General features: G+C 40.9%; 7 protein-coding genes across 8 annotated transcripts in view; 1 reads left to right on the plus strand and 6 right to left on the minus strand.

Annotated features, from left to right (window-relative positions):
* The window catches only part of cdk13 (cyclin dependent kinase 13), an 8,592-nt gene extending 6,326 nt beyond the window's left edge, over positions 1–2,266 (minus strand). Inside the window, exons 1-2 of the mRNA XM_080515106.1 lie at positions 362–2,266; positions 1–44 (exon numbers count right to left, since the gene is read on the minus strand). The exon at positions 1–44 is cut by the window's left edge and continues 523 nt beyond it. Of these exons, the coding sequence (XP_080371232.1) occupies positions 1–44; positions 362–1,482 (1,165 nt within the window). The 5' untranslated portion in view covers positions 1,483–2,266. The remainder of the gene's footprint in view (positions 45–361) is intronic.
* A 1,041-nt stretch (positions 2,267–3,307) lies between these two features.
* On the minus strand, positions 3,308–8,788 carry ralaa (v-ral simian leukemia viral oncogene homolog Aa (ras related)). The gene is made up of 5 exons (XM_080514636.1): positions 8,589–8,788; positions 6,682–6,910; positions 6,391–6,599; positions 6,083–6,257; positions 3,308–6,002 (listed from the first exon to the last, which is right to left on the minus strand). The coding sequence occupies exons 2-5, from the start codon at positions 6,793–6,795 to the stop codon at positions 5,880–5,882; spliced, it is 621 nt and encodes a 206-aa protein (XP_080370762.1). The 5' UTR covers positions 6,796–6,910; positions 8,589–8,788; the 3' UTR covers positions 3,308–5,879.
* A 7,873-nt stretch (positions 8,789–16,661) lies between these two features.
* Positions 16,662–43,403, plus strand: LOC308143843 (F-box/LRR-repeat protein 7-like). 2 transcript variants are annotated; one of them, XM_080514769.1, is made up of 4 exons: positions 16,662–17,034; positions 22,772–22,861; positions 39,714–40,334; positions 41,986–43,403. In XM_080514769.1, the coding sequence occupies exons 1-4, from the start codon at positions 16,998–17,000 to the stop codon at positions 42,720–42,722; spliced, it is 1,485 nt and encodes a 494-aa protein (XP_080370895.1). In that variant the 5' UTR covers positions 16,662–16,997; the 3' UTR covers positions 42,723–43,403. The 2 variants fall into 2 exon arrangements, with proteins under 2 accessions (XP_080370895.1, XP_080370896.1); XM_080514770.1 differs by lacking the exon at positions 16,662–17,034 and adding an exon at positions 19,135–19,216.
* A 1,491-nt stretch (positions 43,404–44,894) lies between these two features.
* On the minus strand, positions 44,895–49,549 carry LOC308143892 (uncharacterized protein; the record flags this gene model as incomplete). Its single annotated transcript, XM_080514834.1, has 10 exons — positions 44,895–45,652; positions 45,749–45,874; positions 46,454–46,531; positions 46,653–46,775; positions 46,875–46,994; positions 47,324–47,389; positions 47,473–47,547; positions 47,773–47,848; positions 48,179–48,291; positions 49,544–49,549. The coding sequence occupies 10 exons, from the start codon at positions 49,547–49,549 to the stop codon at positions 45,512–45,514; spliced, it is 924 nt and encodes a 307-aa protein (XP_080370960.1). The 3' UTR covers positions 44,895–45,511.
* A 4,281-nt stretch (positions 49,550–53,830) lies between these two features.
* Positions 53,831–59,627, minus strand: LOC308144255 (ADP-ribosyl cyclase/cyclic ADP-ribose hydrolase 1-like). Its single transcript, XM_080515320.1, has 8 exons — positions 59,389–59,627; positions 58,378–58,504; positions 58,152–58,287; positions 56,395–56,477; positions 55,097–55,170; positions 54,375–54,461; positions 54,163–54,246; positions 53,831–54,076 (listed from the first exon to the last, which is right to left on the minus strand). Exons 1-8 carry the CDS (start codon positions 59,571–59,573, stop codon positions 54,019–54,021), a joined length of 834 nt encoding a protein of 277 aa, XP_080371446.1. The 5' UTR covers positions 59,574–59,627; the 3' UTR covers positions 53,831–54,018.
* Positions 59,628–61,485: 1,858 nt separating this feature from the next.
* Positions 61,486–65,164, minus strand: LOC308143893 (ADP-ribosyl cyclase/cyclic ADP-ribose hydrolase 1-like; the record flags this gene model as incomplete). The annotated part of the gene is made up of 9 exons (XM_080514835.1): positions 61,486–61,567; positions 61,898–61,984; positions 62,684–62,776; positions 62,886–62,959; positions 63,086–63,168; positions 63,675–63,819; positions 63,918–64,044; positions 64,808–64,931; positions 65,056–65,164. The coding sequence occupies 9 exons, from the start codon at positions 65,162–65,164 to the stop codon at positions 61,486–61,488; spliced, it is 924 nt and encodes a 307-aa protein (XP_080370961.1).
* A 4,594-nt stretch (positions 65,165–69,758) lies between these two features.
* Positions 69,759–70,545, minus strand: part of LOC308143894 (ADP-ribosyl cyclase/cyclic ADP-ribose hydrolase 1-like) — a gene marked incomplete at its 5' end in the record, with an annotated part of 4,769 nt that continues 3,982 nt past the window's right edge. Inside the window, 3 exons of the mRNA XM_080514836.1 lie at positions 69,759–69,988; positions 70,080–70,163; positions 70,269–70,355. Of these exons, the coding sequence (XP_080370962.1) occupies positions 69,931–69,988; positions 70,080–70,163; positions 70,269–70,355 (229 nt within the window). The 3' untranslated portion in view covers positions 69,759–69,930. The remainder of the gene's footprint in view (positions 69,989–70,079; positions 70,164–70,268; positions 70,356–70,545) is intronic.

A 70,545-nucleotide genomic window follows, 5' to 3' on the forward strand; every position in this document is an offset into this window, starting at 1 on the left:
TTGTGGAGGAATACGGACTTCTGCTACGAGACCTGGCAGATCGCCTGCAACACAAATTTAAACCAACAGCCTGTTAAGATTTTACGGAACATAGAAAACAAAGTCAAGTGAGAGCAGAGTCACATGCAGGGAGATTTGGCAGTCTGGTAGTGGCTGGATACAAACATGCCAGCGACATCTGTGTGATTTTGAGGGCTTCTTTCTTTTTTAACTTTTTAAAGTGTTTGACAAAAGCAAATAAAATTAGCCTAAGCTGAGAGTTCATTAACTCCGCTGCAGCACTAAATTATAACAACATGTCAAACTATAACCCAAACAGTTGAGTGTACAGGGTGCTCTGATGTGCAAGGTGACGACTCACCTGACATCTGGACTTGGGCTCAGTGACTTCCTGTACGGACTTCGTGATCTTCTGCGGTTTCGGTACGGACTGGAGTCGAACTCTCCTTGCTCATATGGACTGTGCCGGCCGTAACTCGGTGACCTGCGCCAGTTCACCGGGCTCACGGGCGAGCGCTTCCTCTTGTTGCTGGAATATGAGCTTGGCGACTTCGGGGCGCTGTACGTCCCATATGAGTCTACATCCCGACTATAATATGCAGAACTGGGAGAAAGTCTTTTGCTCCCGTAAGTTGGACTTCGTCTGGATATGAGCTGGTTGAAACCACCAGGAGACTGGTAGTTGTATGGAAATGATGTCCCATAGGGACTTTCTGCTTTCAAACCAGGACTTCTCCTGTATGCCCTGAGATCGTCTCGGTCGTCTCTGTAAGACTGTGGAGTGTCTCTGTACGCGGATGGAGGCTCTTTGTCTGATCTTGTTTTGCTCTTGTGCCTTTTCGAATCCTTTTTCTCTGAAGACTGGGAGGACTGGGACGTTGACGTCCTTTTGCCATTTCTGTCACTGCTCCTTGTAGCATCCCTGTGATTTTTAGAGCCACTCAGGCTACCTCCACTCCGAACTTTTGAGTCTCTCTCTCGACTTGGACGCTCCTTTTTCCTCCCCGGCTCCTTCTCCTGCCTGCTCCTCTCCGAGGCTCCTCTTGCCTGGGAGTCCTTGTTGAGGCACACTGCCTCCCGGTCTCTGGTGTGATGCCTGTCTGGGGATGCTGGTCCGTTATATTCGCCGAGTCGGTCCCCTAACAGGCTGTCACCTTGGGGGTCAAGTTTAGGAGAAGGGCTCCCAGAAAACCGCTCCGACTGGGAGCTCACGTCATCGTACTCGACTAATGTCCGAAGTTCAACCTCTTTACCAAATTTTCGATTGTTGCCGGGATCCTCTGTCGTACCGGTGTGCCACAGGTCTCTCCCCTTCGGCTGCCTGCGTTTCTTTCTCCTCGCCGAGGATCGCCCCTTCTCACGGTGCCTCTCGCGCTGAGCGGCACCGCTCCCAGGCTTACTGCGCCTCTCCTGTCTGTTAGCATTCCTCTGTGCGGAGGGGCTCCGTCCCCGACCCTCACGAAGCACCTCCGAATTAGGCATCTATCCGCCAAGTACACGTTACAGCCGAGAATAGGATTATAATCAAACCGAGCTACGTCTGCTGCTCTATTGACGAACAAAACATTGGGCTAGCTGAGTAACAGGCTAGTCGGCTAACGCCACGGCAAACTCACAATTAAACGCAGCCAGCCAGCTCGCTCACGAGCTTATCGTTAGCATTAGAACGCGGGTTACTCCACACGGTAATTCGTGACATTAGTGCGCTCTGTCATGCCGAATTCACAAAATGCTGCTCGAGTTATAAAGTCAGTCGGTACTCAACCATTGTATCCCAGGACGGACATCTCCCAAGATCTGCTCGTCTGTTTAGCCAGCTAGCCCCCAGCAGCTACCTGTGTCCAGCTACACAGCCGCATTCCATTTCATGGTCAAAAGCACAGGCCCGAAGCCGCTCCGGATTTTAAATCCACTTCTTCGAAGCTGTTGCCGTCCGTGCAAAGAGGTGAACTCCGTCACCGGGTAGTGTTAAAGTGGGGGGTGAAGAAAACTCACAAACTTCTTGTCGCCTTCCATCACACTCCAACAAGGAAGTGGATGGATAGCACGCGAGTCGGCTAGTAGCCGCTAGCAGCTTTAGCCAGCTAGCTTTCTTTTCTCCTTGCGTGGAGTTCAGTCAGTTTGCAGGAAAACAAAGCCATTCAGAGCTGCATCCCGCCGCGCCGCGGATCCCTCCGATGACGGAGTATCCCCAAAAGCGAGCGATCGCCTCTTTGTCCAAAATGTCTCATAAGAGTCATGGAATTTATTTGGAGATACTGTAACTTTGTTCGTGGCTAACGGCACTGCTCGCCAGGGCCCAGACAGCTTTCAAACTACAGGCCGCGTGCGTCGCTGCGGACCAATGATACGCGTCTGCGTCATCATCCCACATGGTGACGTCCCCGTGAAGGGACTGCCCCCTTCTCACACACTCACACACACACACACACACACACACACACACACACACACACACACACACACACACACACACACACACACACACACACACACACACACACACACACACACACACACACACACACACACACACACACACACACACACACACCTTTACATGTTTATACTGTGGCACATGCTCAGTTTTTATTCAATCTATTGATCTGTTATATTTTCTTCTTGAAATATTTATAATGTGGCACCTGCACAAGCTGCACTTACAATTTTATATTTCACAACAAAGATTAGTAATGAGTATCATTCTGAGTCTAAGAAACTATTTTGGAAAAATTACCTTATACAAGACCTACAAAGTGTTATAAAACTTAGTTTATACACATACATAGTTCAAATCTAAAATGCTGTGGTGAAGCATGTTTGGCCATTATTTATCATAATTCAAAGTAAAATGCTTTGATTGGGTAATCTCTTTGGACAAGAGGAGCAAAGTCACAAACTGTGTATGTAAAGGTTCATTTTTCAACTTAGCTTTTGACTACAAATATTTGTACTTCATAAAACTGGTTCCTCACTTGTTTTCACATGGAGTACATGGAAGTACATGGAGATCTGTAACCTGTAAACACACGTGGCCCCTTAAGCCCCTCCGGCAGCTCTCAGTAAACTATGAACAAACATTCTTATCGTGTGTTTTAATTGTATTTGCATGCCAGATGATCATTCAAAAAGATGGCTCATGTCGACAAATGTGATATATTTAAGTAAGTAATGATAGTTTAATAAATCAACTATAAATGTATAATTAAAGAAACTGATCATTTTATTCAACTTGGATTTACAGGTTTTACAGCTGTGGAGAGAAACAACCAAAATGTTTTCTTCAAAGCTTTGAAGCAGCTGAAATCATGAACCCGCTGGAGAAAAGACAAAACTAATCAAATAATTACAAATGCTAAAAACTGAATCAGTCGTGTCCCAAACATTGTACAAGCACACAGGCAGAGTGTTATTAGTAATATTCACTTTATTTGCCATTTCCAAGTATCTCACACACAAAAAAACCCAAAACAACAAAAAAAAAGAAAAGAATTTAAATGTCAGCGTCACCTCCTGCATTCACAAGCAGATTACAAGCTACATCAGTGGTTATGTTCAAAAGTAAACAAACATGGAGGAAACATCGGACTGATGATGGCATACATACATACATACATACAACCATCCAATCAAACACATAAATCTCTCTCTCTTTTTTTTTTTTAAAGTGTTATTTCAAGAGCGTTTATAGAAAAGGCAAAACAACTTATTTGAATACCCAGAAGCTCCGAGCTTTCACACAGACAAACATCGGCTTTTAGTGTCTCGCTGAACATGTTCGGACCACTCAGTTCTTTAAAGTATCATTGAAAACAAAAGGAGGGAGAGAGAGACCATCTCGGTTTTCCTCTTGCGATACCAACTCCTAGAATGAGGCTGGGCTATGCGAGAACTGCGGTGGTGCAATCCTCACACAGCAGGTATCGTAAGCTAAAAATTACACTCAAAGGTTGTTTGTTTTTTTTAATCTTTTTTGCCCATCAGAAAGGTTAAGTACTGGAGGTTAGCCCTTAAAACATTTGAGACCAACCTGCGTCCCAACTTTTCTGATTCCACCGGCTCTCGGCTGTGTGCTTTTCTCTAAGCCTTCCTTCACATTAAAAAGCTGTACACCATGAACAAAATGCAGGGAATCACTTTCAGTGGTAGTTTTCCCTCTCGTCTTCCACGTGGGGATTTTAAAAGCAGCTTGTCGACGACTGAACTGATCCCAGCTGTCACATTTCCTCAGTTTGCATAGACTCCAGTGTTTTGTATCTTATCTAGGATCTATCGGGGAGAATCTTTTAGGGGCGATTTAAACTATAAATTTTGTCCCCCAAAAAATTACCAAAATAAACAATCTTAAATAAGATTAAAATGTAGTGATCAAAAATGAACAGAAATGGCTCATTTGTAAACGAAAAGCAAAGGAGGGCCGGCTTCACAGTGCGTTTTGGTTCATGCAATTGTATATTGCAACCCCGATTTGCCAAATTGTTTTGCAACCTCGACTCGCCTGTGAGCTGAACAAATGGGTGCGTGATGAGGGAAACGTTGCACAAGTAAACAAAGCATCACGTCAGTGAAGCTGAACCGAGATCAGGAGTATGTTGGGGGATTATTCACATTCACGATGCACAGAGAGGCAACAGTGACGTGCTGCACCAGAGAAACTGACGCCTCTGTGACTTTGCGCTTCAATCTCTGCCGGTTCACTATGAAGTCCATAGTCGTGCTTTTGATGCCGTCTTTCACTTCGATTGGCGAGTGGGCACTTGTTTTTATGAGCGAGCGTATTTTCTTTGGTGACAGGGATTTTGACTCCTTCCAGCCTCTTTTAACTTATTAACATTAAAAAAAAGAATAAAACACAAGGTCGGTGGTTAAAAGCCTGAGCCAGGTAAATATTTAAATTGGCAAAGTACATTTTTACACGTGTGGAAGCGGATTGTTTAAAACAGCATGTAAAGAACGTAGTGTTGAGGAATCGCCTTATTTTTTTCTTTTTTTTGAGAGCACCAGGGATCCCGACATTGCAGACAAAGAGGCAATGAAGTCGCTAGCCGAGTGAGGTAAAACTTCTGAAATGTTCAATTTGAAAAGAAAAAAGTTCAAGTTTTGTAAAATACCTCACGGATTGAAGCTTAATGTAGATGTTTGTGCATTAGACTGGACAGAGGAGACATCAGTGCGCTTATCTTACACAGGTTCGTGTGACAGATGAGAGGAAAAAGAAGGGGGAAGTGGGAGTCCACACAGCGTTTAGAACTCTACTAGAAGTATAACAACAACTGGGAATGGCATTAAACATCTGTCTTACAAAATCAATCTGTTAAAATGCTCTGTAGGTTTCCGTTGTGGCACTTGATGAACTGCGTTGACACTAAACTGTCACTCTATGTTCAACTTTCCTACCACAGACGGCGGATTTCCAGTATTCAGCTCCAGTTACATCCTCCTCCTATAGACCTCGCTTCTGGCGCCTTCTCGTCCTCCTTCCTTTCTCAAACAGGTACGGCACAGTTTGTCTGAATATATTATCACACATCTAACTTTACAATGAAAGGTTTCAGGGCTTAGCCTCGTGTCGCGCTCAGGCCTAAATTAAAACACCATCCATTTATTACACTCTGCAGTCGCGGTCAGAGTAAGACAGAAAGAGAGAGACAGCGAGAGAGAGAAAGAGAGAGAGAGTACAGAAATTATTTGGAGTGTCAGCACATAAAAAGTTAGAGCTATAAATGGTGTATGGAGTGCCACCTTACTACTTCCTGACACAAGGTCAGATGTCCTGTTAGCCAGGAACAGAAAGTCATGGTCAGGTACGGGCACAAAAGAAATGCAAAAGTCTGAGAAATGTATATATACACAAGCAGCGGGTCTGCTCTCTTTAGCAACTATAAAATACAGCATCTCTCTCGAATTCTCTTGGCCAAACTTTTACTTTTCTTCTTCCCGTTCTTCTCTTTGCTGTCCTCCATTTTCCTCGCCCGGATCTCTCGCATCAGGTCAAAGAACACCTGAGGACACGAAGGAGAAGAAAAACGTTGGCTCCGTATCGACAGCGTCCGCCCGTTGGGCCGCTCTGATGTTTACAAACCTTGTCCACGTTGGCGCGGGTTTTCGCGGAAGTCTCCACATAGCAGACGCCCCACTGCTCGGCGCGCGCTTTCGCCTCGTCTGCGCTGACCTGCCGCCGGTCGTCCAAGTCCGACTTGTTCCCCACCAGGAGAAAGGGCACGTTCTCATCCTCCTTCACTCGCAGGATCTGCTCTCTGCAAAGCAGGAAATGTCACTCAGGCAACAATTAACAATAAACTGACTCTCCCCCCCCCCCCCCCAAAGTTGACTTGAATCCATGAAATAAGCCAGACTGATATGAAAGTAAAAAATTCCATCAGAGTGCACCTGAAATCTACTGTGGCTGCAAACGACTCCAGCTCTGTGATGGAAAAGACGCAGAGGAAACCTTCGCCACTACGGAAGTAGTTATCCCGGATGGCTGCGTAGTCTTCTTGTCCAGCCGTGTCCAGGATGTCGATCTGCACCTCCTCTCCGTCAAGCACCACTTTCTTCCTGTAGCTGTCTGCTTTAGTGGGCTCGTAGTCTTCGACGAACTGGGGCAGAAAGAGAAGGGAGAGAAGGCTCGCACGCCGGACGCTTTTTTCCCCCCGACCGCTGTGGTTTTTACTCACTCACCTCGTCGTACATGAACTGCAGAGTGAGGGCCGATTTCCCCACTCCTCCGCTTCCCACCATGATCACTTTGTGGAGGGCGAGAGAGTTCTGCCCTTTTGGCTTCGCAGCTGCCATGGCTCTGTGCGCCGGGAGGTGACAGTGTGAGAGGAGACGGAGATTCAAGGCGGTGGGAACCACTGTGGAACGAAGGCCGTGAAAAACAGTCCAACGTAAAGGAAGAAACTAACTTCTGTGGATAAGAAAGAACAGAAAAATACCCTCAGACATTGCCTTATAATTTACTCATCGACTCTAAACACAACTTAGGTTTGCGTTTCCTGACGAAAATGCAAAGCAGATCAGAGATCAGCGTCTGTTGCCATGGAGACTTTGATGCCATCAGCATTCATACAATAAAAGTTTTAACCAGGTGAAACTACCACTATTTCACAAATGTAGCAGAGGGAACTGTTCCTCGTTGAGGCAGCAGCAAATATGTTGTCATGTCCTGGGATTAAAGCAAATCTTTATTCCTTTTCAAGTCACTCCTCTCTGTAGCTACGTGCCTATACAGAAAATATACATCCCTGAAAGTGGATTCTTTTTCTCTTGGGGACTACTACAAACTATAGGAATTAATTTCATAGTGGTAACATAAAGGGGAGGGGGGGGGGGGCTTTTGAGCTTTATTTCTCTCAGATATATCAACATAAATGTGCATTCAAGGTCAGTTTATTGATCGGTGGTGATCACTATGCAAACACACCATTACTGGCAGCTCGGCTTTATGTGCTGGACATCACTTCACCAGAAAAACATTTGCAAACTGGATAAATCTCTGCTTGTCCACAACATACCGCTGCAATAACCAAAACTAATAGTTTGTACATCTTGTTAAACAGCAGGCAAATTCCCCTGACCCAGGAGACGCATGCAAAACCCATTTAGCAAGGTTCTGGCTGTATTTTCTGATTTTGGACAGGAGTAGATAAAAGCTGACACATGCTTAAACCATTTCCCACACACATCTGTCCAAGAGGACTATGGGAATAGCATCATGTCGAAAAATGTCTACTGAGGTTCAGTCCCATCACATACTCTGGGGATCAGGGAAAAACACGGGAAAGCTGCCAACACGTCATTATACAAATGAACAAAAGAGGTCTCTGCACTCTAAGTCAATACTGCGATTTGTTAATTGAAAGTAGAATCTTTTGGCTTCAGCCATTAAAACCTGATAATAACTCAACTATTAGCTCAAGCTAAAAGTGAAAATCGCCTAATATTGGACTGGGAACCTGTAAATAGTAACTATTTCCACATGAAGTGACTGTGTTTGTCTTTAGATAACAGCTACTTAAATGATAATTACACTGAGGGTCAACATGAAAACAAACATATGAGCCAGGTTGAGAAGTTAGCCTGTCATTATGAGCAGTCACCTAATAGCACAATTCTAACCGAGTCAGCCACCATCTTCCTAACAAGGACAAACAGCCGATATCACGAATCAGAATCCCGCAATATTATAATCTGAATAATGAAGGAGGATTATAAACACCGGTGACATTTTACCTGCGAGTCGAGCTTAGCAGGTTGTGGCTAACGAGCTAACTCACCCACATATCAGGTGCACGCCACCTGACCTTAATTTAACAAACCTGACCAGTCACGAAACACATCAGATTAAATCTTTGTCATTTCTTTTTCTACCAGCAACAGCTGTCCGATCGATGATTTGAGACTCAGCAACCTCCCGGCTAGCAGGCTGGCGAAAAGGCTAGCGACGATAACGAGCAGCTAATCACAAAATAAATGATAATGATGCGACGTGACGTTGATCCCCCCCCCCAAAAAAAAATAAAAACCCTAAACAAAACCGTTAAAACACATCGCGACAATAGATGAGTATGGAGAATACCACGTACCGGTGAATTAGGCTATGTCCAGCTTGGGGAGGAGGTCTGATGGAAGCTGAGTTGTGGAGGCAGTGCGAGAGATTTCTCAGCTAGCTGCTGGTTAGCTCATGGCTAGCTCCGAGGCTAACTCCTGTGACGGGGCTGGTCGCTGGTGGCGGCGGGATGAGTGGGTGCTCGTCCTGCGGGCTCGGCTTGGCTCGGCTCCGCTCCGCTCCCTACCTTCCTGTCTGCTTGGCTCGGCCTGGCTCCGTCCGTCCTCTGTAGGCTGGGCTCGGCTCCGGCTGACAACGCCCTCCCACAACAGTCACTTTGTTTTCAGTTTGTGGGTAAAACGCAGCTTCCCCCTCTGAGAAAAAAACACGAAAGATTAATGCAAATCTGGCTTGAGGCTGTTTGCATCCTGCTATTGGACAGGTTAGGAGCAGTGGCTGATGATTGATTAATTGGCTTGTCTGTATAAATGATGGCACGTTTGTCCTCAAAGACAAACATGGAATAGACGTCGAGACGCTTAGCGATAGTGGTTACAAACATTCCAGTTAAACCCGTTATCAACTAAAATGACTTCACTTTTTCCTTGTTACTTTCATGCATAAAGTTTGTGTAATGATGGAAAATTCAGTGATCGCTGACCTGCACACCAAGTTTGAGGACAGGACTTGGAATGAGACTTTCAAGCTTGTCCAAAGATGCATGGTGAGACAAATCCCAGCAATCGGCCTCCTATCATCTGAACTAATCGTTATTTATTCATGCAAGGGTTGGAAATCAACTGCAAATTTCTACTGGTTATGAAAGTGTCCAAGGAAAGTCTGATTGCATGCATAACAGCAGTCGGCCTGTGACATCTCGAATATGAAGTTGTGCTGTGAATCAGGATCTGGTGTGTTGATGCTCTCAGAATGAGATCATTCATCCTGGAACACACACGTCTTTGTTAGATCAGCACTTTGTGCATCTGCAATTATCATATGCAAGATCAAGAGGCCTAAACATCCAGTGATTCACACATAAACAGCAAAAGAAAAGCTGCAAAGTGTTTTTTTCATTAGTATTTTCTGCGTTGAGGCTGGGTGTTGTAGCTCTTTGCAGAGAGGGTGGACCCGCTTCCTTTGGATTCGTCATGGGTGGAGCAGCAGAGTAGATAATACTTTTGGATTAATACAAAGTGGAGCTTGGCAGTGGTCACTTTCTGGAATCTGTTGGAGAAATTTGATTACTTGGTGGTCTGAACTGACGTGTGGTCCAAAGGGATAACGCAGCTGAGGCGAGTTCTAGGAGTCTCTGCCAAGAGTGAATTGTAAAGACAGCTATCTTAGAGCTGGGATCCTCACAGAGGGAATGTACGTTCACACCGGAGGCTCGTATCACACATGCCCATCCCGACGTGCAAACCATCCAAATGTCAACATCTCCTTTGTTGTTCCACTCACTGCAGGGCGGGATGGATAAACACTGTTGATCCAACACTCACACGGTCACACAACTGCTCCATTGTTGTTCTTTCTCTCTTTTGCACCATAATAGGAGAAATCCAGAGATGTGTCCAAACCCTGTGAGCCACTGGTCCGAGCCCTGAGAAGACTTCAGGAAGTGCTCAATAGTAAACAAACACTTTATCAGTGATCTGCGGTTATTTTAGAGCGTGTGTCTATTTTTTAACTGTGCAATGGGTAACTGAATGTTTACATATTTCAGCGTCCCTGAACTCCATGATGTCCCGCTTGGAGATGATTGCCAGACAACTCGGGTAATGTGCTGATTTAATAGAGATTACCACTGTGAAGACCTCATCATCTTCTCATTTGCCTGTTTGACAGCCACTTTTCTCTTATCATTTCTTTAAATCAGTGGCTCTCAAAGTGTTGGACGGGCCTCTACTGAGGCAGATCTGGGGTTAGGGGGGGAGCCTTATTCAAGTATTTTTTCTCAATAGGGAAAACTTATAAAAACAAAATGTTGCCACCCAAAATATGTATTAAGTGCTGAAAGCAAGTTTTTATCAGAGGATGTGTTGAAAGAGAAATGGAGACATTACAATGATTCAATAAGGTTTAGTGTCAAGTCGCAACTATATGACAGTAAAAACAATAAACCAGATAATAAAATTAAGCCTATCTGATCAGCACAAAATAAGATTTATTCCCTTTCTTTTTTCTTTTTTTTTTTACCCAATGGTTCTCAACAACCTTGAAAGTGTCTTCCGTCCATCTTCTCTATCACTTTAACCCTGGGTTGTGGTTGCTGGAACTGGTCCTAGTGAAGGCAGATAACACTGTGACAGTTTGCTTGTCTATCATTACACAAATACGAACATGCACGCTCTACACTGAAGGGCTCCAAAGACCAAACCGGGGACATTCCAGAAGGTCCTGTCCAGCCTGAAGGATGATGTTGAGAAAATATTAGAAGAAATTAACTGGAACTTTTCTAAATTATTTCCAAGAGGTTGCAGTGTAAATACAACTTGGGCCAATAGATCAGATACAGAGTAAAAGTTAAATTCATTGACATCAAAGCCAAATGCTGAAAATGGAGCGCGTGTCAATGTGCTTCGCATTTGGTGGCGTCTGCATATAGCGTCATGTTGGAAATGTATCTATTGTGCTTTAAAATGTAATTTTTATAGGTTCGTAAAGCAGTATTTCATTAAATGATAATCGTTCAGTGATAATTTCATAACAAAAATAATGGAAACTAATATGAGTTGTCCAAAAATTTAGATTTAAAGGTCCAACCTTGTGCACTCAAGGTATAGTCGGGCTGTATGTGGCACCAGGACTAAAATGAGTTTGAGACCATCACGACTCAAATAATGTTTAATAGAAAAACATTTGAAATGGTGACTCTCTCTCAAAAAAAAAAAGTATGATGCACGTGCAGCATTAGATTTTGATGGTTGCAATGTGGTTTGGGCTCTGGGGGACTTCTCGAACACTATAATACTGTAATATAATAAGTGACACCATCTTTTATTTTCTCCCAAGGGTGGGCTTTCACAGAACCGAGGCTACATGCTACCTGACAGCTGACCTACTTTATGTGGAAGTGCTGTTCCTGTCATGTGGGAAAGTGAAGGAGGTGAACGTGGCCCGACATGGAAAGTCTCCCACTGTAAGTGGACTCTGCTCTACGACCCCCTGCACTGCTTTTTACTCTCCATGCTAATCAAGTGATATTGTGTTGCAGGTCAGTCAGTCTCTCCTTCACCTGCTGAGGTAAGAAGTGATGTCACATTTGAATAGCTTTTCTCTTGCAGTGAGTGAGTTTTTAAACTTCTGCAGTCCCAAAGATAATTAATGACCATTTAAATGAATACCTCAAAGAAATAGTTGAGGCTGCTCATGCTGATTGTGCTGCTTTTCATGAACAGGTCGGAACATTTTTCAGATTTCTCAGTTCATTTGGCAGCTCTCTTCGCACAACACAACATCCCTGGAAACAAGTACAAACTCTTGCAATATTCCCGAAGTTCACATTTTTGTGGATCTCTTGCTCCAATAAAATATTTTCATATTTTTTCTAGTGAAACCAAATTGAAATTGTTAGCTTCTTTACAATACCTTGGGAAAGACTTGGATCAAATGTCACATCTGCCCTGGTGAGCATGAATACTGTTATTTTATTTTATTTTATTTTATTTCAACTAAATAACTGATAAGCATTTGAATCTGTGTAAATTGTTTGCTCTTAGGGTGTCTGAATGCCCTAACTTTCAGATGGATCTGATCAATGGTGGGATGCTTGGTATTGTAATTGCAGAAAAAGATGGTAAACAAACACCCATCATGTATGCCAATTATATTTTGATATAAAACTAATGCAATGCTATTATTCTAGATTGTCCTTTGACTATCAAGTTTTTTGTGCCCTCATCTAATGGACTGAAGACCTCAGAGTCATGTAAGATATTTCTATTCTTGCGGGCTAAATGCACAATTCTTCCAGGTTTTTTTTCTGCTTGTAGATTCTACTTAAAGCATCATCTTGCAGGTTTGGAGGCATTGGTACACACAGCCCAGGTTACAGTAGGTGCCAGCGACATGAGTCACAACCTTCAGATGGCCTCACTCCTCCTGCAGCCTCCACAACTGGATCTGCTGGGGTAGCCCGTTACACTTTTAATCTCCCACTCAGCAGGACACTTTTCATTTTTCCCCCTGCGGTGAGACGGAATGTCGACGCTGTGAGTGTTGATCGAGTGCCGCTGTGTCCTCCGCAGCCACCCTGTGTTCCTGTCGATAGACGAAGTGCCACACGAGATGTTTCCTGCCCGTTTCCTGCTCAGACTGCAGCCATCATTACCAATGACGCCGTACTTTGTGGAGAAGCTCGGGAAGATTACAGGTTAAATTTCATTGTAATTACTGTAGAAAATGTGAAATTTTCATAATGCAAAATGCAATGATGGGAAAACACTCATTTGCATTTCCCCCCCCCCAATCCTCTGATTCCATTCTAGGTGTCGCTATACCAGAGAGTGACCTGCAGTGGGCACCCTTACCCAAGATTCTGGTGAGAGCACAGTCAGTTCAGGGAGCCATTGGGAGCCATTAGATTCACAGGAGGCTATTTTTGCAATGGCAAGGTCCATTTGCTTTAATAGACTCAGTAAGCCTAAATCATTATTTGAACCACAGATGTAATTGTATAACGATAAGATATGTCTAACTCAAATGGTCACTGTTTGTGCATCCAGCCTCTCTCTGGTGGTGCGATGCACAGCTGTATTCTCTCTGAAGCTGCATGGGATGTGCCTGCTCACAGAGGGACCATGGTGGACTGTGTTCCCTTCACCAGCCCTGCACATGTCGCAGCTCTGCTGGAGGTGCTTCGTCACCAGTGTGTCATCAACACCCTGCTGCGGAGCTGCTTCACCGGGCAGGCCTCCCGAGAAGGTGGGATGAGTTTTACAGGAGAGAAATCGGCATGTTTGGAAATGATCGCGGTGAGACGCATCCATTCCTCTTTTTGTTGTGGCCGGTTATGTTATCAGGTTCGGTGTGTGACCTGCCATTTGAAGTCCTTCCAGAGTCCCATGTCAGCTTCTCCTCGACCTTCCAGCTGCCCAACGTGGATTCGCTTGCTGTTTGTGAGAACTTGCAAATGCAATATCATCACTATTCCACATATAGAAATACCTTCTGGACAAGTGGGGAAAATGAAAGTAGAATAGTGCTTTTCATACAACACTGAACAACTAAATGCCACTCAAGAAAACTAAGTTATTCCAACACCAACATGCGCATGTAAACTAAAACCATTGCACCACAACTGTTTGAAAATGCTAAATATAAGAATCACAAATGTTTTATGAGCCTCAAACTCTACAAATGTCAACTAGGGCAATAGTTATAGCTTCAGAAAGTAAAATCCTGAAGACTTCATGTTTTCCATGTTTGGTATTCATATCTTTTATTCAATCAAACACAGTCATCTATTTTGGATTTTCACTGTTCTGACATTCTGTAAGCAATCAAATATTTAGTCAAGTTATCAGTTATTGCAGAGTTAAGATCAAAATAAGTCAACGTCCCCTTTTCCCCCCCTTGAAGTCCCCTTCAGACTGCAGAGAAAACCTGGCCTTAATAGGCATTATTTTTCTTGATTACGAGAGGATTTTGCTTTCAGGAATACGGTGCAAATATCTTTTTTTTGTGTTTGTGTCCACAGTACTGGTGAACGTGCGTAATCCTTATCAGATTACCGGCCGCCTGTATGGAACAGGTGCCTCTGACTCTTCCATTAATGAATACATCTCCACTGTTATAAAAAGGTATGTTTTGAAGAAAAAGCATTTCTCCAGTTTTAAGATTGTACATATAAATGATGGTCTTGGGGGGGAATATGTTGTTTCTGGATCACTATTTCAAATGTTGGTTTTTATTATGAGTTCCTTCCAGCATCTGATTAATTTATTTGGTTTGTGTTCTTTTCTTAGCTGTATGTCCATCCCTGGCGCCATGGGGATATTATACAGCGCGCTTCGGGACATCACCTCTGCCCCACTTTCTCCCAGCCGCCCGGTCGCCACACAAGCTGAAACTGACCGCGCAGCTCCCTCGAGTGCAGCCGTGACCGACACCAGCAGAGGCCCAGCCACGTTCCCCCGAGGTGCAGCTGTGCCAACAGACCACTTCACTGTTCCTGGTTCAGGCTTTACCATGCCTGCAGCTAGATTGGAAAGTTTTCCTGAAATATACAAAGCCCTCCTCTCTAAACCCTCACGCCGCTGTGGGCTGGCTCCCCAAGATGATGGGCAGTGATTGTCAGCAGTGAGCTGATCTCAGCCTACATGTTTGGATAATAGAGGAAATTGATTGCTATCATTTAGAGATGCCGACGTAGATGTGCAGAAGATTGCATTTTGTGTGATCCCATGCGCGTGTGATCACGGCCATCTCCTGCTAAAAGGCTGCAGTGTTTCCTTCTATGCATTCCTGTGTGGCAGAGATTGCTGGCTGTAAAGGTCTGAGGTTTGGCATTTGACCTCAGACAACCAAGGGCACGGTTGATTGGTACCATGTGAGCCAATCAAACATTGTTAAAGACCAAAATGTACTCTCGCTGGCAAGAATAAACTCCAGATCCACACGTTAAAATAAGAAATGGTTCTTGTTGGATGATTCAGTCACTAAGTAAAAATATCTCTCGGGTTTGTTTATCGGCTACACTTCTGAAATGTATCTCAACACTTTGCACTCATTGTTTTTTCTTTTGACAAAATAAAGACATTTTCACTCAAGATGTGACTCTTGAAGCTGAATAGCCCAAAAAGGAAACTTTAAGAAATATCTTCACTAGTGCTGAGCAATAAAAACCAGGACCTCTACTACACTATGAATGTCACTCATTTATCAGACATCCTAATTGTTTTAGAAGAAATTGTTTGCATACCAAACTTTCAAGTTAACTCCGGTTTTGTGAAGAAAACATTTCAAAAACAATCTGTCTCATTTGCTGACATCCTAAATGTTTTATACACTTCTGTCAGCTGCGTGCATCCAGAAAGGAATTAATCATGTCTTTAGACCATTAAGTCAACTGTCAGCAGCGAACAACTGGCTTTGTCCAGCGTCTTTACGTCTGGATATCCAATGACCTGTATGACTGCTATTCATAGAAACGTTCCAACAAGTGTGGTTAAATCGCTCTCTTCTGTCAGTGGGTCCATATACTAAAATTATATTACAGATTAACTGTGTGGCCTTAGTCCTTATTGTGAGAGAGTAAATCTGTGTGGTAACAATGAACTCGCATATTGATGACATGAGTAATGGAGGTGGGAAAAGTCGTGAAAATGTGGCTACAAGTACATGTGCCAATGTGTAATGCATTGGAAAGGAAAGTGTGTCAAAAAGTGTGTTTAGAAACAACACTCAAATGTTTTTGTTTTGGATCCCGAGAAAGAAAGGTAGTTTACTAAATTACCTTTCTTTCACGGGATCTAAAATTCACAAAAAAAGTCTGAATTTAAAAAAAGTCTCAATTAGAATTTTCTTAAGAGAAAAGTGGGGAAAAAAAAAAAAAAGCATTTTCACAACATTCTGAGAAAAACACCTAAGTGTGAGGAAAAAAAGTCAGAATTATGACTTTAATCTCGAATTCATGAGAAAATGTCAACATTTCGACTTAAATCTGACAATTTCGAGGAAACGGTCTGACTTATGAGTAAAAATAAGAAGTACAAAAAAAAATAGGATTGTGGCTTTAATTTCAAAACTGTAGGCAAAAAGTCTGAATCGTGACTTTTTTTTCTGTCGGGAGAAATAAAGTTGTAATAGTTGACCTCTAAATAGATATGCATCATAAAAGCTATTTCGGGCTCATCCTTCCTTTCTGGAGGAGGCGCGCTCCTGCGCGGCGCGGCGCGGCACTGCGCGTCACTCCTGCGCGGTGGCGCGGCAGAGCTGGGCGGCGCAGCGCAGCGCGGCGCAGCGCAGCGCGGCGCGGCTGGTCTGGTCTGCGGTCTCTTTAAATCTCGCTCCAGGTCCAGCGGAGCGGATGAGAGCTGCGCGTCTCCACTAAAAAACTTCTCTGGCCGCTGTGATTGCTCACACTCAGCCTGATAAAACAGCTGCTTACCATTTAGGGGCACTTCACAAAGTTTTTGTTGTTTTTGTTGTTTTTTTTCCCCTCCACGCTTTTTTTTTTGTCTTGATATATGAGCGAGTGTGTGTTTGTGGATGTTGAGATGTAGAAAGTGTGCGCCGCTGGAAGCACGAGTCTGGACTCCGGCTTTGCGTAATGCTCAGGCTTCAATCCTCTGTTCAACATCTGGATTAACTATTTGGAGTCAGAGCTAACGGCCCTGCACAAACCTCCTGCCTGCGCTCCCTCTCTCTTTCTCTATGGACAGACTGCGGATTTTAACCCGATAACCCGAAGTTTTTGCGCCTAGATTATGTATTCTTTAAAATGGGTGCGAACAATGGAAAACAGTATGGAAGCGAGGGTAAGTGCCGCAATAATAACCATAAAACATTTTTTTTATGAGAGTTCCACACTGAAAGAAGTCTTTATGTCCAACGTCACTGTTTAACTCGTCAAAAATAGGCTATTATGTTTCTCTTATCCATGGATTTCACTCGTATTGTCCAACTAAACTAAGAAAAGTGGAGTTTACTGTGTCTGGAGCTTGTTAAAGTGTGTCTCTGTACAGTTAGCGTCAGACTAGCTCCTTTCCCTCTTTAAATTTAAGAATCCACATACTTTTTTCAATTGTTGTGTTGCGTTCAACTTATTGCACACGCTTTTCAACAATGTTCAAGTTGTTTACAACACGTCCCGTTGAAGATAAGAAAACGTTTACCTCGTAACTGTGACTGTCCATTTATTTCGATGCCTTCTGAGATGAGTAAAATCAATATTCTGCATGAAAGACACAGAGTGACATCTGCTGGTCACATTCAAACACTTTATTCATTGAGAATTTAACAAAGGCTTTAATAAATGCATGCATCAAGAGTTTTCCACCCTCCAATTGTCAAGGAAATTAACTCATCCAGACCTTCTTGTTATTTGGCTTTGCTTAAAAGCTGTTTATATGGTTTATAATAAAACTGCAGGGGGGAAACATGCCAAGTGAATTAGATAGGTATGCACGTTTTCTTCTTGGGTTTAATTTAGTTGCAGTCAAAGTCATACTCCACAGTCAGTTCCAGTAAAGTATCAGCTCACATGATCCATGCTGTGTCCAACTTGACTGGGCTGTTAGTTGCTCAGGCAGTGCTCTGATTTATAGCTGTCTTCAGTGAAAAAGTGTGTCATCCAGGTTTTGTAGAGTTAAATCCCGAGATTGATTGTGTTATGAAGACCATCAGTCATTCTTATTTCGAGATGATCTAATTCTACAGATTTTTGGTGCGTAAACTTTGTAATTAAGTTGCTTGAAAAGAGGTACCTATCCAACAGCCATGCTATCAAAGTGCTGCGTGTCCTGTGGAATAACAAATCCTCTTTAAATGCGTCCCTCTGGCAAATACACCTAGAGGTAATAACTTCCCCATGACATTAAGAGTCATCATTAAGTTGAGTGTTTGTGCCCTCCTGTAGCTGATTATTTATGCTCTTTATGGGTGGAGCCTTAAAAAAAACAGGCTGTTGCAGGAGAACCAAACAAACAGGCAATTTCTTCCTGCACGGCATGGACTTTTCAGATGATCAGAGTGGACTATTACTCAGTACCTAACTATCAATAGTTGACCACAGTGTTGCATAGATGAGAAGCTTTTACAGTCTTTTCCAAATAGATTTGTACAGCTGTTTCCCCGAACTGGAATGCAGCCGAAACCCACTGAAAGACAACATAAAGCCTTTTTTTTTTTTTTTTTTACGATGTTACAGGAACTGGAGTTGGAATCTGTTGACATTCATTCCATAATGCCGATAAAATCACCAACATGTGGGATTAATGATCCTCGAATATCATCCCAGCAGATCAGTCAGACTTCACTTCCATTGCTGTAAGGAGTGGTCGGACTGCAAATATTAGCCTTCTCATTACAAGCGATCTCATCGTTGTCATGTATTTTTCATCTGAGGTCCAATCCTCTGCATTACTCATTCAGGAAGAACCGCAGTCCGGCTCTAACAAACACATTATTTCGGCCTCCGGAGCAGAAATGTTTGTATAAATAACATTCCAATGAGCTCTCTTCCTAAGTCAATATCGGCAGGGGAAAAAAAAGTTTGAAACCCATGATGTTAAAAATAACATTTGGACTTGCTCCACCCAGGAATTCAGCCTGTTAAGGTACATGAACGGCGTCTATTCCGACCCTGAGCTGCAACACTGACACTGTCACTGAATAAAGACGTTTTGATAAACACATGTTTTCTTGATGGCGTCTTTCATCGCCCTCTGGATGACTCACTTACAGTCACTGAAGCTCTCCAGATGTTTCGTAGAAACTTCACAAGTGAATTGAGGTGTTTTTTTCAGAATGGATCGTTGCAACCTCTTTGACCTTTGACATTTAAAATCCAATTTACTAGCCACATGGATTGTTTGATGGATAAATTCACTCATCACTCACAATGACACCTTTATCTGAGGTTTTTCGGTGTGATATGCAAAAGATGAACCTTGAACTTGGAGCCTCGGGCAGAGATGAGGAGCAGAATTCAGAGGTCTGGTAAGCTCTCTGTTTTTCTATCACAGGCTCCAATAATTCCCCCCCCCCCATTTTCTGACCAATTGTAGCTCAAGGACATCGCTTAAGGCAATTTATCAGACTTCACAGAGACTTCTCTGGAGCCATGACAGGCAGTGGACAGCTTTTTAATACAAAGATGCAGCAGTAGTAAGGACTTTGACTTGGTCAGCACGGTTACTTTAGGTCAGTTTCTCAGAAATGCACCAGAGTAACTTCTGTATCTTAACCACAGTGCAGTCAAACAGATTCATTTCAACACGAGGTCAGTGGGTAACTGGTTGTTTTTACTGGCCGGGAACAACCACAATCAGAACACAGAGTGTGTAGTTTCATGAGAATCCCTCCAGCTGAGTGGCGTAATTACATCAGTCCAAGGTTGCAATCAGCTGATATCAACATTTTCTCAATCTGGGACTTAACAGTGATGCTTGGACAAGTTTAGAACTGTGACTAATGTCAAAGACTAAAGAGTTGTGGAGGGTGAGTCCCCCTCCCTGTTAGTATATGGAACACAATACTGTCCACATCCACGCAAACAATATTGCTCCTAAATGAAATCATTCAAATGCTTTTAAAGTTTTATTTTCTTCCTCACAAATGCTACACAGATGTCTGAGATATTAAATAGGATAAATAGAGCCAATAATATACATTTTTCTGACAGCAGGAAAAAGAAAAATCTCATACATAAGGCCAGACGATAACAGGTTTTGCTATTCACTTGAAATTTTAGTGCTGATATTCAATTTTCCCTTTTAATTTTGCTTTCATTTAACTTCTCCACCCCAAAATTGATATAATAGAAGAGAATACAAATCTTTTTAAAAGTAAGTAAAGCAATAAGGGCATTATTTTACACGAATTGTATTCCTTAATGTACATCAAACAAGCCACAGAACATATTCTCAGACTCAGACATCTTTAGTTTTTCACAGCAATGTAATGGCGGTTTAGGCTCATAGTGTAAAGAGCAATATTTTTTAGAATTAAGTTTGCAAGTCTGCCCAGACCAGATTTCCATTAACTGGAACATATACCTGAATGTGCAAAATTAATATAGTATGTATCATTTTTGCATTCTGCATCTGATGATTGTTAGCGTCAATACTAACAAGAATACAAACAAACCACAAATCAAAGTGGATCCTGCACCAACAACACAACTCATTTTTACACGTTTACAGATGATCCGATAACCTAATATGTTACACATGAATATCTACTGTATTTAAACACTGTCTTCAATAAATCCCGCTCCCTTTAAAGGTGCAGTATGTTGGGTTTGGGTACTTTTGACTGCTGGTTGCCATTGGTGAGTCACCGTAATCTGTCCTCGGTCTGACTCTTGAAGCTACTTCAGTTTTGTAGCAAATCAATGAGAAGCCATCGTGATTATTACTGTTCCATTTACCACAGTGGACATCCATTTTGTCCTTTGATGGACAGACTCAACATTTGTACGACTCATTTCTCCCGCTCATGGTTTATTTGCGCGTGCTATTCCCCCCAAAGAAACTAAACAATATTTTAATGTATTTCTTTCATTTCCTGGCAAAGCACTGTGAATTCTCATGTCAATGGGGCCTTAAACTGTACTATACGAGACAGAAAATGTTCAAAAAAAGGGAGACGTGTAAAGAAAAAGATGAGGGAAAGCATTACAAGAAAGAACAGATAACTCTGACAGGAGAGTAGATTTACAGAAGCAGCACATTGCTTTTTCATAGCAGATAGTACATGAGGAGTAGAAATGTGTAAATGGCTCTATCCCAGGTAACGCCAGGCGATAAGATGGGCACAGCATGAACAGACAGACTTGCACTTTTTATACTCCGTCAGAGTCTTTCCTTGATGAAAGAATCAGTTACACAAGAATATTTATACTTTTAACACCTTTTCATGTGTGGATAAGAGAAATCTGGAAATATTAGAGCGGCATAACACTGACTCATTGGAGCATGCCTTTAACAGAAAAAAAAACCAAAACACTTTAATCTCCACACTGTTGCATGTGTTGTTGATTAAAGCTTTGCATGGTCTCAAAGTTCTCTTCGCTTCATAGTATCTACGTTCGGCCTCTTATTTACAAGGGCAGAATACAGCCAGTCTGCCAGTCACCCATCTGTTTTTAAGTGTGACACCACAATTAATTACACACTGGTCGCAGAGATGCAGCAACAATCCATCAGCACATTATGTAAGAATTAAACAGGAAGCGGGAGCTTTTTCGTCAAACTTGTTTTTTTCCGCAAAACAAAAACAAATGGTCTCGCAAAAATCCACATGTCAAGCAAACAGCCCTGCACAGGCGCTTGTGTGGAAGATCAGACGCCTATAAACAGAGAAAGATTCAAATGTATCTGCTCGTGTTGAGCCGGCCTCAAAGCTTCACGCTCCACTCGGCTATTCGAAAAGTGCTTTCAAGCAAACATCTGCAAGCTCTTCTTGAATTTCTGAGTCATTTGTGAGGACTGGAGGAGCCTGAGCAGATGTGGTGGCTCACTGATGTCACCGCAGATTGTCATTCATATTGTGGAAGCATCGCTGGCTTCGTATTATTTCATGTGTGTCCATTCGTTTGGCTGAATATGGAAGCAGTTTTTTCCCCTCCACTTCTCGCTGCAGGATTTCGTACTTACTGTTTATTTCGGGAACTGTCCGCTCTGTTTAGGTGGCTGCTGTTGATGCGAATGTGGGCGGAATTGTTTGGGAATACCTCTTCAGCCTGTTGTGCTGGGTGAAAGGCACATAGTCACTCTCAGGAAAGCCACAAAGCTGCATTTATGATCTGACGGAAGAACCGAATGCCATAAACAACTTATCCACATGGCAGTCGAGCATGTCACACCCCGGGAAGGAGAGACACAAATCCCAAAGAGGGCGTCTTTGAAATTTTGCACGCCGATGTAGCTATATAGAGAACCAAATCCTAAATCCAGTAATCCAAGTTCGAGCCCATAAAGGAAGGAATAGTGAATTGATGTAAACCTCATAAAGTGACTGCAATGTGGCAGATGTGAGGCCGTGTAGACTCGAAGAGGAATGCTGCCGATTTGTAATCACTCAAATTAAACGCCCGTGTTTTCCTCGGGAGGGTTTCCTCACTTGTCCTCCGTGGAAGTCAAGGCTGAAAGGGGATTTCAGGAGATTTTATTCTCCTTCCAAATATCAAAAAAGGGACACTAACTCAAGCAAACCAGCAGACTCTGTGCGTGTGCCAAGGCTGCCCATTCATCCAAAGCTGGGGAACATAAAAGTCAAGAAGGCAGAGAGTGATGGGCTTTACATTTCCTTGCACTTCATACCTCCTCAACGTATTAGATACATCATCAACGTGAATCCAGCTAATCTCTCGCCGGCAATCTTCAGGGATTATATTAAAAAAGAACTTGTTTTTTCTTAAAGGTAAAGATTGATTTTCCAAAGGTCGTTGGATGAAATATGACATTGACTCAACATAAGTCAGAATGGGGGTTTGTCATCACAGCGTTTTGCTCTATTACGTCCAAGAACTTATGTTTCTCTTCCTTGCAGGTAAAGGGAGCTCAAGCATCTCCTCTGACATCAGTTCAAGCACAGATCACACACCAACTAAAGCTCCCAAGAATGTGGCTACCACCGAAGGTAAGGCATCTGGTGCTCATTAACCAAACTCCCCTCCCTTCTATTTTTTTTCTTCTTCTCCTCCACCAACCAAACTATTTCCTCCTCATCCACTTTTTTTTTTTTTTGGAGCTGCCTATTTTTGGAGAGAAACCTGTGTGTTCCTAGATTAACCTTAAATTGAAAATAAACTCACAGCTCCCATCTCAATCCAGAAACCAAAGGCATTTCTGGAGCTTTGACTTAGAAAGAGGAGAAAGAAAGAGAGAGGGAAAAAAAGAAAAAAAAAAAAAACAACAAAAAAAACCTCCACTTCTGGCATCTCATTGTGGAAGAATGCTTATCTAAACTGTGGTCGTATCAGGCTCAAAGCATCGCCAGGGAGCGAGGGAGGTGCGTGTGTGCAGGATGGAAGGCTGAGAGGGATTTTGTTGGAGACGGAGAAGGTGGAGGGAGTGAAACTGGAGGATCGAGAGTTTCAGCCTCTGCTCAGACATTGCCGTTACTCCTCTCGCCTCCTCAGGCTCCCGCCTGCCCAGGCAGCCTTCCAGGCCCGAGAGTTATTGGAGGGAACTGTTTGTGAGGAGTGTATGTGCTACGAATGTAAACTGTATGCTCACAGTAATGGTTCAGAAAGACTTTGCAGCCTGCAGATACATTTGGATGCTTCTTGTTATCAGAATGATTTAGTCACATACAAAACATAGTTTCAATAGCAACAAAATACACATCCAATATCTTATTCATATGGTTCACAGCTAGTTCAGGTGCTGCAAAGAAAGTATAGCTTCTATGCTTTGCTTCATAGATTTTGGTTACAGAAAATATTTATACATTTCTTAATAATTAAATCCAGATGGTTTCAACCAGACGTTTCTTGAATGAATTTAATTTCATTGATATTTTTTTGCAAGATCTGGACCAAGATTTATAAACAAGTCCCACAAAGTTTTATCTACATTTCACTGACTTTTGAGTGACCCTATCATTGAACCCATTAAGCAAACTGTCGATATTATCATCATCCATCATCCATCAGCACCAGCTTAGTTTGTTTGTGACTTTATTCTACATTGTGTAGATTGTCTACAATAAATGTTAATTTTAGTTAGCTTCGAACATTTACCTTTTTTTGTTGTTGTTGAGCTATCTATTGTATCATTCATTTTATCTGTCTTTTGCGTGGCTGAGATGTTTACGTGGTTGTTTAGTTTTTAACACCATCCGATTGTTTACATGCAGGATTTCGTGTGTTTTACCTTTATCACTGTGCTCCTTAAGCTGCTGTAAAGGCTTTGATTTATCAAGTAGGATCAAGATGAAAGCACAAACACTACATTTTAACTTCTCCACCATATCCATAGTGAAAAATCGTGACTTTTATCTGTACAGAATTTCTGTTTTGCACCTGGTAATAGGCTTTCAAAGAAAACTCACAGTAGTGAATTTAATGCTGTCGAACCTTTGCAATGGTTCAACTTCAAGACTTTTTTCTCATTTTTTGCCGTCCTTTGTTACTTACAGTATCAGTCAAATCAGGGATGCCAAACTCAGTTTAGTTCAGGGGTCAGTTTGATTAGATTAGACTAGATTAGATAAACCTTTATTAGTCCCACAAGTAAGAAACGACATTGATCTCAATGAGGCTCCGTTATGTGCCTTTAGTTGAAGTGCAAAAATACATCCTGAAAATAACGCACTTTACACAAAAAAAAAAGCCACTTCTCACAGTCACTTCTCAGGCTTTATCATGCATGTTTTCAGTAATTCACTCTTACTATTCAACTTTTATACTAATGCCACTTCCTTAGCACTGAAGTAGCTATCTTGGTATCACAGACGGCGTCTGCTGGTCAAGTTTTGGGTTTTCTTGGTTGCATCACTCCTCCTGATGCAGTGCGGCCTCGACCGATCAAATTGGGAAAAGGAAAAATTGCATTTAATGATCTTTATAGTATTTTTAAACTTCACGTGGTCATTCTGGATCACACTCCTGCTAATTTGTAGCTTTACGGGTTTTTAAAATGTGTTAGACGTCCACTGTGCAGGAAGTCTTGAGTCAGACAATGAAAATGAAGTCACAGATTTGTAATTTTGGTCGAAAAACCTTAACCAATAAAAATTCCTCATAAATCCATTGTGCCCAGACTTTGTTGCTGCGCTGCAGCTTCTCAGAGCTGACCAGTGACTCACTGGCCGTTTTGCACGCTCATGCACGTACAAAGTCCCATTATTTCTCCCATGTATTGTCATCGCCAATCTCAAATTTGCTCTGGCAGGGTGAATGTAGTATTCTTGTGGTTTGGCGCTTCCCACAAGAAAACACATACCAGTCATGGCCTGTGTTTATAGCCGTCACTCAGCTGAAGGGTTCAAGGTGTTTCTGGAAGACAAAAGAGAAGGAGCAGAGGGAAGAAGGACCGAGCACAGTCCTCATCAGGGATAAGATGTTCTCTGGGTTCCATGCAGCATTCAACATGTATTTCAATTAGTTTGCTTTAGTGAGGTTGATTCTTTCGTTAGGCTCACTAAACATAGAGCAAGATGTTTATGTGTTTATGTGCAGATTACTGGTAGTCGCTCGCCTCTGCTGGAATTGCTGACTAACGAGGATCTGCCCACCAGGCGGATTTTTGGAATTAAACCCAGACTATTTTGGGGAAATTGATAATTGACCTCAATGTATCTTGGATCACAACCTGTGCCGATAGAAATCTATAGACAGAGTATAGGCCATCGCCAGTAGCCTCCAGACCATAATTCCCCCCCCGTGTTATGACTGAAATTGTTTTGTTTTTTTCTCTCCATACTAAGTGGGAGTAATTACATGGTCTGGAACCACCACGGCCACAGTTAAATCCCCCCTCCTTAGGAAGACACACGCATGCATGCACAGGCCCAAATACACACACATGCGGAGCCGCGTTCACACACTCACACACAGTGGCAGATCACACAGCTCCTGCCCACCAAGTCCTGTGGTCCACTAAACTAATCAGGAAGCAGTCTGGCCCGTTTCCCACAACACACTGGGAGTATTCATAACAAAGCCTACAGTGTACCCATGCAGGAGCGGGGTCTCCGTCGCTCTGATATACATTTACAGTAGTTAGATTATTGCTTCGTATTGGGGTTTTTTGTAGGAACATATGCTGAGGGCAAAACAGCAGTTATTTATTACATATGAAAATATATTGCAACGTTAAATCACTCAAAAGATGCAGACAATGTGTTTATGTAGAAGGAAAAAAAAAAGAATCACAAATGTCTTTCATACTGTGTAAAACAGTAGGATGAATTCCACTTTTTAAAAAAAACATATTGAAGTCATTGGCTTTAGCACAGAAAGGGACGCACATTGATGTTTTTCTAGTCCTGTTTTCAATTCCACAGTCTGATCACTATTTACTTTGACTGGGTATGATTTAGACATCACGGTCAGACTTTTATCTTTTAATAGAGTCCGGGCTTTTCTGATTTATTGATGCAATTATTTGTTTAGCTGGGTTCAACTTGCTAGGTTTTTACCCCTCGAGTTCCAAATTCCACTCATCGAGTATTGCTCTCACATAAGTCCCAAGCATTGCACAAATAAGTTCATGTTTTCTACCTGACAAAAAAAACCCAAATAAAGATCCCACTCAAGTTCCTATCAATCTGGTTGGCAATAAGCTTAGTCAAATTGCATTATTTACTGAAATGTATTTTTTTGCTGAACATGAGTGAGGGCACAGCAGACTGTTCACATGGTCTCAGGTCAGATTCACTCTCATGTTGCAGGGATTCACAAGAACATCATTCCAGCTTTGACAACGTGTGAAAAATGATTTTCACTCTCCCAATACAGAGGGCCCTCTGTCTCGGAAGGTGCCGATTCTCCAAAGAACATGTTTTACCCCTTGTACACATTTGATGAAACTATTAACATCAGGCAGGAGAACACTGTAAAAACAAGATGTACCATGAAATTGTATGTAATGAGTGTAGAACAACGCACTCTTATAAAAGTTGGGAATCCGGTGCTTTAGCTTAAAAGTAAATCTTAGTGTGGACACTTCATCCATTATGTCTCTTCTTCAAATGTGCAAATCTTTCAAGAAACCATTTTCATTCCCACTTTCAAATGATCCCAAACTTTGGATGTCGCAGTATGTTCTCATATTGCTTACCAGTCCCTGAGCACTATTGCTCATGTGTAACTCACCAGAAAAGACAGAAGGAAAATGCCCCCATTCCGTTGCAAACTGAAGACTTGTTGACATCTGTCAGCAAGTATTTTCATTATTGACTTTAGTTGACAACGTCGAGTAATCATTTTCATCCACAAGGCAACGCAGGCTCCACTCAGCTGAAATCTCCATCTCTCTGAGGCAAACAAGTTTCAGCATGAGCTGGGGCGGTCCATGTGGGGCAAATGTCTCATTTGGAGACCGCATGTCTGTCAATTGAATAATCTGTCAAATAAATAATCTGTCAAATAAATAAGGAGGAAGCTAATTCAGAGCCCTCGTCTGTTTTCACATCAGTTTTAATTTGCCATCTGTTCCTTCTCATGTTAGCTGGTGCCGCTCAAACTTCTCTGGACTACACCATTCATATTCTTGCACTGAACAACAGCAATCTGTTGTTCATTTTCAGTGGCCATAATCAAGTTTGGATTTTGTCTTTGTACATTTGTAAAATGATGAATGTGTTATGTTTTTCTTTTCAGACGATACAGTTTTGTCATAAAATCCCCGATGTGTAGCATCCAAACCAGAGACCCTGGAAATGAACGGCTGGAAACTCCTCCAGTTTTCCACAAGAGCTGTTTCAATTTTGTCAAAAACAAAAATGAATGCCATTACAGGAATTTGAAAGATGTTATATTCACCTCAAAATTCAATAATCGTAAATTATTACTCTAATATAGAAACGTAAAGTCAGCCATCGTCGTGCTTCTTTCATCATATATGGCCACAAAATCAACATAGGAAGTCACACTGCTGAAGAACAAGCCGAGCCTGGCAGTCATCTGGCAAGTCTTTACAATGCGCCTCTGTTTTCAGTTATTATTTACACAAGTTTGTGGTGGCCTGACCCACTTGAGTTGCTTATTAGCTGCAGGCTGCAAGGCACAGTCTTGGACAGTAAATCCTTCCTGTGGGATGAAATTGAGTATCTCCCAGCGGGGGTTACACTGTGACCCTGTCTGGGCCTCAAGGGTTTTGCTTTGGTATTGCCGAACCCGGGTACTTGAGGAATGTGGCTCAGTTGTAGTTAGGAGCTAACCTGACAGAGATAGAGGACTGTTTCGATCAGTGGTACCGAAACCTTATTCGCTGATGTAACAGATTCATTGGGACGTTCACAAGTTTTTTGTTCCTTCACTGGTGCTTAACGGCACCAGGAAGGTAGCTCGGATTCGGGGGCTCGTGGGAACAATGAACATAGTGACTTCCTTTCCGTCTGCCATGATAACAGTGATGAGGAAAAGCTAATCGGCTTCGCACCATTGCAGTACAAGGCTGTGCACTTATCAAAATGACTATTTGTATTTCCAGATATCCATTAGCCTCCATGGTTACATTTATAACAAATAGTTAATCATGCTGGTCCATTTCTTTTAACTCTTCCTTTTTTTTTTTCATATGTACTATATATCACCTTCTCATGTGGTTTTGTTGGCGATGAGTTATTGGTTCTGCTGGTGATTTGACTCTGAGGCTGTTGAATTACTTGTCACTGCGCAGTGGTACGTTTATTGGCAAAAGTTGGTTAGTGTTTTATCCATGTGTTAGTTTGAGTCACAGTGCTTTTAAAACAGCACTGTCGGAAAAGAAAAAGAAGTCTTCTGATTAAGCCACCACTGTTTGGCAATATTATAGATGTATCACTCCAGAGGATCGATCAAGAATTGGTAAATTAATTTGCCCTGAACTACAGCTGCTGCTGCTGCAAGTCGTGCTTGGTAGCCAAGCTCAGGCTAGTTTGACAATTTGAAACTCCTCCTGATTTAAGACGAAAATACCACTAATCAAAACAATGACCTGTCAAAATCTGCTTCCATTCCCTTTTTTTGAAGACACTATGCTGAGTCAGATTACTCTGCATTTGAACGTTAACTTCTCACCTCTCGAGTTCAGCATAGAACCTTGTATTGACCAATATTTAAAATCTGATATAGTGAAAAAAAGTTGGGATGTAAGGCTTTAAATGGTTCTTAATACCCTCAACCTTAAGTTAATTCAGATTCTTTTCTGAGCATCAACTTGTTACAATTTGAATTTAGGAGTCAGAGAAATTAAGTTCCAAGAAAATGACTCGTCCAGAATGTACTTCGCCTTCACCCTTGGTAAACTGGGATCGGCTCCAGGAAAGCTGAATTTGGATGAAGCAGTACAGAAAGTGGATGGATGACTTACACTCTAATCAACACATTTGGCTATGGGCTCTGTTTCTTCACTAGTCTGAGCATTAAGACCCAGAAATACATCAATGTTTGTGGCTAGCCATAGAAATTAGGTCAGAGATGTCAAACTAATGTGGACAAAAGCCTGTTGCTTTCCAGAACTCCAAGGTTTCTGCTGCCTATAGTGTACATATATTCACAAGTCACTCTGCTAATTTGACCAGAACTAAGGTTGTTAGGTTTCACTGAACTCATGGCTTCAGGCATCATTGCCATCTGCTGTTCAGTTCTTGGTTTCTGTGTTGCATTATGACCTCTACTTCCAGGTACTATCTTCTTTAGAGTTCTTACCATTTCCAAGGTCCCTTCATAGGCCAGACTGAAACCTTCAGCTGGTTTTGGCCTGCAGGTTTAATGCTCAACCCACACATTGAGGAAAATGATTTCGGTGTCTCAGAAATGATCTAAAACCACAGTGATGAATGTATGGCATAATGACTGGAAGCAGTTTCAAAGGAAAAATAGTCATCCAGCAGCTTTTAACAAGGTGTATCTAATGTTGTATAACCTCATCCTGAAGTCGTTCAGTTTGTTTGAATAAGTGCTTGGAAAAAGAACTGTAGTTTGCATCCGCGTAAATGATTTTTATGTTTTATTCAACAATATGAAACACTACAAGTAGATTCATCAGTTTATATTTTAAAGGTCATGCCAAGAGGAAATTATTTTGTAAGAAGGTAAATGTGCCAAATGATGTAAGCTGGCAGCTGACATTATGCTAAACTGCACCTGAAGTCATTCAACTATATGTTTTGTACTTTTAAAGCCTGGTATTGTGATTCCAACTGTGGATTATTTGGCATTTGAAGAGTATTTGTTCCTTCAGGTACGAACCTAGTATAGTGAAAGAATCACGGCTTCATGTTTATATTTGTAAAAAGAATTAAAGAGAAAAAAAAGAAGCTTCCTTGGACGATAGCATAGTTTTTTCTGACTCACAGAACTGTGGTCCTCTGTAACGCTGCTTATGATGTCCTTCAGAGTCAAGAAAATTGGAGCGCTCAGTGAAATGACCGTAGGTCTGACTGTCTGAATTATTCTGTCATTGACCTGCACTCTTTCCACAGTGTATGACGAGTTGAATCCATGACATTCCTTGGATGCTGAGATGATTTTATGTACCAATTGGAGCGAGCGTGACACTAAACTTTGGGTTTTCTACAAAAATAACACTATCTCTCTATAAAGAGAGAGTAAGAAGGGAAGTCTGTTCTGCATGTCTGCAATCTGCATGTCATATTATGGTGTCATTGGTTTCCCATCATACTAACCAGTGAGAAGATTAAATATTCCGGTATAATAATACACACGGTAGAACGCGCTTCTAATATTCCCACAATGCTGCTTTGAAAGCAGTTTAAGGGTTAGATTTGCAGTCTAAACAGCTTTGCTCCCCAAAAAAGTCCTGTCTCCAGTATGTTAATATACTTTTACCCTCCCAGGGGCAACAAATCCCTCACACTTCATCTGTAAACTAACCTGACACGCCAATGACCCATTCACTTGTGTTTATGCAGCCAGATATATAGTGTTTCACTGTTGATTTTTGCTAGGCCAAATATGAACGCTTGAGCAGAGAAGTGTTTGTGTGTGTCTACCGCTGCTGCAAAGACATTTTTACGACAGAGAGAACAAGTAGGCTGTTATCTCCCCTTTGAGTTGTAAGTGTAACTTTCCTGGTGAAAATGTTAATGCTGCCTCATACAGTTCTCCTGCTGGACAGCTGTGTGGGACGTTCTCAAACAGAACTAATAAGTGTGTTTCAATGGGGAAGCGTCTTGTTTGTTTGGACAGAGATGTGAGGCTACTTTCACAAGCCTACAGCATTTGTAATTAGACATATCAGTGGTTTGCTCTAACCAACTCTGGAAATGGTCGACGTGAAGACAGAACAGAGAGGAAAAGAATGCCAATGCTCCTTTCCACAGATTTTCTCCATCAGCTGTCCGAGCTCCTCCCCCTTTGCTTTCTGTGCTCCACGGGCCAGGAAATCTGAGCGAAAAAGCTCCGAACAAGGCGAGGAAAGAAAAAGAAAAAAACCCAACAAGTGAAAGCAAATATACCGAAGAAGAAGAAGAAGTAGAAGGAAGAGGACGAAGGCAAAGGCGGTTCAATGAGCAGAGCTTTCCATCTCATAACTCTTCTCTGATTACCGCTCGACCTTCTTCTTCTCCGTTCGGAGGGAGGAAGCGTCGACCCCGTTGTTTTCAATGCGTTTGCCATTTTCTCCGCCGGGGTCACGTTTGACAGGAGCTGGGAAAAATGCCACCTGGCCAAACTGAACGCTTGCTTCCTGTAGGATTTTGGCTCGTGACGGATGTTTTTACTCTGATCCACCTGGGTCTTTAGACTTTTATGTGGCAATATGACCACAGTTGTGGAGCAGCTGAACTGACACAATGCACTTCCCCTCCCCTCGGTTCACTCCGTGGTTTGTTGCATTACGTAAGCAGAGAAGTGTGAGTTGCGGCCAAAGCTGCAATGGTTCAAAAATGAGAGGAACATTTCTCTTCAGACAGCTTCATCCAAGAAGTCTTGGTTGAATGAATTGTTTTATGTAACCACACAAAAAGAAAATGTACAAAAAAAAAACCTGGCAGATATCTACATTTTCTGGTTATATTGAGCAAAATAAGAAACAATTTGTATGTTTTGCATCATTCCGTCAATGATTTTACCTTTATGAACAACATAATAAAATATTCACTTACATCATCAACACACTCACTTATGGAAAAAAAAAAGCAAATGCCAAGCTTATCAAATGCTAAGTATTTAAGATCATGCCAAACATTAAAAACATTTCACCATGCCTATAAAATGCATACATGCTATTCACAGCAGCTTTTAGATATAAGGCAGAAACCTGACACAGAACGTCATGGAAGTCTGTGCTGAAAAGGTGCAAAAATCATGCTTTTCTTTATTTTTGATACAAAACCTGAACGTAGATGCCCTAATTAATTTTTTACACTCAAATAAAACAAAAAAAACCCACAGAACTTTAGTCAAATCGTAAAAGTAATATGTGTTCCTTACCATCTGTTTTTGTTCTTGGAACTAACATCTTTAAAGGTTTCTTCTGATGGATGGGGAATGTGTTGCTGCTCTGAATCTGCTCTGTCATCAGTCTTATCTGCTTAACTTTCAGCCATGCCACTGTTAGTTCTCCCTGTTTCAAACATCACATTCATTAGACGCCTTCATTCAACATCATCTCTATATGTTTTGTGAAATTTTGTCCTTTGTCTTGACATCTTGCCTCTTTTTTTAGTCATTGCTCCATCGATTTGTGCAAAAAAGCATATATTCATTCCCCAAAAAAATACCATTCCTCTCGAGTTCCACTACTTTGATGATATAAAGAGTAAATGTGCAGAAAACATAAGCAAGAAAGTTAGAAATCCAAACAGCTGTGGCACAGTTGGTGGAGTGGGTTGACATCCAATCCCAAGGATTGATCTCCATCTACACCTGTCCATGTGTTGAAGTGTCCTTGAGCAAGACGCTGGAACACCAGTTTCCTCCAAACTGGCAGCTGTCACCATTGATGTGTGATCTGTTGAATGTGTGTATTTACTATGCAGCAACCTTAGATGTCTGCTTCAGAGCAATTAATGTTTCCATATATTTACATGGTGTTTGACTGGTAGTGGCTCTAAGTCCTCCTCCTTGAATGCACCTCTAACTTTCATAGACAAAACAACCTCTTTCTGGAGTTAAAATGAACTACCCCCCACCCCCACCCCCCTCCTTTTTTTTCAAGACTTCATAACCACAAACGTTCCAGCACTTCCCTTGTTCTGTTGCTTTAACCACATGAGATCATTACATTTGCTCCTCATCATAACCGAATGAAGGCGTTTGAGCCAGCGTTCACTTTTCCACCCCCTGCCTGACGTGCACTTCTCCTCGGCGTAGCCACGTTTTTCCTACCGAGCCCATTTAACGCGACTGTCACTCCACACTCCAGCCCTCCTCTCACGCAGCGCTGCCAGAAAGGATAAAGTGTGCAGAAGAGGGGGATTGGAGCACACTCTCCAAACTCAGTCACCCCATCCTTGACACCCTGATTTAACAACGTGTAAAAAAAAAAAAAAAAATGACCAAGTTTTATTTAGTCACCAAAGGTCAGAGCAGCTTCTCAAGACGCCACATGGCTGGCAGCATCCAAACTGTCATTTTGCCTTGCGGAAAATTTGTGCTGTGATCACTCGGCAAACACCAAACCTCATTTTTGAATGAGTGAATCTGCCTTTATGTTGGGCTTTGGGATATCTAGAATGTCTGCTGTCCTCCTCAGCTGTGGATTTATAAAGTGACGAGGGCAGGCTAAGGAGAGGTCTGAATGACTTTAATAGGTGGAAAACTCCCTTGAGGAAATTAGTCGCATTGTGAGGAGACGTGTTATAGTTCCTGGCGTGTAGATCACGAGTCTGTTGCAGCTCAACTTTCCAGAAAGAATCTGGAAACCTGAGTGAGTGTGTGAGAATCGCTGCGGTCCAGCAGTCGAGGAGTTATGGGGGTTGTGCGGAAAGAAGGAGCACATTTCCTGCCCGAGTGTGCACTCTGCGGAGGAACCGGCGGGTTCTATTGTCTTTCAGGTTGTGCAGTGACGTAAGACCTTCCTGTAGTGAAGGCTTTGCTGATAGCTCAGCCGCTACACTGTACAGCATTATCAACTTCCGTGTATTCAATAAAACCCGAGACAGACCCAGATGTTTTCTATCCCAAGCAGTTCTCTCGCGCAGTCGAATGTTTCTCTTCAACAAAATGGAGCACACAACTGTTTAACACTGATAAATCAATTGTTTTGTTTCCTTCAGATCACTATTGTCTGGTTATTGTTGTTGTTTTAATGGGTTGATACCTTTATCTTTACACTTTGACCTGCTGTAACTCAATTTGTGGACTAATAGGTTAAAAAAAAAAAAAGTGCGTGTTTGATTTCATCACACTCTGGCAGGGAGGAGTCCAGCCTTGCATGCAGAGCATGTCACAGAGCTAATGGCATTGAGGTAATGGATTGGTCTGTCCTGCCAGATGCAGCGTTAATAATCCTGCGAGCCCCAGACGGGGTCTTAGCAGAGCTTCACGGCATTGCAAGATCCTGAGTGGAATCCCTATAGCTTTAGTTTACGACCAGACTGCGTCAAAGTCTGGATTGACCCCGCCTGTGCACTTGTTTCTGTCTCTGGTAAAGTCTGCAGGCCTTTTTTGCCAATTTATCTTCCTTCTTTCTTTTCCTCCTGTCCCTATTTTCTTTGTGGAGGCCCTCGATGATTCCCTTGAATCTGTCTCGGTTTGGTTGTTATTAAGGCGACATCACTCCGAACATCCAGCTGCACGCCCTCATCACACAAGCATCTTGTCTCCTCAGTGATCACTCCGATTGATTTACATTAAACCTCTGGTATCAAAGTGCGATCCAGATGTGCTTCAGAAGTAAAGCTAGGATCATGTTAATGGGCTCCGGCTGCAGCACTGCCGTGGATCAGCGCCGATTTGGGTATTAGTGGCAAATGATTTCAGCCGAGTAGAATGCCTTGCTGTGGCTATGTGTGCATTCAGAATGCATGAGTTTCTTTTTTCATTTTACCACCGCTCGGCTGTTCTTTGTCCAGCATAAAGACCAGATGTTCCACTGTTCTCTGATTTCCGAAACCAAACTGAATCTTCCACCAGCTGCACTTGCAGCGACTTCAGGAGAAGTTTACCAGCTGCGTGGTTTTTGTTCTGTTAATGATAGGTTCTCAATGATACACAGATATAAAACACGACACCACTGTTTAACTCATAAAGATTTTTGCAGCAGCAACTGGAAGTTGCAGGTTTATTCTCTCATGCAAAAAAGTGTAGACTTGGAAATAAATGCTCTGAACGATGTGAACTCAAAGTTTTCTTACTTTTAACTGGAAAGCTTGCTTTTTTATTTAGAAATTAATGTATTGATGAGTTACGATGTTATCCTTAACACTTCCAAGACTTTTAATCCATGTTAGCTGGTTTGAATCAAGCAGAAGGTTTATTTTTGACCTTGAGACTAGAATAACAGCTGCAATATGTTGAAAGCTCATGGGTAGTAAGTCAACCCTAATCATGATTGCTTTATTAAATTCTTGTTTCCACATTGATAATAAACTTTCAAGTTGTTTTTTTTCCTGACAATTTAAAGACTTAAAGAGTGTGTGCCAGAATACATGTAACTTTTAGTAGATAAGGAGTTGGACCTTGAAGTCATACTTGGAAAATAATATTTCATTGGTGCATTTAGCTCAAGGGACATTAAGGCTGTTTTGAAGTTGCTTCATCTTCATTAAAGTTGAGGGTGGGGGCAGTGCAAATGACTTACTGTCCAGATGGGACTGAGTGTCTGGTTGCTTGTTCTTGACAGTCCATGCTCACATCTGTCATTTGAGATTCGGGGGAAAAAGTGGAATTGGAAAGGCATTGCAACAACTGACCCATCAGATGGATAACAAATTAAAAAAATCTCTTTAAAAGTCCTTGAGGAGCTTATTATTTCCTACACAAAATGCAGCAGTGTGTGAAAAAGAGGGGTGGGGGACATGAGATAATTTCCGTCTATGGCAGGAATCATCTGCCTTTTTTTAGAATCTGGAAGGTACTTCAGGGATGCTGATTAATACAAAAGACCTATTTGTAATAGACTTCCTCAGTAGTTTGGGTTTCAAATCACATTATTCTACAGCCTACTCACAAAGCCCCTCTGGACTTCCATGTGGACAATTTCTTTCCCTCATAACAAGAAAACGCAGACACGTAACTTTAACCATCTTTGGATGATTCAGGTGTTTGCCATCCAAAACTACCAGGCAACAGCCAAACTGTCTTTATCTAACTGTTTCCCATCATGTGATCAAAGCAGAGTGGGTGGATGTAGTCCAGTCTTCAGTTTCAGTTTTTCCACTTTCCTCTGATCAGTAGCACTTACAATTACGCAATTTGGAAGTTGCCTCTGTGCATGTGGCAGTTCAGTTGCATGCATTTCATTAAAAAAAAAAAAAAAAAAAAAGCAGTGGTTCAGCTTAGAAATGACAATAAAACATGGCCTCTTTCATCCTTTAAACATAATGAGTCAAAAAGTGGTCAAAAATCTAATCTAGACTTGGCATGTGTGTGGTTTTACAGTTGATTTCTTTATTGCTATTATTCAGTGAAATTGCTCTGGCTTTTATGGGATTCTACTCATGTTTGGAGAAAAAATACCCAACAGATCGTAAACACTCGGGATTAACTCAGGAATCTCGCAATATATACAGTGTACTTGTCATGTCATGTTTGGACAAGTGTGTGAAATTGAAAATAGATGAAGTGTTTATAATGACATCAAGCCATTAAATCCTTTGCATTAAACTAAAAATGAATTATTATTGGAGAGATCTATGGTCTATGGAAAGCTAAGGAATAATCCTACACATTTTGAACTAACTGCAGACCACCCATGAATGTAAAAGAATGAAGAAACTGCAAAAATCCTATTCAGAACTGAATGATATCCGCTTATCTAGTTAATGTTGGATTCATTTTTTTTTTTTTGACAGTCTTCAAAGTGCTTGCATTTGGATGTGAGTGAGAACTTTAGTGCACACGGGAGGCAAGTTTTAAAGTAGCCGTGAATCGGACGACATGCTCCCCGGAGGATGCGTCTGTGGATGTCATCAGAGGCGAGCCGGGAGGCTGACTGATGCTCGGGTCTGGAATACAAATCTACAGGACGTTTATAAGGACGGTGTCACTGCCCGGCTGTCTGTCCCGGCACACAAATCCACATGACAGGCAGGATGCCGTCCGTTTGTCATGTAGACGCTGACATTTTGCTGAAGAAGCAGCTGTCTGTCGGAACAAATGCATCCATTAACCAAGCTTGTTCAGACTACATGACTGGATCATACTGTCTATGCCTTTTTCATTTTTAATCTATGTAACTGATTCATATAAGTTCTCACTTTTATTCAGGAGAAAATGTAGGATTTTCCTTAAGTCTGAATGAGCTTCATGCACCTGAACCCTTTCTTCATGAGAAACCTTTAAGCAAAAATGCATTTAATCATCAGAGATGTTAAAAAATAATAATTTAAATGTTTAATTAGCAATATTTTATTGCGTGCTTTGTTAACGCTGAAGATAGTGTTCACACTTGTGGGATGATTTTCAAGTCCTAGACAACAGTTGAAAAAAGAAAAAAAAAGGAAGCATTTGGTCCAGTTCACTGTGATATTTTTAACATCAGACCATCAAATCAGATATTGAGTAGCTGCAAAATAAAAGCCTTATAGCACATGTTGGATTATTGTGGTGGGTTTTCTAAACCCCTAAGAATTCAGCCTGACAGCCTGACAGCACAAATGCGACATTTCAAGCAAAACAGAATCGTTTTGGGGATTTTCATTTTAGAAAAGTTTCACATTAACGTGGCACCGTTTCAAAAATTATGTCCCAATGGCAGAAACACTGAAAATGATGTCATTTTCCTGTAGGGCCACTAGTGGGTGCTGTTGTTGGTTTTTGTTACGAAACCAGACACACATGCGCACAGAGAACAATACATAATGCAAACTGACAGACCAGTTCGAAGTAAGTTTATAGAGTGAAATGGCAGAAATAATTTTGAAAAAGCTGTAAGAAAAACTTTTGGCTGCTTGCTGTTGTTTCCTTTCAGTTGATTTGCTTTGCCCAGGATACATACTGTACCTACAGTGGCCAAGTGTATCATCTTGTGGAAAATAGAGCCGAAGAAGTTTTGTGGGTTTATGAAACTTCTTTGAAGAGTCAATAGAGAAATCAGTTGCAGTCTGCTCTTATCGTCACCTCAATGAGGAAAAACGACAAGAAGATGAATCACCTGCGTTTTGGCCAATAAGCCTTCAAAACTCACAGCTGTCAGTGACATCATGCTCGTGCCTGTTTGAAATGCTTTTAGTGATAGCTATCAGTCCAGCCAGGACGAGACAAGATGAGCCGGAGGAGAGGCGAGAAGAGCCAGATAGCATCGTCCCGTCCTGACGGGTGGATGCATGGAACCAGATCCGATGCCCCGGCCCGGCGAGAGATTCCCTCGTCTCACGCTACACTGATGGGATCCAGTCGCCAGCTCTTACACAGCTGCCTCTTCAGACATGATGGCAATCAGCTCACATCTGTCAGGAGGGCCTCGGTGTTTACACAGGGCGAGCTGCGCATTGTCAGGACCAGCGCCGAGCTCCTCAGCTGCGCCGCTTTGAAGCAGCACAGCCCATCTGATGAAGCTGCCCAAAGCGCCTGGTAGATAGATGTGACACATTTTTTTCCCCCCACAAACATGCCAAAACATGATAACAGGATCCATGGAAACTCCTTTTCAGCCACGATAAAAGCTGGTGGTGCTCCGTCTTGATGAGTCCCTGCACTCCTTGGCCCATTTTTTTCTTATTTCTCTTTTTCTCAAATGTAAATCTGACAGCGTGTCATTTCCAGGACAAACACAGTGAAGATTAATGGAAGAAAAAATATTTCACTGACCTAAAATAGCAACAGTAAAAGGCAGGTTTGGCCTGAGACCTCCAGAATAACACACAGCTCTGTGTTTAAAGTAGTTTTAGATAGAAGTCCCCGTTTTTACACACAAAAAAAGTTGGTTTTGTGGTTATCGTCACTATGTCTAGGCCTGTATCATGTCTTCTGCGGGCCCCAAAAGAGTTTTATTAAGTCTGGGAAAATAAGCCACATGATATAATTCAAGGTTTTAGTAAACTAACTGTTACAAACGAGCGAACGAAAAGATTCATAAGGATTTTGTGTATTTTGGATGTGATGCTACTGAGCCTCTGTTGCTGAGACAAATCTTCTTCTAAATCCGTTTACACTTTAGAAGTATTTATACTGTAGGAGTGATTGTTTTAAAAGGCGAAGCTTTTGTGGAAACCTTCACCAAAAGGAGATTTAAGATGTAGGAGCTCCCTAATTTTATTGAGAAAATAATAATTTTACCAAGTGTTTTGATCAAAGTGCATGAATCATGTTTGTGGAAAGTGCAACAAAACATTGCAATTACCAGAAACGTGCAGCTACTGCATTTCCACTATAGACTACTGAACGATTTTGGGAGTCCAGTTAATGTCATTGAGAAAGGTTTCGTTTTTTTGGTGGTTTTTCATACAGTCTGGTCCAGTTTCAGAGATGATGCTCAAGGTGTTGTAAAATCTATGAAGTCATACTGAGAAGCTGCTGGCTTATTCTGCACATGAGAAACTCAAGCATACCTATTGGCCTGTTTGAGTTTTGTGAAATTACATTTTCTATGTTGGAAATGTTTATGAATGAAGACCAAACAGTCAAACCATGTCACTGTACTCATATATCACTATGTCATGAACTTGAACAAACTGAGGATTTATCTCCTTTTGTTCTTCATTTGTTCAGGTTTGGACTCCAGCACAAGAACCCTGAGCACCCCGAGTCCGGGTCTGATCCTCCCGTCCAAGTCCTCCTCCCTCTCCTCCCCCGCTCTCTCCAGTAACGGCCACGAGACCAACTCTTCGTCCTCGTCGTCTGCCCCAGCTGAAACCGTCGCCGTGATCCACCCTCAGCCTGGCGGCCACACTCGCTCCAGACCGTCCAAATCATCCCACCACCACGCCCTCATCGACCTCCTCCCCGACCAGAGCCTCCTGCAGATCTTCTCCCACCTCCCCACCAATCAGCTGTGTCGTTGCGCACGCGTCTGCCGCCGCTGGTACAACCTGGCGTGGGACCCGAGGCTATGGGCCACCGTGCGGCTGACCGGGGAGCTGCTCCACGCCGACCGTGCCATCAGGGTCCTCACCCACCGGCTGTGCCAGGACACCCCCAACGTCTGTCTGACGCTGGAGACGGTGGTGGTCAACGGATGTAAGAGGCTCACTGACCGTGGACTGCATGTGGTGGCTCAGTGCTGCCCGGAACTGCGTCGCTTGGAGGTCGCCGGCTGCTACAATATCTCCAACGACGCAGTGTTTGAGGTGGTGTCCCGATGTCCCAACCTGGAGCACCTGAACCTCTCAGGTAAGCAAAAAAAAAAAACAATACAAATACACTAAATAGGTGCGGGGGTCACTGAGTTTTATTAAACAACCTCACATCACACACATGTTGATTTACCTTCAAATAATTCCTCCTCTCGGGTCTTTTTTCGCTCAATTCTGGTGAAGCTGGTTAAATCATTAGAGGAGCAGGAGAAGCTTTGCCAACCTTGAGCTCCCATACAGGAGAAAGAAAGGCTTTCTTTAGCTGAGAGCAGAGCTTACCTCAACATGAGTGAGAGGAGCGGTCTGCTGCTTTCATTAAGGAAGTGACACAAATAACATTGACTTGGACTGGATTCTGGTGGCAGAGCAGCAGCTGAACTATTAGCGCCAGGAAGCAGGTCCTTTGTTGTAAAAACAGGTTTAAAAAAAAAAAAAACAACAAAAAAAAACCTCATGGGTTTTAAGGCACAGAAAGAAAGCAATGAAAGAAAGCCTGCTAAGATCAGATGCCTTTGCTTTGCTTTCTTTGATAAACTGATCATATTTGAGGTTTTGGAAGAGGTTTTTCTTTTTTGGGTCCAAGTTTTTTTGCCTCCACTTGAAGGCTGCAGGTCTTACTGTGGCGCCCTCGGGTGGCCAATAAACTAATTGAGGCTTTCTGAAGGGAGACTTTAATTTTTTTTGAACACATCATATGCACATTAAAGATTCCTGCATTGAGTCTACTTCAGGTGTCACTGTTGGCCACCCTGATGTTATTTTAATGTAACTTATATCACATAATATCTGCAAACCTCATTTTGTACAAGTACGAGGCTGAATTACATTGAACTTACGTTCACCTGCTTGATCGTACACGCTGAAGTCATTTCAAGCAGGGTGAAGACAAAAGCTGCTGTTTCATATAGAAAAGTTGGACTGTGGACTTTTGAAATCTCTTAGGGAGTGAAGAAAAGTTAATGCATGCAGGCATGTGAGTGCTTTTGGAAGTTCTACTTGATGGATGTGAATTGCTGACTGCTGACAGCTTCCCAAAAGTGAAGTCACGCCGGTTTGATCGCCCCCTGGTGGATAGTTATAGCATATATCATTGGGCCAGCCCACATATGGGAAATGGGATGAACTAATTGATCATTAAATAAATGTTTCCCAAACACACTTTCTGTACTGTACAGTCTGGAAAAGACATAAATGGAAATGAATGGGTGGAGGTTTTCTGTAATCATGAATAATGAGAACGTGTGTCAATTTTACAAAGCAGACAGTCTGGTTTTGTGAATACAGAAACATCGAAAAAGAGAGTGTTTAAGGAAACAGCTGGTTTTCTTAGTTGATAGTAAAATAACCTGTTGAAACCTGCTGTGAAAAAGCAATGGAAAATCCCACTTCAAGTTAAAAAAAATATCATTGATGATGATGGAAAATAAAGCCACATGGGGAATCACAGCTCTGTGTTTTGGGAAATGTGCCTGACTAAATCAGCATTGATCTCTTATTGAACCAAGGGAGGAGCCCCGCATGTGGAAATGAGGCAATTCCAACAATAAAATTTCTCATATTAAAAAAAAAAAAGTAGGCAGCTTCAGGTCATGTCCTTTGAGAGGAACAAGATCTAATCAGTTCAACTCTGTGAGGTTACAGTTTCTGCCAGATTGCAATATTTACTGTTTCTTTTTTTTTTTTTTCAGGCTGCTCCAAAGTGACCTGCATCAGTCTTACCCAGGAGGCCTCCCTCCAGCTGTCCCCTCTACATGGCCAGCAGATCTCCATTCACTATCTGGACATGACAGATTGCTTTTCCCTTGAAGACGAGGGCCTGCGAACTATCGCCTCCCACTGCCCGCGCCTGACGCATCTGTATTTGCGTCGCTGCACCAGACTAACGGACGAATCCATGCGCCACTTGGCTCTCCACTGCCCCTCGGTAAAGGAGCTGAGCCTCAGTGACTGCCGCTTGGTCGGGGATTTCGGCCTGCGCGAAGTGGCCCGCCTGGAGGGCTGCCTGCGCTACCTGAGCGTGGCCCACTGCACCCGCATCACAGACGTGGGGATACGCTACGTGGCCCGCTACTGCCCGCGACTGCGCTATTTGAACGCCAGGGGCTGCGAGGGCCTCACCGATCACGGCCTGAGCCACCTGGCCAGAAGCTGCCCAAAACTCAAGTCTCTGGACGTGGGGAAATGCCCCCTGGTGTCCGACAGTGGTCTGGAACAGCTGGCCATGTACTGCCAGGGCCTGAGGCGAGTCAGCCTGCGGGCCTGCGAGAGCGTCACGGGCAGAGGACTCAAAGCGCTGGCGGCCAACTGCTGCGAGCTGCAGCTTCTCAACGTGCAGGACTGCGAGGTGTCGCCGGAGGCTCTTCGCTTCGTCAGACGTCACTGCCGGCGCTGCGTCATCGAGCACACGAACCCGGCCTTCTACTGAGGCGAGGACGGGAGCCGGACGGCTCCTCTGACAAGTGGATGTTTTAATATTCCTGCTAGTGTGTTGGCAGAGTTCGGCGGCTGACGTGTCCGAACCGGTGGAAAACTGGTGTGCAATACTGGCCAGAAATTGTCTCTTTGAATCCACTCGGCGGGTGTTCATACCAACGTTTGGAAAAGCCTCCACAGAATGTATTTAACATATTTATCAGTTAAAAAAAGGCAGAGACATACAGTATTACAGTATATTCCTTTCTCCTCCCACATGCTACAACACTGAGCACTGGGTACAGATGTGTTCCCATTTCGACGCATTGTAAGATATCTTCTGTTTAAAAAGGCCCTGAGTGTTAACCAGTAGCATTCATTACTCCAACTATTTATAAACAGCAAGTATCTTCAGACTAAACCACTGAGAATGTAGCAACAACAGAGCAGATTTGTGGATTTCAAATATACTCAGTTTTACTTTCCTTGTGTTGTGTGCATGTGCACTTTATGCAATTGTACTGACAATCACTTCAACTGAGCTCAAAAGCGTCATACTCTGCCTTTTGCCAGTTACATTTGTGGTATTTAAAGGTCAATAATATCACTAGAGAAGTGTTTTGTAGCCAAACAGAAAAAAAATGGTTTAATGGGATCATTGTTGGAAGTAAACAAGAACACATTGCTGCTATAACTGTGCCAATAAATTTCTCCAAAAAAAAACCCAAGCGCCAGTGTCTGCACATGTTCATAATTCATTAAGATCACTGCAAATATGGAAGGAATGCCAAATATGGAAATATTGGAGTGTGCCTGTGTAAAGGATTGCATGCTTCCTGCTGAAATATTTGCTCAACCTGTTCATTACCTCGACCATCAGAAGGCACCATCTGGACGTTTGGCATCAACAGATTCATGTGAAAAAGCAAGTATGTCTTTGATTCACTGTAACAAGCTTTGAACCTGTAAACAACTCCAGTTTAAATGAAAGGGTGGGTACTTTTAAATGATGTGGTGTGGTTGGATGAGTCTGAAATGAAGGCTTCTGGCAATAGTCACAGTTTGTTGCAGACCAAAGTCTCATCGGAGGAACAGCCTCATGCCTAATGAGGTGTCTCTACATGGCGGTGAAATCCTTACAAAGACGGCCTGATGAAAATGTGAGGACGCGATAGCATGAACTCCTCAGCAAATTCAACAAGGGATGATGAAGACAGAAAAGAAGAAACACTCGTGGCACGAAAAAGGCAGTCCAGATGTGAATCCCACCAAAATCTTGTGGTTGAGTATAGGAACAGTCGGTGCGTCCAAGAATGTCTGCAGATGAAGGATTCTTGGAGAGAAAAAGCTGTTTTAAGCCAAAGTGAGAAAAGAACTCCTGCCATTTGCTTTACTCTTGACCTAGCCACTGTTTACCACTAGGGGTCACTATAGCTCTAAACGTGATCAGGCACAAACGGCAGTTTATGAACAAAATCCCACGTGTTTTCTACATTAGGGCTTTTAAGGCATTTAAAGGATGAACTTCAATGTATACCGCATCAACATAATTTCCACTCCCGACTGTCTTTCTGTGACGACGTAGTGCTGCGGCTACACGAACTGTGTGTGTTTAAGCTGCCTAATAACCCCATGTCTCTTTAGGCAACTGATTGCCAATCAACAGATTTGCAGAACCTGGGTTTGGTGCTTCAGCAGAGGATAAAAGGCAAGAGGCAATTTCCTGTTGGGTACTTCATGCTGCAAGTCTGTCAGGGTCACACCTATGTCTGTTTTGTTCTGCCTTTGCATCTCGATGCACTATTTACATTCATACATCTATGTTTCATCACAATGTGAGATACATTGTGCAACAGGTTAGAATATATCACAGGTTTCCCTTACAGCCCCGCCCCCCCCCCCCCCCACACACACACACACACACACACAATTTTATGTTGCAAATTAAGGATTTGTTGATATTTGGTATATTCTTGACATTAATTTATTGACCCTGATGTATGAGTTCAAAGCAGAAAGGAGAAATCTGTGTCACTTCACATATAAACCCACTGGAACACCTTTGATATACCATGGAATACTTTAATGGCAATTAAACAACATCAAAGACAAATACAGTATAGAAAAATAACACTTGTATAAATATATATGTGCCTATACAGTGTTCCTGCTTTTGTTTCCTCAACAACCCCACATAACTCCTTCCAGGGGTTGACTGTGGATTAGTGGGTAGAACTAGTCGTCAGCGGTTCGATCCCTCTTCTTTCCCTGCCCATGAATGCCTCAGTTGGATTCGAATGGATGGAATTAATCAAGTGGCTGCATCTGCTAAAATAATAAGCCGACCATCCTTCAACCAGACTTTCTTTTCTCTCCTACAAACACAGAAGCGTCTTCCAGCATTCACATCTGATGCACACTGGTACAACGCCAGCTTTGTCCTGTTACTGATGCTTCCATTTTTCCCTTGGGGCATTTCTTTGAAGCAGACATATTGAGGCTACAAGCACTGAAAACAGGAACATACTTCTTTTCTGCTCAAGGTTTCATCGGCATGTCAATAGTGTTTGTGCAAAGTAATCTCCCAAAGGAGCAGGCCGGTTCGCAGGAGGACAGGAAGGAGCGTGACTGGAATACTGAATGTCGCTTTTTTTTTCTTCTGTTTTGCCTCTTGCAGGAAGTGCATCCTTCCACATTTTAGTCTGGGCTTCTTCCTTGTACGCTGGCAGTTAATTTCCCGATGCCATACTGCAGATATCTGTATAAAGTGCTCTGGATTATCACTGAGGGCAGCGGTGAGCCTCACTCTTTGGTACAGAGTGTGTGGCACCTTTGCTTTTGGATGTAGTGCTGGTTAACTTGGTGAACCTCCCATTTTGGACTCTTGTCCGCAGCATTGCAGTGACAATTAAATGCTGGCTGTGGCTTCAAAACCATGGTCACCTGGAAGAAAGCGTCCCCATGTTAAAGCCTTCACTGCGATAATTACTGGGAATTTCCAAGTACAAGAAAAAGAAAAAAAAAACCTCAACTCTGTACCTGAGATTTGAGCATGCGCAGTTCGTCGTGAACCTTTCGAAACCTCTTCTCCAGTTCCAGATTCTTCTCTTTGAGCTTCTCCCTGTCCTTTCGCTCTCTGAAGAAGTCCTCCTTATAGACTTCAGCCTGCGCAACAAGAAGGGAACACAGCATTAGGAGATTGGCTGGAAACAAGTGGATGAATGTCAGGATTATATGTCATCTGTGTCTTCACCGGCAAAACATTAGGTTATTTACAAGTATTGCTTTAAAGTGGAAGTTGCGTAATGTAAATGCAATGCAAGTTACAGAAATACGTTAAACAGCAAAACCAAAAGAGTAACAGGTGCAACAGTTGCAATCTTGCAGATTAAGACCGGCATATCTTCGTAAAATAAAATAAAATAAAATAAAATAAAATGCATCTGATTCTGATTTTTATTGTCAAAAGTCAAAGAACTAAAAGTGAGAGTCATCAACTAAAATTTGCTATTCAGCATGAAAGCATCAGCATAATGTAACGTCATGTCCGTTCGCCCCAGTTTTTGTCATGTTCATAATTTTAGTTTTTCAAACCACCGTATTGCAGAATGTGATTTTTTTTTTTTTTTTAATTCTTTGGTAGTGTTTAATTCTTAATTCAGACTGAACATGAAAGCCAAATATTCTCAAAAATGTCAAAACAACAACAACAAAAAAGTCAGAGTGCACTGATGAGAAGCTCACATGGTGCTTCCAGATGTTTGGGGTTTCTTCACTGCCCACACTCTCAGACGGAGAGGTCTGAAGCGCCTCCTCTAAAGCCTACACACACACACACACACACACAAACACACGCAATGAGATTAGACATACAATGCAGACCATCCAGGGTGGAAACACTGACATGAAACCTCATAATCTGAAGTGATCGTTCCCCCCTCACCTTGTTCAACCGTCTGATTTCCTCATGCTGATGCTGCCCTCTGCGCGTCAGTGTGTGGTTCTGCAGCCGCAGCTCTTCTGTTTCTGTCTCGACTTTAAGAAGCTCAGAGCTGCTCTTGTCAGTCTGTGAGGGGGATTCACACCAAAGAAACCATCAGCATGGAAACCACACGGAAGGAAACCGCTGAAATAAGCACATTATTGGTATTACTATTGAATTTACCTTTGAGTTGTCTTCACTATAGACCAGCTGGACGTTTTGCTTTCTAACTGATGCAATGTGCTTCTGTCCTTTGTCACATTGGTTCTCTTCATTCGTTTGTGATGCTTTTAGAATTTGAATCTGGACAAGAGGAAAAAAAGAGATTGTACATACATGAGTCTGAATGTTAAACTCGGATACTGAGGCCAGTCAAAAAGCCAGAATCTCACTATATACGGTTATTTTTTTACAAGACAATCTTATCTAACCCTTCTAATATTTTGATCTTTGCACAGATGAGTCGCTATTGTCTGGTTGGAAATACAGGGTACATATGTCTAGATGTATATATATAAACCCCAATTCCATACAGTTGAGAATTAATTAAATATGTAAGTGTGACTGTAAATTGTCACTTTCTACCCAAACCTGAAACTTTCAAACAAACTGACAGATTAAACTTATCTCACCTTGTCTTTGTAATACTGCACCATGAACCGGTACTCCTTTGACCATCGCTCATTGATAGAAAGAAGCTGAGTGAAAGAGAAAGATGCCTTAAACCCCTTACTTGCATCTGTTTGTTTGAATATGAGTCACAGTTCTGAGATGTACTCACCTGTTTCCTTTGCTCCTCTAAGAAAAGTATCTGCGCTTTCAGTCTGACATCACTGCTGGGAGGAGAGTCTCCTGACTACAGCAGAAGGAGAAAAAAAAAAGACAGAGAAGAGGAACTTCTTTAAATGTGGCACACGGTATAGCCAGCAGCCGGCATCCACATGCCTGTAACTCTATAACAATTATGCAATCTGAGCAAATTGTGACTTCCTTTTACACATTTTTGGAAGTTTTGCTCTGCGTTTCTTCCAGTAACACGAAGAACATGTCATCTCTTTAGCGTGGTTTCTCCTAATAATACCTGTGTGACTTCCTGCGGTCTGTCAAGATTAGGCTCTGCAGCTGGGCTTTGTTTTTCCACCTCACAAAAGTCATATCTGGGGGAAAAAAAGGAATTGAATAAGTTTCCCTACACTCAAAAAATCAACTAAGCATTTTTTCAGTTTACAGAAATATGTTTGATTAACATGAGCCTGTTGAGTTTTTTGAAGTTAAATTGTTCATTCTTATACATGTTGCTCAGATAATATGAATAAAGGGAATTCAATCTACTTGAATAGATGGAAATGTGTGACATGATTAAATTGCATTAACTTAACAAATTATTTTTGGGTGTGGAAATGACTGAGAATTATTTTTTTCTGTGTACTGGTGTAAGAGTATGACTACTGATCTCAAAATGACAGTCGTGTAGAAATGTTTCTCACCCGTCTCCATTCGGCAGCAATGGATACAGTCTGTGGATCACTTTGTTTAGAGCTTCAATGGATTGTGATGTTTCCACTGGAGGCCTGGACTTTGAGTTTTCATGTAGGGACTGCTGAAGCACAGACACAATGCAATTATTTATTTATTTATTTATTTATTTGTTTATTTATTTATTTATTTATTTATTTATTTATTTATTTATTTATCTATTTATTTATTTATTTGTCTGTTTGTTTGTTTGTTTGTTAAAAACTTACTTACAACATCAGATTATTCCAATACATTATAGAGCTGGTTGCTTTGCCTCTGTCCTAATTTACGACTGTTGCCATTAGATGCTGTGATTAATGCTCTATAAATAATTTTATTAAACTGGGGAGTGGGGACTTTGTCTGGAAGAGTAGCGAGGCAGATTTAGAATCATAACATGTGGAGTGATTTTATTAAGTTGTTATCTCTCCAGTGTGACAACTTGTGAGGGAACAACGTGAAAATTAAATAAGATTAAATAAAATTGAATAAAATAAACTGAAACTAAACAAAGACAAAATCAAATTAAATTTAAAAAAAGCATGTACTACACAATATTGCTGTATTTTAAATTGAGAGAATACAGAAAAACAATTAACAATCTCAGATGTGAGTCACTAAAAGCATTAAAAAAAAAACTTTACAAAGGTCTGGGGAAAAAAATACAAATACCAACAAACTTACCATCCTGTAGAGTGCCTCTGCTCTGGTTCTGGTGTGTGTGTGGATGTGTTTGGTTGTGTTATATTTATACCAAGGATACCCGTGACGTGGTAAAACCTACACTGTCCAATCAGCAGCCGGGATTCCCTCTGCGGGCTCGTGCTGTGCGGCTCGCTGGCTTTGTGTAGGAAAGGAAAGTACAAGAGTCGAAGAGGAGCGCGAGCGGTAATAACGTGAGTGTTTACGACCCGATGACGAAGAAAAAAAACCCACGCTGAAAAAAATAACGCAATAGGTTCGATCATTATTGGTTCAGCTGTCTACCCAATAGTTCTTTCTTTCTTTCTTTCTTTCTTTCTTTCTTGGTTACCAGGTCGTCCACGTTGCTCTTTAAATGTTTTCAACTGTACAATTTGTAAAAAATATTCACATCAGCATAAACCCTACTAAAGTACTTACTTACTTACTTACTTACCTACTTGCTTGCTTGCTTGCTTACTTACTTACTTACTTAGTGTAAACAAAAGAAAACAACATACTCAACTGATAATTCAATGAAATGCAACTTGATGTTACATTAATTTAGTTGTATTTCCTGTGAACGTGGTTCAAGAATGATCAAAGTCTATAATTTGAATCACTATTACCAGTCAAAACACACAAATATATACCCGCATTTGACTAATGGACAGTGAAAACTTTATTCGGGTTTTTTATTCAGGTGGTTGAAGAAGTCGTCACTTCTTGCAGTGGGCTGCCTGCAGTTGAACATTGTGTGTCAGAATGTCCGCTTACTCGGCTCCTTCTGACTTCCTGGATTGTTTCTTGCTGTCAGTCAAGCTGCTGGCGCTATACTAATCTCGAAATGAAACTGTCCAGAAATATGTAAAACCTGTGGGCTGCGGTGGGTGGGAAAGTCACACATAGCGCAGGCTGATCGTCTTACTCAATCTCTTGAGTGGCAGCTTGTTCTCAAAGGTGTTGACTCAGATCTGCTTTGTTTCAGGGAAGGAGGAGGAAGGGAAAGCACATCACTGCTCTTCCCTCACTAACTACTACTTATTATGGGAACTTTTCTAATTGGAATTGCCACATTTCCACACACGGGCCTCCTCCGTTGGTTTATTGAGAGATCAATGTCCATTCACAGGGGATCTTTTATCAAAACAAGCACAGACACTGAGATGTTATTTCCCATCAATTATACAAATGTTTGTTTTGCTTCCGCTGCTATTAAATGTACAGGTGCTGGGGCAAGTTTCAGCAGATGAACCAGCTGCTTCTTTTAAACTGTCATCCTTTTGTAAAAGAAATCACAATATTATGTTCAGGTAGACACAAATCCATTTGCTCCAGATACTCCAGTTGAAAAGACGGCGAATGTTTGAATCAATATCCTAAATTCTTAAAAGATAAATATCACCTGATTTAAACTTCATTTATTTTAATTGCCCCTGCTCTTTTCATAGAACAGAACTGGGGAAAATGTCTTCATCATCTTCATCACCATATGAAAATCTTTAGACATTATTAAGTAATAAAACACGTGTCTAAAAGGGTATCGCTGAAACTTCTTCTAATCTCCCAAATTTCATTGAACTGAAATTAAACTCGGCAAATTCTTCATGGGTTTTAGTCCCCGAATGACCTCTCAGCAGCGCCCCTAAAAAGTCCAAAATAAAAAAGTAGGTCATGATATATTCTTCAGCCACGCCCAAGAGTTGAAGTTCTCCATTTACTTCACGGAGTTCCCGATAAAGGATAAAGAAATAAAGTTGTCGTGTCAGCAGCAGTAACTGAGCTCACTATTGCCATGAATCATGACCCAAGACATTAATGATTTATCAAACATGATGAGAATACTGTTTATAGGCTTCAATATAAAGAAATACGTCCAACCTTTTCGAAGCCCTATCTGTTATGAACATGAAAACTGCTGCTCTCTTTAAGAGTCAGTGGTTGAAAAAAAAAAAAAAAAAAAAAGGTGTTTTATGAAACATGAATCGGTTGGAAATGGTAAAACTGATGAAACGTTGTTTGACAGGCTATAATTCTTTCTAGATGTCTTCAAAATGTTTCGTTGTAATCACTACACGGTAGTCATGTCTCTTTAACATTGCTATCAACTTATAACTTTTAGCTTTAAAGAAACAAGCAAACTCTGGAAGTGACCAAATTTGGTTAAAATGCCTTGGTCTCATCATTTTGGAAATCTATTTCATTGTAGTCAATTTAGAAACTTTTGGATGAGTATTAGATGGAACCAAATGGGAAAGCAGTTCATTAAACCACACAGTAATGACCTTTTTGGTTCATAGAAATACGTCTTTATTTGTCTATATTCTTGCAGCAAATTTAATCCTAATTCCACCTGCTAACCAACTGAAGCTTGAAAGACTTAGATCTAATATTAGATCCAGTTCATAAATCATCCCATTGGCCTTTGCCAACAGAGATTATTATGAGTGTTGTTTGTGACTCAGATGTGGACTGCATTTACTGACATTAAAGAGACAGTCGGAGTACCGTGTGCTGTGGTTCTGCAGAAAGGGGCCTTCTTCATGCGATGCCTGTGCAGTGAGAACCCCCGGGGAGAGGTTCCCAGCACCGGCGCAGCTCGTTTACGGTACGTGTGACAAAGCAGCAAGTCACCAGAGAGGAAAGAGGAGGTTTTACTCTGTGAGAAGAGCCTCACGCTTCCTCCCACGACAAGTCTCACTCTGAACACTGATTGTCACACTCGCACATGTACACATCCGCTCCTGGTGCTTGAACCGTGTGGCCGTACACCGCAGCTCTGTTTCCCGCCGGCAATAATAAAACCAAAAGCAGGGCTGGTCTGTGGTACACTTTCTATTCTGCTCATTGGTTTGGCAGGAGAGCATTACGGCTCAGCGCGACCTCTGCAGGAAGCCTCCAGTTTCAGGTGAAATGAAAAAGAAAGAAAATCGGATACTTTCACAGAGAAAAAATAAAATGGAAAGGCAATTCAAAAAAAAAAAATGAACTGCAGCTTATGCAGAATGCTGCAGCTAAAGTCCTCACCTGCCTGTGTGTCAAAGGATTGACTTCAAAATCGTACTTCTGGTTTATAAAGCTTTGAATGATCTCGGGCCTAAATACTTCTCAGATTGACTTGTGGAATAGCAAACCTCCAGACCTCTGAGGTCCTCAGGAAGAGGTTTACTCAGTGTAACTAGAGTCAGAAACAATCAATGGTGAAGCAGCTTTTAGTTCCTACACTCCTCACCTGTTGAATAAACTTCCAGAACACCTGCTGACACACACACTTCTTTTAAATCAGGACTTAAACATTTTTATTTGCACAGGCTTTCAAATAAACAATAGATTGTACTTACTTGATTACATTTATCTCAATACTTCTCTTACTTTATTAATTCTGTTTTTTTATTTTTTGTTTTTACCACAACCACTGAGTATGACAAAACTATAATCCAAATCTAAATATTCACTTTTATGACAATTATCATTTAATCACAAACGTGGAGGGTAGGTATTTTAGTTTTGGTGTAACTAATTTTGGATTAATCTTGCATTAGACCTCACAAGACACATTGATCAGCCATAACATTATGACCACGCAGATAGAGTGAACATCATGTTTTTTATGGTGCCACCTCTCAGTAGTTGGGACGTGTCAAGTGAATTTGTCCTAAATGTGAGTGTCAGAAACAGCAAATATCAGAAAATGAAAGGATTTGAGGAAGTTTGACAAGGACCAATCAGTGATGCCTCAACAGCTCACTGAGAGCATCTTCAAAACTGTAGTTATATTCCCAATCAACAGGAGTCAGTATTTATCAAAAGTGGTCCAAGGAAGGAAACTGAAGTGAACTGGTGACGGGGTTAAAACAGTCAAAGCAGCTAAAACTGCTGCAGAAGAAAATGTCGGTTCAGATGGAAATGTGTGAAAGTATTGCAGTTACATGTAGGACTGGAAAGGGTCAACACGAGGGCATGAGGATGTTATCAGTATAAAGCGCTGACTTTCTTCTTTTATTTGCCAGAAATACAACATGTAATTTAACAGGATATTTGCAATTTACAAGTTCCTCATATGATATGAAAATGAGAATACATGTATCTGCATGGATGGCTGGTTGCTACAATCTCTAATCTGCACAAAAGGAGTGTTGCTCAAAAAGAACAAAGTTCACCGAGTCACTTAAAGTTCAACTGTTTGCGAGATACTTGAAAATTTCAGTGATTTTTCTTTTTCTTTTTCAATATTAAACATCAAGCTTTTAAAATTGTGAGCCCAAAGCTGCATATTTGGAAAGATATAGATTCCTAGACTGAAGAAAATGGTACACTATTTTTGGTATGGTGACATTTCGATAAAATATGAAGCAAAAAAGGTTGATTTCACACACACACACACACACACACACACACACACACACACACACACACACACACACACACACACACACACACACACACACACACACACGCACACACCCTCCGACCCTAATCTAATCTGATTTTCAACTGAGCCAGGTTGCCTGTTTTTTGTTAGGCTATACACACTCCAAAAAGAGGTTTTCAGTTCCTCCAGTTAAAATCAAACTATTAAATATCTTCAAATGTGTCTTTGAGTTTTGTTTTTATAATCAACTAACAAACACTGAAGTGACCATGTGATTTTTACCATTTAAATACATGTATACAAATGGGTTCTCAATCATTTAAGTGAAAAAGGTATGCAATTTATAAATACTTTGTCTACTAGGAGGCACCAGTTGGGGATTGTGGTGGAAACTCTGAAGCCGAAGACAATATTACCACCTTATGTGTTCACATTTTATTTACAAATATTATACATTCTGACAAGTACAACTGCGATTGTCACCTGAATAAAGATAGCAGCACCAATATTCTTCCTCACAGAATATTCATCACAACTCTTTCGGACACACTGAAAGCCTTCTCATCACACTGTACAAAATCTAAAAGGTACCTGGTAGTAGAAATGTGTCAGGCCCATTCATATATAAAAAAAGATGCATTTCTTACTAATTGGCACAAAAGTATTTGAATTTCCTTGGCAAAGACAAAAAAAAGAGTAATATGTGTACAGATGACCATTTCTGGACGTTTTTACTCGGATTGAAATGGGATACTGTCACCAGCAGGATCCACAGGGGGCAGTGGGATCGGAGCTGCATGCATTAATCTGAGATCTGTAGAAAAGAAAAGAAACAATGATTTAATGTCACAGGACACAAGCATCCATGTAATGATTAACAGGTCCACAAGTTGTACTTACTGAGGTGCTTCTTTGCAGTTATATATAATGCCCTTGTCTAGTTCCAGCTGTAGGTCCTTTAAAGAGGCATTTGTACAATTTGTCCTGAAGAATTGAGATGCAAAAAAAGAAACAAAACAATGCAGTCATTAGCTTTTCCAACTTACAGGGAAATATTTTAACAATTGTGTGTGTGTGTGTGTGTGTGTGTGTATATATAAAGAGATTCTTACACTTTATTCTCCTGCGTGACCAGAACAACATTCAGGGATTTTACTCTGGTGGCGTTAAACCGCTTCACCTCAACACTCCCAAAAATACTGCAGACAAAAGTAAGATAAAACAGTAATTAGCATTTTTCACATATGTAGTCACTAAGATTTCCATTTCCGATCGTATTTAGTGGAGAAAGAAGAGAAATAAATCTGACTTGTTATGAAGAAAATTTGACTTCACAGTTTCCAAATATAGAAGAATGAAAGATATGATTTGTGAGAGTTTGGAAAAGGAGACATAAAAGCAAAGGCTCCGTTAACAAAACATCTCAAGTGAAAACACATTGTTTTTAGATTTTCATTTCAGAAAGTTTTCTGTTTACATGACAACCTTATAAAAATGATGTCAATATTGATCTTCTGTAATGTGCATTTTTAAATCATATTCAGGGAACAAATGGCCGTGGGTTACAAATAAATCGATCAATCAAATAAGGATTATTATGGGAGCTGCCTCAGTGTCGTCTTCATTGCTCTCAACATTGAATTTAACACTCTGAGTCCACGGCACAGTCTGTGGTACTGATAAATGCCTGTGTGCTCTGAAATACCACTTTAGCTACAAATTGTTGATATTGTTGTAATATCTAAAAATGTAAACATTTGATTACAGCAATTCATGTGTGAAATAAATTACACTTGTCTTTCTCTCTTGTCAGTAAAGCAATATACAAACCCACCTGTCAGGATGAAATGGGGTGGGGATGGATCCGTTCAGCATTGCCGTGACTTCGCCACAGGCCACATCTGCGTACTGCAAATGTGCAGAAAAATGGACATTAGATGAGAAGATTCAGAAAATACTGTCGATAATTTCCTTTCAGTTTGTCACAAGAGGTTTGTATTGACAGAATTTGAGTAATCACTTGGCTTTTTATTTTGCATGAAGAGCATCAGAAAGTCATCAGGCACGCCAAATAGCTCCACGGCCTTTTTAAAAGTTTTATCACTGTTTTGTCTCTCCGGTGTAACGTCAACATTCGTTGGTCTTCCTGAGCAAATGTGCAAAGATCACATCTTTAATCTGGATGTTATTTTCCTGTTACCCATCATGTGTTGTGCTGATGAGGTCACATTGCTCATGAAGACAACCCTTGAGCAAACCTGGCAATTTGAAAAATAGGAATGTTGTTTGTCTGACCTTTCCACACAGAGAGACATTACAAAGAGGCGATAATGAAGAGGTAAGCACATCAAGCATGACAAAGCAAAGTATGTCCTCGCTTTACTGTCAAGTTTAGCAGCTGACCTCTGAAATGTTGCAGCTTCTCCTGGAGAAGATTACCAGTTGTCAGAATTTCACTTGTAAGGAAGCTTTGTTGATGTTGATTTTTACTGCTGTACATTCCTATACATTTTTTTAAAATTACTATTCAGGTATCATGGTGTGAGTGCAGACCAATTGTTTATTCAGCTTTACTTGTTTGTATGACTTTAAGTGTTGCCTCACAGCCAGAAGGCCACAATAGAATTTGCCTCTTTTCCCAGTGTCTTTGTGGTTTTTCTAGAAGTCTTCCTCACTGGAGGATTGTTAGTGTGTTTACATTGGCTGCAGTTCCTATGTTTGATCTGCGGTAAACCCACTACAGGTCTAACAAAGTACACAATCTCTGTTAATACACAACTGTCTTTTGACCTCAATCAAACATATTTGATGTGACGTCAGATTTATTTCTTTGCATAGCACTGTGTTATGTTCATCATGTATGCCATGGGTAAAATGTTATCTAACAGCATAAAACGCGGCCAAGGCAAAGTGAAACAAAGCAGGGTTCCTCTGAATGTGTGGGCCTCCGCTCTCAGGAAGGAGCTGCACACGGTGACTCCAAGGAGATGGACACAAAGCCTCATTGATGGAGAAACGGGCAGCGTGACCTTTTTCTTTTGGCCTTCCTATCGCACGTGTGTTGCTATAACCACGACATGACTCTGTGACGTGCTTTTTACAAGTACTGGTGAACTCTTGTTTCTTACTTACAGCGGCTGAGACTCGGTTCCAGAATGATCGGACAGGGTTGTCGACGCATTCACTCCATCCTGGGCAGCCGCTGGTGAAGGTCTCTACAACAACAAAACAGTTTTGTTTCTGCGTAAATCAAAACTGGTGAAAAAAGGTGAATGAGAACACGTAAACAAAAAAATGCTACATTGAAAAAAAGTAATTTGATGCACATGTTTGATTCAGTCAGTTAGCTTAGCTTGGCACAGAGAGTTGAGACTAATGTCAACAAGTCATCTATACTATTCTTTGTCTGTCCAGTGAACTGAGGACAAAGACAGGGTACAGCCCGGACAGATCGCCTGTCCATCAGTTTAAAAAAACTGAGAAAGAAAAATGATTCCAATTTATGAGCAGGCTATTTTAGGTAGTAAACGCTAGGCAGTGATAATGCTGGTGCCTTTCCCACTCTCAACCACCATAAAAAATTAACTACTGGTCAGTAAAAGTAACATTAGAGTTTGAACCTCTGGAGGAAATATCTTTCATTATCATGGCAAGAGAGTAATCAGTCTAAACATGGCTTCAGATAAGTGTTATCAAGTGATTCCTGGTTAGTTTAATATGGCTGGTCAGGATTTCCCATGGAGAACAAAAAAAAAAAAATCTGAAGTTTGAAGTTTGCTATGACTGAATGAATAGCTGATGACGACTGCATTGTACAAAGCAAAAATGCCAGTGTTATCGTCAGTGTTAAATAAACAGTGTTGGTGTTACTTTAATCCCACACAGCTATAAAACAACGTTGCTGGTGTTATTTTTTTTTTTTACATTTTCATGTTGTCAAACTGGAGTGTTGATTTGCTGGTGTCAAAATAAGCCATGTCGACACGTCACCGCTGCTAAATTAGAATCTTTTTTTCACAGGGTGAACAGAATTATTTAATAGAACAGAATAGAATTGTTCTTTGTTGTCAGTAATAAAGTAAAGCAAACTGAATACAGTGTGCTTAATACTCCTGACTCACAATGAGAAGGTCATGGGTTCAAATACCACTAAAAATAATAATAACTTTATTTGTACAACACTTTTTTAAGTGCCACTAGGAGTTGGCATTAATACCTGTCAGTGTCCCAGTTATTAACTTTTTCAACACTATATCTTGTCAAGATAAAACTACACTAGTGTTATTTTTAACATTGTCTTTTAACACCAACACCAGTGAAATGTTAATGTGACACCCAGTAGTATTGAATATTCACAATAATAGGTGTTGAGTCTACAAAACAATCAGTGTTAATATTTTAACACTTTAGGAAATGTTACATGAACACCAGCTAATGTGTACACATGTAGAGACTTTTGTGGTGTTAAAATTAATAATATGGGTGTTATTATAACACAGGCATTTTTACCGTGTAGTAAGAAGCGGACCATGGTTTCCGCTCTTCCTGTCCTAACATGCATGAATCTCACATCATATCATTATGAAGTTTGTGGAAAGCCTTGAAGGGTTTCTCGTAATTCCTGAAGATAACATCTGCAGACCGGTTCTTAGGGTTAGTGTTTAGTAAACTTTCCTTTCATGCCTTCAAGCTGACAAACACTGCATTTTTGGAAAGCTACTATGATAATGGGCGCAAAGAAAACTTGACCTAACTTGACAGGCACAACATAAACCTTTTGACATTTAACAGTCATTATAGTTGACGTTCCCAATGAACTGTGTACAAAGTCTATTGCTTGATTTTGAATGAATGATTTGAATTGAGACTGAATCGTTCTGGCGTCTCACCTTTGCTGTCTTCCTTTCCACACCAGGTGAGGCCATCCAGCACCTCTCCCAGCAGGGTGTCCTCCAGTGTGACGAAACAATCCTTCTTCTCTGTAAAATCGTGGACCACGTCTTTTGTTTTGCTCCAGAACATCATCTAATCCACAAACATAGTGAAGAACACAACGTTACACAAACAGATCCTGTTTCCTTTTGAAAGGCCGATACGGTTGTGATTGATATTTACTCTGTTGCATGGGGGGGTGAAGGGGGCTGCAGCAATCAGAGCGTCATAGGCTTCCGCTGGAACTTCACAGTGGTCCCGGCTTACATACGCTTGCTGAAACGCTTCCCATATTTTTGGACAGTTGGCTCTGAAACAGTAGAATAAAGTGCTCAGTGTTCAGCCTCATTCTGATGCACGCATACTTAAACTTCAATAAGTCCATAGTATAAATGATAAAACAAGCTTTAAATTTGACTACAGAAAATACACCTGGTCTACTATTTGTGAACCAACTTTAACGATTATTTGTCAGGGAAAAAAAAGTGTAAAATGACATGTTTTAGCCTGTACAAATCCCACCAGAGCTGTAAAGCACACAGCAAAGTGTTCACAGCCTAATAGTTGTGAAAACTGTTGAGTATTGGGCAAAATGTGGTGCGAAGATAAACTAGATGATGAAAGAATCATAAAAGTAGAATAAATGAATAAATAATTGCAGTGGAATCTGCTTGTATTTCTGCTGCTAAATTATTGCACAATCTTCTGCTCACACACAACCTGGCAATATTGATGAAACGAGGAAAAAGGTAATCAGATATGGGAGAAATGACAGTATCATGACACTGAGTCCACCACAGACTCATACCAGGCGAGCAGCCAGAGGAGAGTGCATGCAGCAGTCAATCAATCATTATGTGCAAAACCTGACGATGAACTCCTGTTCAATCAGTGATAAGAACTTCAAGCTGTACTATCTACAGAACTTTAGTCTGTTACACTTTAACTACCTGTTGACAATTTGACTAATACAAAGATTAAAAAGTATAATATGCAAGTTAATATACAAAGAAATTCAATTAATAAAATCCTTGTTTTCTTAAGTTCTTTTCTTGGTGAGAATGATTTACTCTGGGAGATGTTAATAAACCCGTTCTCAAAGTGTGGAAGGAATCTTTAACTGATGTTACATAATAGATAAAATAACGTCAATAATAATAATAATAATAATAATAATAATAAATCTGCACTTACTCTTTGAATCGCTCACACCTGGTGATGAATGTGTCTTTAAATTGTTCTTGTTCTGGTTTCTGTTGGAGAGAAACACCGATCGCCACCGCGATAATAACTATGAGCAAAAGAACCGCAACCACGACCAGAACCACGCAGCGTCTCTTCTGGCGCTTCCCCATTGGACTGGACTCTCCACGCTCCATTAGTAAAGTAAGAAAAGCAGGTTTAGGAAGTTTCTTTTTTTTTTTTTTTTTCGTTCTCTCAGACCTTGTTTGTTGTCACGTCTGCTGCGCTCGTGCTCCGTCGTCTATTTATGAACGGGGAGCAGAGCGGCCGCGCGCCCGCAACAACTTGGCTCGTCGCCACATGAGCGGCGCGCGCGACTATCAGGTATCCGTGAGGAAAACGCTGATAGGCCTCAAAGTATCTGGCATAAAGCAAAATATTACTAAAGTTACTCCAGTGAGTCCAGTGTGTCAGGGGGGGTTACTCGTACAGTTTGCAACATTATCTCTTAAACCGGGTTTTAATACAATGCTCTGGCATCCCTGCTCTCAATGGGTGGACTTCACACCTGTGGGATTGGATGGTCCAACTTGGAGCAGGAAAAATGGGAGGAATCAGAAAGTTCTCAAGTCTGACTTCACATTGAAACAATATATTCATCCTCTTTATGTCTAATGACCTTCTCGCTATTTCACTAAAACAAATGTGGGTTGTAACTGTGAAGCTCCGTCACAGTTACACCAACTGGTCGATGAGTTAGCTGCAAACAAAAAGTAACATTTGTAGAGCATGAATTGTTGTATGTGAACACGGGTTTGTTTGTCTCATTTCCAGACTAATAGAAGCAAGAAAGCAGCACTGTCTTTTGGATGTTAATCGGTGTCACGTGAACCCTGTAAACTGCAAAATGGGCCTTCCCAACTGTAATGATCCCCCAAACTGAAACTTTTAAGAGCAATTTTACTTTTCTTAAACAACTTTTTCAATTTAGTCAAGATATGTGGGTTGCTGCTTACATTGTAGAAATCATTCAGAAAGCAAAATGAGTCCTCTGTGCCGGCATAAACCTGCTTCACTCCTTTGTTCAAAACATGTTTGAGGGTTTTATGTTGCAAATTTAAAGTTAGATGTGCTATTGACTGCTGTTTAGAAGCTGAAAATGGTTGCAGGCAATACTTTGAAGGTTGCACAGTATAATCGTCATTAGCAAACATGTTGAGAGATGCAACAGGTCTATGAAAGCATGCGAGCAAATAAAAGCTAAAGGTCACCCATTCAGCAAACCAGTTTGTTTTATTATTTTTAATTATCTAACAATACATAACTTCTTGGGAGTTTCCCACTCCGGTCATGCTGTACCATTGAATGCATTGGTGATGAGGGTGGCGACTGGGTTCATAGGATTTTATGGTGGCTCAAAGTTCTCCCTGTAAACTAATGTCCTCGGCATTTCATCACTGCCAGACAATGAGAATCTGTAGGGGTGTGTTCAAGCCTCGCAATGCAAAAAAGTAGATGCAAAAACACTTTTGTATTGAAACTTTGCAAATATAGTAAAAATTATAAATATTTCAATTTATTGCAGCGATGCACTTGTACAGATTATTCAAGATGTCAAATGGTCTGCAGTTCTTCCTTTGTGACCTTTAATCTCATGCACACCATAAGGCAAAGAGTTTCTTCAGACTTTAAACTCCCCCAAGGCTCCTTCTTGACCCGAGTTATTCCAACTCATGGAGTAATGTACAATCTTTCTTTAATCACCACTGGTTGGCAATGGGACAGTTTATAGTAACAAAAAACAAAAACAAAACAACTATCAGAGTTTTTGCTGTTTTTTTTATTTTTAATTTATTATATTTTATTAAACACATTTCATATTAAGTTTGCACAATCAAGCTGGAAAGAAAAAGAGAATGGGGCAGAAGAAAAAAAAATAGAAATCTACATTTTTATAGATTTTTTTTTTACTCTGCTCAGGTTGAGCAGACAAGAAACACAGCTTTGCCATCCTTCATTTGCAAAATAAGGTTTACAAAAAAATGAACTTGATTTCAGATTCATTAATCATAAATGCACGTGTGACATAATGTGATCCTTGTTTGGGACTCAGTTGGATGTGAGGCTGTTTGCACATGTCTGGGTTGACGAGCACTTCGGGTGCTGGATGCACTGAAGACTCATCAGGGTCCTGTGAACAAATATGACATCTGTTTATTCAGCTTGTCCATGAATGACATATACAATACAGCTTGTGTGTGAACATCCATTGATATAAAATACAGCTTTTGTGTGATATGATGATGTATTTTATGTTTGCCTCCAGAAGATCTTGAATGAGGATCTTTGTGCGGCCTGCATGATTAATGGATACAGTTTTCCAGTCAGTCACAATGTGCGATGCTGTTTTGATAAAATGTGCCTGTTTGTTTTAGTGGACACATTCAATGTTGCAGCAGGCAGTTAAAGTGTGACTGGTTTGTTTCTGTGCAGTTTCGTTGGGCTTTGAGGAGTTGCTTACTGGTCTGTGTCTGTGCAGGTCCAGCGGAAACCTCTGAACTGGAGGATTTGGATCAGGTTTGCAATCGATCCTTTATTACATGATTCTCTGCAGCATGAAAAAAAAAGAAGACAAAATGTTGACAGTGCTTTTGATCTTTTTGAGGGGGAGTTATCCCATTTAATAGACCTGCTATATTTCTTATATATGCATTTGTATTCTTACATGAAGATTTTCTGAATAACACGACAAAAACTATTGCAAACTATTCCCAGGCTTGACATGTTTTGAAAATGTAAAATAAGCCATAAAGTGTGCAGTTACTAAATACTGATGAATAGATTTTGGTCAATTTAAAGATATTGCTCTTTAAATTAAATGCCGACATGTACTTTTATTCAGGTGATTAAATACAAAAAAAGGCTGCAAATGAAATCAACATTCACATTGATGTGGAAGTGCAGTAAATATGGGCAGTGAAATTTGTAAACTGAAAAGCCGACATCTTGTCCCATAGGAAAATGTCAGACTGTGTCATAAACACACAGTACTCTGTAGCTCTTAATAACTGAAACACAAAACAAAAACAAAAAACAAAACAAAAAACAAATTGAAAACATTGACAAATGAATAAATGTACGAAACTGATTCATTACTGCCACCCAATGCACAAACAAAAGTTACAAATTATACATGGAGTCAATAAAACCATGAACATAATACCAGTTCACAGACAGTAGTATTATTTTGAAAGTGAGTATGTTTCGTGCTCGAAACTCTACAAGTGTTTGCAGTTGTTCTACTCACATATAGGGCCCTTCTAGGTTGGTCACCACCTTAATGTTGACATGATCCACACGTTTAGGACTGAGACTGTCCAGTTCCACACTTCCAAACATGCTGTGATATAATAATGATGCAAATGCACTGAATTTTTATGCAATTGGATAATATACCAGGGACATACATTTTTTATGTTAATCGTGTTTTGTTTTGTTTTGTTTTTTACCTTTTCCTGTTAAAAGCATTGACAACAGATCCATTCAGCAAGACAGTGATGTTCCCACATGCCATCTCTGCAAACTGAACAATTGAATAAAGGAAATCACATGAGAGTAATATTCTACTTGGGTGTGTAATGGTAGGGTGCAGAGAACTGACAAACACTGCAATCTGATGCGTTTTCAGCAGTGTGTAAGATATACTGACATTTTGTGAGGCTTTCCTCCAAAGGGAATAAACTGGATGGTTTTTACATGCTGACCACTCCGGACATGAGCTGTGGTCGAAACCTGAAAAATGCACAAATATAAATGAGAGCATGAATGAACAATTTGGAAAACAACAACTTCTCGTGATGCATGAACATAACAAGATTTCCCAAAGCAAAACATCTGGGAGCACAGCTGCAAATCCCTGATCGGATATTAAATGTACTCTGCTTTTCTGTGAAAAAAAAAAAAAAACTTTAGTTTTAGTATTTTAATTCACTAGAGATTTATAGCCATTATTATATCTGTATCATGTAACAGGTGACAAAACAATCAGGTAAGAGAAACTGACCAGGAACTATCCAGGCTACTTTTTTACTTTTAAGATTTGTTCTCTTTTGTTTTGACAAAATTTCAAATAATAAAGGTTACCCTATGTTGTCACTGTATTCGAATAGATAACTGCACTTTGATGGAGCTGCTCTCAAGTATTAAATCAATGCAACTCTGCAATAAACTCTTTTCTTGCATGAGCTTTATGTATTTGCATTTTGGAAATCTTCATTTAATCTGGTCCATCGTCTCACCGTCGTTACCAGATTCTTTGTCCAGTCCGCACCAGACAAGATCATTGAACATGTATCCAGGCAGCGTGTCCTCCAGAGTCCAGAAATGTTGAAGAACAGCTGCATAGCTGTGCATCAGTGACCTGGTTTTACTCCAGAAGAGGAACTAATCACAGGAAACGGGAATGAAATAAATGTGTGGGTGTCCGTGAAGCATGAATAAAGCAGATCGCATGTCAAAAGTAACATTTTGAAGGTACTTACTTTATTACAGGGCCAGATTTGTGGCATCAGATCGAACATGGGGTGATAATCTTGGACTGACACATTACAAGTGGCAGGATGGACAACCGCCTCCTCAAACCGTCTCCAGATCTCCTCACAGTCATAGCTACATGTTAAAAGGAAAAACAGTTGTTTTTTCATAGGGGTATAACTCATTATATATTCTTTTACAGAAGTTTTTATGATGAAATTTGACCTAAAGACATCATTTCAAAGGACGTCGATTCATCATCTGATTTTAGACAATATAAACCATTGAACGGTGTCACAGCATAATGTGAGAATCTGAATTAGTCATGATCTAAATGTTGTTCTTGACTATAATTATATCACCATTTCATGAACACATGAGTGGATATTAATACATGGAAGCTTCAGGCTTTTCAAAGCACTCCTATATGAAAAGCTTTAACGTAGACTCTTCTTTGTAAACTGTTTCATTACAGTAATAACGGATCTCATGCAAAGCTCACAGTACAAGCCCTTAATTCACCCGAAACCTTTTGTTTCTTATTTATTTGTCCATAATCTAAACAATATAAAGAGGTCATTCAGTATCACTTATTCAAGCTCCAAAACTTCCTTTCATGTGGGCTTCACTACCAGCCTGCAAATGTTTGGCCCAACTAGTTTTTGTCTCGATCTCAAGGAGAAACTCAAGTCATTCAACTTGTGAGTGCAATCAGAGCTGCATTCTTGTGTCAAGTCATGCAATGTGCAAATGAAAGCAAAGTTTAGCGTGGATTTGTTGTGGCATTGTGAGATATATATATATATATATATATATATATATATATATATATATATATATATATATATATATATATATATATATATATATATATATATATTTCTACACATTACTTTACCTCAAGCTGGGGTTAACCAGTGTCATGTAAGAGTAACACCTTCCCATTACAATGTGCTTAATATGAGGGGTTGTCCCATGTTGTCCTCTCATTTGACACGGCCAGAGCTGCAGCATAATAAACCCTTTGACATGGAAACAAAGATAAAAAATCAGATAAAAGAAGGATCCTCTTTCATAGTAGGGAGGGGCTCATCAAAGTGACAAATGACAGATGATAACGTGAGAACGCTGAGAGGACTTACTTACATGCTGTCACGCCAATCGCCACAAAGGACACAGATGGTTTAGTGGAAGTGATGGCAGTGAGCCTCTGAACTGCCTCATGGCTTCTCAAGGAAGACGCGAGCTTGAACATGCTTCACGCTATACGAACTAAAGAGGGAAGGGAAAAAAAAAAAACATACTTGTCGCTGCAGGCCAGATGGTTGTTTCCCATGAAATCACGAGATGTCTGTGATTAACTGAAATCTAATTATCTGCTGCCATTTACAAAATCCTGTTCCCACTTTTTCTGTCAGCAGCTGTCAAACCTGGCAGCTTTGTAAACACTCAGCCAGGATGTTGTAACAAACAAACACCATTGCTTACCTCGGTACAACAGAGAGCGCTCTTGCACTTGAAGGGTATACACCGTCCGACACCAGTAATGATCACCGACTGCAGGTGGAAGTGAACAGCACATGCAATCAATCAAAATGTCCATGAACTCTAGAGAATTGAACATTTGATCACCACTGAGTGCAGATGGTAAACATGCAGCAAACAGCATCAAGAAGAAGAGGGCAAACACCTGGCGAAGTCAAATCGGTGAATTAGCAGAGTGCCGTATCCTCCTCGCAGGCTACACGCTCCAGAGGGCGATCTTCATCGGTCCTTACGAGGCGAGAGAAGTTCCTGAATGGCATAAAAGATGTTTTTCCTCCTCTTGAGAGTAGACCCACATGACTCCCATTATGATGGCTTCAGGAATCGCCCCAAACAAAGTGAGGGCTGTTCCCAAGGACACAGTGCCATTGGACACAGGAGAAAAGTCTGAAGCTGTTTTTATTCCCAAGAAGGATTGTGTCTTGAACTCAGACTCAATGGTGACACACTTTGAAAATGAGCCCAAAGTAGTATCAAAGCAAGTTCTTCATAAAAGGATCCCAAGAAGAAATGAGGTTTCATGGGATATTTACACCACACTCTGTAAAATAATTTCAGTCCAGTGTTTGATTAGAGGAAACCCTTCGAGCACATTTGTTGTCCATTATAAACAATTCCTTCCAGGAGACGGATAATACATGTCATGCAGTTACTGAGAATCAATGGTTAAAGGGGAAATAATACATTTCAATATTAGTGTCAAGGGTGATATCCTAAACATGGATTAGAAAATGAAGCAATTCATCCAAAAAGTAGTAGTAGTAGTAGTAGTAGTAAGACTATATCAATTATCTAACATAAGGTGGGGTTGGTTGTTTTGTTTTATCTTTAATTCATCTTAAAGTTGGATATCAGGATAACACACAAACTGTTTAACCCAAAAGCAGTGGCTCACCGTGTTTGTGGTGCAGCCATAAGAGGAATCAAGGTAATGAGAAAAGGCTTTTCCCTTTCCTCTATTGATTTCTCAGAAGAAATTCTGATAACAAGAAATGATCACAAGGTGGCACTGTGTAGAATTCCATTATTATACCAGAGTGAATGAAGGAGGCTGGTAGTTTTTTCTGTCTTTCACAGATGGTTCATTCATTCAGCAAGTAAAATAACATGTTTAAAAAGGCTTTCAATCAAAGATTGACAAAAGTTACATCAAATGTTTTCAAGTCTTTCAAGGAAGATGCAACTTTTTAAGAAGGAACACCAGAAGTACACTCAAGTACATGGTGATGCCATTTCTAACAACTGGTCTGGTACTCACAGCTACTTGAAACATCAACAATTGTAAAATATGTGTTGTGCGTCTGTAAAATAAATCCTAGAATGCTGCCTTTGTCCATGAGAATACTAAACATGCAACCAGTTACTAAACGCCGGAAAATTATTTGGTGAAAAAGTGAGTATAATTCTTTCTAGTTGTCCATCATTTCTTGGAAGTTATTAGCTGCAGTAAATAGCTCATGACAGTGTCTTATGGATTTGTGGTTGTGTTGGTTAGCCCAGTGATTCCCAACCAGGGGTACACGGACCCCTAGGGGTACGTGAGGGTATTGCAGGGGGTACGCAGAAAGATTATAAATTACCCTACAGTATCCACACACAAAAAAAAAAAAATTAGACTATATTATATTGTATTATATCATGAATTTTAGTAAGGCCATACGTTTATTTTCCATGAGTAGCAGTTCGTCCACAGTGATTGTAACACTACAATGCACATAATATGAAAAGACTATAAAGTGGCGCGCTTTTACAAAAAAAAAAAAGGTTCACGTTCTTGCTGCGGGCGCGCACGATTCGCGAAGCTAGCTAACTCTAGCTGCATACCGACTGTAAACATGGATGCATGGCTAGGCAGGAGTAAACGTCCAGCTACCGCTACTGCTACCGGCGCCTCGGACGCAGGCACAGGGGAGCCCAGTGAAAAAAGGAATTATGAAAGACTTATGAAAGACAAGCAAGCGCAAGTGTCTCCTTAAAAGGTATGTTTTTACACTCACAATAATTGTTTTATTTAAATGAGCAGTTGGATAGATAGAAAGACAAAGGGTTAAATATAAGTACACATTAAGGCAAATAATCACACACGAGAGAGGGGGTACTTTTCACATGGAAACCAGCTCAAGGGTCAAAAAGGTTGGGAACCACTGGGTTAGCCGATGGCCCACTTTGATACAGAATGAAAGGAACTAGTTTAGTAATCATTTAACGTTTTCTTCAAAAGTAAACCTTTGTGATTGTAGATGTTGGCACATGTGCATGGCCTCAAAGTCCTTCATTACCATTAAACTGCAGAATACCATGTGGCTGCACCAAAAAGGACAACACATATTGTACTCCAATTCAAACTAAATGACATATTCTCAAGCAATAAAAACAGAGCCATGGATAGCTTTGAATATTAATGATGATAGAATGAGCATGTACGTATGAGAGAATCTACAGACACAAAAAGATGTGGTTCTTTAACATGGCTGACTGTAGACTGGTGGATTCAATGTGTGCTTCACTGTTTCCAGACATCTTAAAAACTGCTTGGAAAATGATAACTGAGAATTTAGAGGGAAGAGGGCATTTCAGGTTAAATAGATAATGGGTGAGATAGTTGCCTTCGGTTTTCAAAGCTAAATGCATTATTAACACCCAGTATAGTCAAACTTGTTTGGACTTGTCTCAGCTACAACACAAAATAATTTTATAAGTTTAGGTGGCTGAATGAATGCTCAACCAATTTAGAAACTGAACAAACACAAGATGTGTGAAGCTTTTGTTTCAATAAGGTCAATCAAGGACTAAAGCCGAACTATTGGCCAATAAACAGGGATTGATCACTCGTCTCTGGGGTCATGGGCTGGGAATCTCCTTTTATCAAACACAGCTGAACCAACATTGCCCACTTCAGAGAGGAAGAAAACTAAACTAACAGACTCAATGAACAAATACTGGTGGAGCATCATAGTTACATTCAAAAACACTTCAATCAACCACAATTGCATCAACTATCCCATTTCTCTATTTTTACTCTAAAAATCTAAGACAGTTTTAACGAGAATTCAGTATCATGTCATGTTAAAGACAATGTGTGATATCTCACAGATGGATGAAAGTCATTCGGTTGGAGATTTGTATTCAAAATGATTGCCGATGGAGACCAGCTGACAGTGGCTGAGAATCAGTGAAAGCTTGTATTTCCCCATGAAAACCAATACAAACACAAAGAGAACAAACTCCACAGAAAAAAGATCTGACCTAAATTTCAACATAAATGTATTTTGTATGAGGCAACAGTGTTAACCACTGAACGTGCTTGTGACAAAGCCACATCCACATTCTATTCGGACCGCATTTTCATTCCCTGATGTAATTTTGTATTTGCTTTGAAATTTAATATTGATTTAGATTATTGTTGTTGTTGTTGTTGTTGTTGTCAATGTTGTCAAGTAAGCCACTTTTGCAAAATTTGATCAGTGAAGCACCTTTTTTTTTTTTTTTTTTTTTAAGCAAGGCCGAATGAGAGCACGCTCCAAAACCATGCGACACAAATTTTGTCAAACCCTGTCATTACTCAAGTCCAACATGACAGAAGAAACACTTATTCGTTACCACAAACCAAGTGAAATAAACTTGTGCCAAATAAATCCTACGAATTGCGTTGAAGTAAATTTTAATTATTTGTTTTGGATTGTTGTGTGAGGGGATTACATAAGCCATGCTTGTCATAGTAAGTACAAACACGTTTTGACAGGATAGTTTTGAATGTCAGTTCAATATTTTATAAAACCGCCAAATGCCCTGCAGCATTAATGAATTAGTAGTAATATCAGGCTTTTCTGCCAGTTGACCACAGCTATGAATTATAGCAGTGTAGTTGCTGCCACCACCTGGCCTAAAGAAGCTTTGTGTGTCTTGAACACTGCAGGACTGATAAACACACCATTAAATAATAGAAGATTCTCAAATAGTTTTGTAATCATCACATTTAGTCACTCTTTTTTTGTTGTCAAACCTTTGTTTCAATGAATGTTTTGTTGCAACGAGGCAAGGTTTAAGGTCAGTACCCATCTTGACTCCATGTCACGCAAGACATCATTCCAACCCAGGAATTTGGGTGTAAATATGGTCTCAGACTTGAAATTCAACAACCTCCATAAGATAATACCAATCAGCTGACTAACATCTGAAAAATATTGCAAGAATTGAAGAATTCAGACTGAAAAAGATCCAGAGAAACGTGTTTATGAGTTTAATTTCAGCAAGGTGGATTAGTATAACGGTGTGTTTACAGGTCAGTAAAAAAAACTGTGTTTCTGTGTGTCAAATGATTGCTTTTAAAATGGTCTGATCCATCCAGAGACCTATAATGATCTGCTGCTTCCAAAAAGAGTCTCAGGAAATCTTGAGGAGACAATCAATTGGGGAATCACCACTATTTAGTAGCATGATGGGCATATATGTCATTCTATTTTTTTTATGATACTGTCACCAGCAGGATCCACAGGGGGCAGTGGGATCGGAGCTGCATGCATTGATCTGAGATCTGTAGAAAAGGAAAGAATCAAGAAGATGACTTAATGTCACAGGACACAATCATCCATGTAATGATTAACAAGTCCACAAGTTTTACTTACTGAAGTACTTCTTTGCAGTTATATTTAATTCCCTTGTCTAGTTCCATCTGTAGGTCCTTCAAAGAGGCCTGTTTACAGTTTGCTCTGAGGAATTGAGATGCAAAAAGAAAATGATGTACCTCTTAGCTTTTCCAATATAAAGGTAAATATTTGGGCAATTTGTGTGTGTGTGTGTGAAGAGAGTCTTACACTTTATTCTCCTGTGTGACCAGAACAACATTCAAGGTTTTTACTCTGGTGGCGTCCAACCGCTTTACCTCAATTCTCCCAAAAGTACTGAAGACAAAAGTTAAAAAAAAACCTGTAATAAGGACTTTTCATATATGTAGTCACTAAGATTTCCATTTCAGATTATATTTAGCAGTGAAGATTTCGGCCTTGTATATCAGTTTAACACAATTTCAAACATGTTTGACTTTTTTTTTTCTTTTACAAATTCTATAATAAATGGCAATCGTTTATTAAT

Source organism: Blennius ocellaris (genome assembly GCF_963422515.1).
Source record: "Blennius ocellaris genome assembly, chromosome: 19".
Lineage (NCBI taxonomy): Eukaryota > Metazoa > Chordata > Actinopteri > Blenniiformes > Blenniidae > Blennius > Blennius ocellaris.

What these genes read in the sequence shown, in the direction of transcription:
- ralaa (XM_080514636.1), bottom strand. Translation starts at nt 6,795, where the DNA reads ATGGCAGCTGCGAAGCCAAAAGGGCAGAACTCTCTCGCCCTCCACAAA. An exon ending in TGCAGTTCATGTACGACGAG is followed by an intron (nt 6,600 to 6,681) that starts GTGAGTGAGTAA and finishes TTTCTGCCCCAG; the next exon opens with TTCGTCGAAGACTACGAGCC. An exon ending in GCAGCCACAGTAGATTTCAG is followed by an intron (nt 6,258 to 6,390) that starts GTGCACTCTGAT and finishes CCTGCTTTGCAG; the next exon opens with AGAGCAGATCCTGCGAGTGA.
- LOC308144255 (XM_080515320.1), bottom strand. Translation starts at nt 59,573, where the DNA reads ATGGAGCGTGGAGAGTCCAGTCCAATGGGGAAGCGCCAGAAGAGACGC. An exon ending in TGGAAAGGAAGACAGCAAAG is followed by an intron (nt 56,478 to 58,151) that starts GTGAGACGCCAG and finishes TTGTTGTTGTAG; the next exon opens with AGACCTTCACCAGCGGCTGC. An exon ending in GTCACGCAGGAGAATAAAGT is followed by an intron (nt 54,247 to 54,374) that starts GTAAGAATCTCT and finishes TCAATTCTTCAG; the next exon opens with GACAAATTGTACAAATGCCT.
- LOC308143843 (XM_080514769.1), top strand. Translation starts at nt 16,998, where the DNA reads ATGGGTGCGAACAATGGAAAACAGTATGGAAGCGAGG. An exon ending in AAAACAGTATGGAAGCGAGG is followed by an intron (nt 17,035 to 22,771) that starts GTAAGTGCCGCA and finishes TCTTCCTTGCAG; the next exon opens with GTAAAGGGAGCTCAAGCATC. An exon ending in GAATGTGGCTACCACCGAAG is followed by an intron (nt 22,862 to 39,713) that starts GTAAGGCATCTG and finishes TCATTTGTTCAG; the next exon opens with GTTTGGACTCCAGCACAAGA.